The following is a 72,089-nucleotide window of genomic DNA, read 5'->3' as shown; positions in this document are numbered from 1 at the left end:
AAGTTATGGAGGCTGAGAAGTCAAAGGGTGAAGGGCCGCATCTCGTAAGAGCCTTTTTGCTGGTGGTGACTCTCTGTAGAGTCCCAAGGTGGCTCAGAGAATTACAGACAATGGGGCTGAGCCTGTTCACATGCTAGCTCAGATTTCTCTTCTTTTTCTCATAAAGCCACCAATTCCCCTCCTATGACAACCCATTAATCCATTAACCCATTAATCCATGAGTGAATTAATCCATTAATGAGGACAAAGCCCTCATGATCCAATTGCCTCTTCACAGCCCTACCTCTCAATACTGCCACATTGAGGTTGAAGTTTCAACATGAGTTTTGAAGGGGGCATTCAAACTATAGCAAAGACAAAATAGCTGCTTACCAAAGAGCATTGCCCTTTTCTTTCTCCCTGCACTGTAATCCAGCAAGTACTGAACAGGAGACTTAAGGGTGTGGGAGAGAAGCCAAGAAATGGAATGGATCAGTAAAGCAATGCATTTGGCCAAAATGAGCTTCCACAATAACATTTGGGAGACAGTTTTTCTCTTATGCGAATCCAGTCTTAGTCAATCATTTTGCTCCTTTGATCTCATGTCTCTCTGGTTTTCTGTATGATTTCTTTACTTGTTGCCAAAGAACGGATGGCTGATAGCTAGGAATGGTTGGCCCATGTCTCTGCTTGAGATTTCACCAGCATCATGTTAGGGTGAAAAACAGCAGCTGTCAAGATCTGTTCACAGTGGGCTATTGATCTAGACAAGTGCCTGCATTGGACCCAGAGATATTAAATTATAGCTGGGGAAAAATGATTTGGAAACAGAATCCTGTATATTCAACTAGCTTAGGCATTTCTTGACAAAACTATGTACTAAGCAGAGTGCCAATTCAGGCTTTGCTCATCTGTCCTTTGGCCATGCTCTGTTTATTCTTTACACTGTTATGAGATGTTTATTATCTCCAGGGCAGGGCCCTCTTTTCTTGAGAAAATATAATCTATTTTTTTATATTATTTCCTCAATCCTAACTCACCCAGCAGCATCCTGGGTCACATTCTTGCAGAACCTTTTCTCTTAGCTTGTTGACTACATGCTGTTTAGAATAACTTATTCTCAGGTGGCTAATGTATTTTCCCTTCTAAATGGCACTTGCAAGCATAACATGTTTTTTTTTTTTTTTTTTTTTTTTTTTTTAAATGGCTTGTTTGTTTTTAACGTCCTGGAATCATGTCCACGGTGTGAATCCCAGGCATTGTGACAGGCCAGTGGAGGAAGTACCTTTGGTTTAGAGGTTTCCACTGAATCATACAGTGACAGGGTCCATTCTTCTATTTGAATACTTCCAGGCAGTGGATCTCAACCAGCATCCCTAGCAGAAGTGAGCTGTCAAATGATTGATAATAATGTGTGAACTGATTTCTGCTGTAACTGAGGCTTCATGTGGGTAAAGTCACATCTGTTCTAATTTATAGTTAAGTGGGTCATGCAGTGCTGCACAGAGTTGAGTAAGACTTGGCGCAAATAAAAGATACATAGCATACCATTAAGCTGGTGCCAAAAGAGACCGTATGCTTACTGAAACGTAAGGAAAAGCAGGCATTGTATACATATATGAAAGTCAAAGTTAAGGCAGACAATGCTTTTACTCAAACATTTGTTGGAAATCACTATTCTAGAGTGTTTTGTACCTTTTTCTATTTCCAGAAACTAGCTTGATGCCTGACATAAGGAAGGCATTCAAGAACAGTTTTGTAACCTAAGCAGTAAGATTGAGGCTAGCACCTGCTATTTTACCTCATATGCCCCAGTGTAAGGCAATCTTGAATTAGGTGATGCTGCACTTTCTCCAAAAAGAATAAGATTTTTAAAACAAAGTTTTGGTTCAATTGAACATATATACTTCTAAGTCTGTAGACGAAATACTATAGTTGCCGATCTACAAATAGTGTTTATTTAGTTCATTACACATACATACTTCAAGAGGTAATATATTAATTTAGAAATACTGCTTTTTTCCCAGTTTTATATTTTTTGAGACAATTTTATTCAAACTCTTCAGATGCATTTTTGATATCTTCTTTCGTATAGTGCTTTTGACACTGTTCTCCCTTCTCCTGTTCCTATTTCTTCTGAAGATTCATGTTGTTCAAAGGAAATGTAGGCTGTTGCCCAAAGATATTTCATAGTTGACAGTATAACACTAAATTATGCATGCAGAACCCCATTGGCACCAATAGGCCTGATGCTTGTTCTGGCGTCCATTAATTCTTTATTTCAAGAGTCCTTTTGGTGGCTTAGAAAGCACTGCTGTTACTGCTGGAGCCATTGAGTGAGTGCATTTTTTCTCAGTCTTCCCTGTCAGTAATAGAATATAGGAATAAGCTGTCTCCTTGAATTTACTTTTGGGCTTTATTCTGCCTAGAGGGTTAGGAGGAGGAGCCAGGAGCTGATGTAGGAGGATGAGAATAAGAAAGAAAGACACAGTAGTGTGGTCCTGCCTTGGGCTGGATTGTGACAATTTGGAGCATTGAGCTAGAAAGGGCTGTGGAGATGATGGAATTCAACACCTTCATAATTTAGAAAAGAAACACAAAAAGATTAGGGAAGGCATGTTTCCCAGGATGTCTCTTCTGTTGACTCCAAAGGCCATACTTGTAACCACTGTGCTGTCCTCCAGAGAAACCTGTGATTCCTGACCTTGCTCATCCTTCACTATGAATCCTTAGGCAAAAGACAGTCTCCATGAACCTGAGTTTCCCATTACCTTCAAAATGGAGTAATCATCCTCATGGCGATTTTATAAGCAGAGGTGAAAATGATAAAGTGCTCAATCCCTTTGACACTGTAGCTCAATATACGGTAGCCACTGTTACTATTATTAATATTAGAGTTGTGATGATTATTATTTTGCATTGTAGGTCTTTTTCTAGGCATTAAGTACTCCCCTGCTACCCTTTTCTATCCCTTCCCACATAGACTCACCATATTTCAATACTAAATATACAATTAAAAAAAATTGTAAGTATTCAATTACAATGTTAAATGAAGTTGTATTACGCTATTCATAACAGTAAAAATGTATTTTTCCTTTTCTTTGAATTGCTCTTTCTGGAAAAATCAATAGTGCATTTACATGAGGCTGGGTGGCCAGAGGCCACATTCTGAGGTCCATATCTCCCTCCACAAAGCTTAAGGGTAAGTACAAGTGACGGAAGCAATTCAAAGAAGCAAACAGGGAAGGCATGCCAGTGAGTCCCTTTCCCACCACGCCTTCCCCACATCCCATTCTAAGCTAGGAGAGTCCTTTACTTCTTGACTCCTACCAGCCTACAGTTTTGAATATTCCAACTTTCCAGCTGCTAGGTCCATGTCTGCTTTTGATAATCAACTTAGCTAACATTTGTTGAACACCTACTGTGTGTAGAGCACTGTGATAGTTTTTGTGGAGTCTGCCTTAAAATGGAATTATAGTCCGATATGGTGAAATAAATGTACACACAGGGTATGAAAGGGGAAAATGGGGACAAGGAAGTTTCTGACTGTGAACTGAAGTGAAAAGGAACCAGCTGCCAAGTTCCAGATGGAATCAATGAGATAATGGTGCTGGACTTGATTCTGCCCCAGTGCCTGGGCTATTGGTGAGTAGTCTCTGTGATCTAGAGAATAACAGTATGTTATTACCAGCTGGAGAGTGAGATGGGCACCAGCTTGCTGACCTTGAAGTCTGTGCCGTAGCCCTACCACTTTGCTTGTGATCCGACCCTTCCCTAACTCCAGCCTCCTCTTAGGTCAGACTCTCCTTTGCTCCCTCTGCTGTAGGTTCATTTTCCCAGTGTGCTGAGCTCTTTCTGTCTTGAGTTCTCATGCATCTGCCTCGAACTTCCCATCTTCCCAATTTCAGCTTAAATGCCACATCTTCATGGAGGCTTTTCTGAAACACAGTACCTAAAGTACCCCCTTTCCAGTTACTCTGTGTCCCACTACTCTGTTTTATTTTTTCTTAGCCCTTACTCTGTAACTATCTAGCTTATTTATTGATTTATATGTTGTGTTAGTTTGCATTGTGATGAAGGAATGCCTGAGACTGGGTAATTTATAAGGAAAATAGGTTTATTTTGGCTCGTGGTTCTGCGGACTGTACAGGAATCATGGCAGCAGCATCGGCTCTGCTTCTGGTGAGGTCTTAGGAAGCTTTCAGTCATGACGGAAGGCAAAGGAGGAGCTGACATATCCCGTGGCGAGAGAGGGAGCTAGAGAGAGAGAGAGTGAGAGAGAGGTCCCAGATTCTTTTAAACAACCAGATCTCATGTGAACTAACTGAGCAAGTACTCACTCATCACCGAGGGGATGGCACTAAGTCATTCATGAGAGATCTGCCCCAGTCATCTAATACTTTCCACTAGGCCCCACCTCCAAAACTGGGAATCACATTTCAGCATGAGATTTGGAGGGACACACATCCAGATCCTATCACATGTTGCATCTCAATGGAAATGCATGCTCCATTAAGTGCAGAACTGAGTATGAATTTCAGGAGGGGTCTAGGGCTGGGTCTATGCAGGGAATGGACCTTGGTGGGGTACAAGGCTACTCTTTGACCACATTTTCTGCCTTATGGTTTTGCTTTCACTCTTCCTCCTTTAACATTTTTTTCTTCATAGTCCTAACACTTGTCACATTAACATCTTATAATAAAAGGAGATGATTTTAGAGCGTGGCCATTGGCTTATCTTTTTTGCAGAGACGTGTTTTGTTCACTATTGTAGCCTCAGGGCCTAACACATTGCCAGGCACACAAGAGGTACTCAATATGTTAACTGAATTGTCTGTAGCACACTGACTATGTGATTTGGTAAGTTATATGACATCTATGAGCATGTTATTTATATGACTCATAGAATATGGGATGAGATGGGGGAATAATGATACCTCTACTATTGAGATTTTGAGAGGATGCAGAAAGATAATGACTGTGGAATGCTTAACCCATCATAGATACTAGCATAGAGAATTCATGAGCAAAAATTAGTCTTTTTGAGTCTTTGTCTCCCTTTTGGAGAAGTAACCTTGGATGCCTGTCCCTGAGGCAGAGTCAACATTTGAGGAGTACAGAGTTTGTGCCTGATGTATTCGTTAGCACTTAAGGGCTCATTTCACTTTCTTTCTTTTTTTTGAGACGGAGTCTTGCTCCGTTGCCCAGGCTGGAGTGCAGTTGTGCGATCTTGGCTCACTGCAACCTCTGTCTCCCGGGTTCAAGCGATTCTCTTGCCTCAACCTCCCGAGTAGCTAGGACCGCAGGTGCGTGCCACCATGCCCGGCTAATTTTTTGTATTTTAAGTGAAGACAGGCTTTCTCCATGTTAGCCAGGATGGTCTCGAACTCCTGACCTCGTGATCTGCCCACCTCAGCCTCCCAAAGTGCTGGGATTACAGGCATGAGCCACGATCCTCATTTCACTTTCAGCTAATGTATCCTTGTTGAGGCCAGCAGGTAGAGTCATCCAGTAATTTTCACATCTGAGCATGCCTATTTATTTATTTTTTTGAAAACTTTTCTTCTCACGTTGATTTTCTATTTTAACAAAATTCACAATTGGATCCATTTTAAGGGAAAGAATAGTGTAATTATGTACCAGAATCCTTAAACTAACACTAAATCCTTTCATGCATGCTGAGAATTCTATTGAATCAGCTATTATTATTATTATTATTATTATTATCTGTTTGACCCCTTTCCTTCCAGCAAGTCCAGCAATAAAATTTTGAATAGCAAAATAAAAAATGAATACTTTCTTATTTCTACAAATTATAATTAAACTAATATTTATGAAGTAATGAGCATGTTCCAGGCACTGTACTAGATGCTTTTGTCTATGTGTTCTAATTAATCTTCCAAATAAACATGTAAGATAGGCTAAGGAGACTAAGAACAGAGAGTCTGTGTCATTCTATTTATTTATTTATTTTTTATCATACTTTAAGTTCTAGGGTACATGTGCACAATGTGCAGGTTTGTTACTTATGTATACATGTACCATGTTGGTGTGCTGCACCCATTAACTCGTCATTTACATTAGGTATATCTCCTAATGCTATCCCTCCCCCCTCCCCCCACCCCACGACAGGCCCTGGTGTGTGATGTTCCCCTTCCTGTGTCCAGGTGTTCTCATTGTTCAATTTCCACCTATGAATGAGAACATGCGGTGTTTGGTTTTTTGTCCTTGCGATAGTTTGCTGAGAATGATGGTTTCCAGCTTCATCCATGTCCCTACAAAGGACATGAACTTATGATTTTTTATGGCTGCATAGTATTCCATGGTGTATATGTGCCACATTTTCTGAATCCAGTCTATTATTGATGGACATTTGGGTTGATTCCAAGTCTTTGCTACTGTGAATAGTGCCGCAATGAACATACGTGTGCATGGGTCTTTATAGTAACATGATTTATAATCCTTTGGGTATATACCCAGTAATGGGATGGCTGGGTCAAATGATATTTCTAGTTCTAGATCCTTGAGGAATCGCCACACTGTCTTCCACAATGATTGAGCTAGTTTACAGTCTGACCAACAGTGTAAAAGCATTCCTATTTCTCCACATCCTCTCCAGCACCTGTTGTTTCCTGACTTTTTAATGATTGCCATTCTAACTGGTGTGAGATGTTATCTCACTGTGGTTTTGATGTGCATTTCTCTGACGGCCAGTGATGATGAGCATTTTTTCATGTGTCTGTTGGCTGCATAAATGTCTTCTTTTGAGAAGTGTCTGTTCATCTCCTTCGCCCACTTTGTGATGGGGTTGTTTGTTTTTTTCTTGTAAATTTGTTTGAGTTCTTTGTAGATTCTGGATATTAGCCTTTTGTCAGTTGAGTAGATTGCAAAATTTTTCTCCCATTCTGTAGGTTGCCTGTTCACTCTGATGGTAGTTTTCTTTTGCTGTGCAGAAGCTCTTTAATTTAATTAGATCCCGTTTATCAATTTTGTCTTTTGTTGCCATTGCTTTTGGTGTTTTAGACATGAAGTCCTTGGCCATGCCTATGTCCTGAATGGTATTGCCTAGGTTTTCTTCTAGGGTTTTTATGGTTTTAGGTCTAAGATTTAAGTCTTTAATGCATCTTGAATTAATTTTTGTATAAGGTGTAAGGAAGGGATTCAGCATCAGCTTTCTACATATGGCTTGCCAGTTTTCCCAGCACCATTTATTAAATAGGGAATCCTTTCCCCATTTCTTGTTTGTGTCAGGTTTGTCAAAGATCAGATGGTTGTAGATGTGTGGTATTATTTCTGAGGGCTGTATTCTGTTCCATTGGTCTATATCTCTGTTTTGGTACCAGTACCATGCTGTTTTGGTTACTGTAGCCTTGTAGTATAGTTTGAAGTCAGGTAGCATGATGCCTCCAGCTTTGTTCTTTTGGCTTAGAATTGTCTTGGCAATGCGGGCTCTTTTTTGTTCCACATGAACTTTAAAGTAGTTTTTTCCAATTCTGTGAAGAAAGTCATTGGTAGCTTGATGGGGATGGCATTGAATCTATAAATTACCTTGGGCAGTATGGCCATTTTCATGGTATTGATTCTTCCTATCCATGAGCATGGAATGTTCTTCCATTTGTTTGTGTCCTCTTTTATTTCATTGAGCAGTGGTTTGTAGTTCTCCTTGAAGAGGTCCTTCACATCCCTTGTAAGTTGGATTCCTAGGTATTTTGTTCTCTTTGAAGCAATTGTGAATGGGAGTTCACTCATGATTTGGCTCTCTGTTTGTCTGTTATTGGTGTTTAAGAATGCTTGTGATTTTTGCATACTGACTTTGTATCCTGATACTTTGCTGAAGTTGCCTATCAGCTTAAGGAGATTTTGGGCTGAGACGATGGGGTTTTCTACATATACAATCATGTCTTCTGCAAACAGGCACAATTTGACTTCCTCTTTTCCTAATTGAATACCCTTTATTTCCTTCTCCTGCCTGATTGCCCTGGCCAGAATTTCCAACACTATGTTGAATAGGAGTGGTGAGAGAGGGCATCCCTGTCTTGTGCCAGTTTTCAAAGGGAATGCTTCCAGTTTTTGCCCATTCAGTATGATATTGGCTGTGGGTTTTTCATAAATAGCTCTTATTATTTTGAGATACCTCCCATCAATACCTAATTTATGGAGAGATTTTAGCCTGAAGTGGTGTTGAATTTTGTCAAAGGCCTTTTCTGCATCTATTGAGATAATCATGTGGTTTTTGTCTTTGTTTCTGCTTATATGCTGGATTACATTTATTGATTTGCGTATGTTGAACCAGTCTTGCATCCCAGGGCTGAAGCCCGGTTGATCATGGTGGATAAGCTTTTTGATGTGCTGCTGGATTTGGTTTGCCAGTATTTTATTGAGGATTTTTGCATCAATGTTCATCAGGGATATTGGTCTAAAATTCTCTTTTTTTGTTGTGTCTCTTCCAGGTTTTGTTATCAGGATGATGCTGGCCCCATAAAATGAGTTAGGGAGGATTCCCTGTTTTTCTGTTGATTGGAATATTTTCAGAAGGAATGGTACCAGCTCCTCCTTGTACATCTGGTAGAATTCGGCTGTGAATCCATCTATCCTGGACTTTTTTTGGCTGGTAAGCTATCAATTATTGCCTCAATTTCAGAGCCTGTTATTGGTCTATTCAGGGATTCGAGTTCTTCCTGGTTTAGTCTTGGGAGGGTGTATGTGTCCAGGAATTTATCCATTTCTTCTAGATTTTCTAGTTTATTTGCTAGAGGTGTTTGTAGTATTCTCTGATGGTAGTTTGTATTTTTGTGGGATCGGTGGTGATATCCCCTTTATCATTTTTTATTGCATCTATTTGATTCTTCTCTCTTTTTTTCTTTATTAGTCTTGCTAGCGGTCTATCAATTTTGTTGATCCTTTCAAAAAACCAGCTCCTGGATCCAGTGATTTTTTGAAGGGTTTTTTGTGTCTCTATTTCCTTCAGTTCTGCTCTGATTTTAGTTATTTCTTGCCTTCTGCTAGCTTTTGAATGTGTTTGCTCTTGCTTTTCTAGTTCTTTTAATTGTGATGTTAGGGTGTCAATTTTGGATCTTTCCTGCTTTCTCTTGTGGGCATTTAGTGCTATAAATTTCCCTCTACACACTGCTTTGAATGTGTCCCAGAGATTCTGGTATGTTGTGTCTTTGTTCTCGTTGGTTTCAAAGAACATCTTTATTTCTGCCTTCATTTCGTTATGTACCCAATAGTCATTCAGGAGCAGGTTGTTCAATTTCCATGTAGTTGAGCGGTTTTGAGTGAGATTCTTAATCCTGAGTTCTAGTTTGATTACACTGTGGTCTGAGAGATAGTTTGTTATAATTTCTGTTCTTTTACATTTGCTGAGGAGAGCTTTACTTCCAACTATGTGGTCAATTTTGGAATAGGTGTGGTGTGGTGCTGAAAAAAATGTATATTCTGTTGGTTTGGGGTGGAGGGTTCTGTAGATGTCTATTAGGTCCGCTTGGTGCAGAGCTGAGTTCAATTCCTGGGTATCCTTGTTGACTTTCTGTCTCGTTGATCTGTCTAATATTGACAGTGGGGTGTTAAAGTCTCTCATTATTAATGTGTGGGAGTCTAAGTCTCTTTGTAGGTCACTCAGGACTTGCTTTATGAATCTGGGTGCTCCGGTATTGGGTGCATATATATTTAGGATAGTTAGCTCTTCTTGTTGAATTGATCCCTTTACCATTATGTAATGGCCTTCTTTGTCTCTTTTGATCTTTGTTGGTTTAAAGTCTGTTTTATCAGAGACTAGGATTGCAACCCCTGCCTTTTTTTGTTTTCCATTTGCTTGGTAGATCTTCCTCCATGCTTTTATTTTGAGCCTATGTGTGTCTCTGCACGTGAGATGGGTTTCCTGAATACAGCACACTGATGGGTCTTGACTCGTTATCCAGTTTGCCAGTCTGTGTCTTTTAATTGGAGCATTTAGTCCATTTACATTTAAAGTTAATAGTGTTATGTGTGAATTTGATCCTGTCATTATGATGTTAGCTGGTTATTTTGCTCGTTAGTTGATGCAGTTTCTTCCTAGTCTCGATGATCTTTACATTTTGGCCTGATATTGCAGCTGCTGATACCAGTTGTTCCTTTCCATGTTTAGTGCTTCCTTCAGGAGCTCTTTTAGGGCAGGCCTGGTGGTGACAAAATCTCTCAGCATTTGCTTGTCTGTAAAGTATTTTATTTCTCCTTCACTTATGAAGCTTAGTTTGGCTGGATATGAAATTCTGGGTTGAAAATTCTTTTCTTTAAGAATGTTGAATATTGGTCCCCACTCTCTTCTGGCTTGTAGGGTTTCTGCTGAGAGATCCGCTGTTAGTCTGATGGGTTTCCCTTTGAGGGTAACCCGACCTTTCTCTCTGGCTGCCCTTAACATTTTTTCCTTCATTTCAACTTTGGTGAATCTGACAATTATGTGTCTTGGAGTTGCTCTTCTCGAGGAGTATCTTTGTGGCATTCTCTGTATTTCCTGAATCTGAACATTGGCCTGCCTTGCTAGATTGGGGAAATTCTCCTGGATAATATGCTGCAGAGTGTTTTCCAACTTGGTTCCATTCTCCCCATCACTTTCAGGTACACCAATCAGACGTAGATTTGGTCATTTCACATAGTCCCATATTTCTTGGAGGCTTTGCTCGTTTCTTTTTATTCTTTTTTTCTCTAAACTTTCCTTCTCACTTCATTTCATTCATTTCATCTTCCATTGCTGATACCCTTTCTTCCAGTTGATCACATCGGCTCCTGAGGCTTCTGCATTCTTCACGTAGTTCTCGAGCCTTGGTTTTCAGCTCCATCAGCTCCTTTAAGCACTTCTCTGTATTGGTTATTCTAGTTATACATTCTTCTAAATTTTTTTCAAAGTTTTCAACTTCTTTGCCTTTGGTTTGAATGTCCTCCTGTAGCTCAGAGTAATTTGATCGTCTGAAGCCTTCTTCTCTCAGCTCGTCGAAGTCATTCTCCGTCCAGCTTCGTTCCGTTGCTGGTGAGGAGCTGCGTTCCTTTGGAGGAGGAGAGGCGCTCTGATTTTTAGAGTCTCCAGTTTTTCTGTTCTGTTTTTTCTGCATCCTTTTGGTTTTATCTACTTTTAGTCTTTGATGATGGTGATGTACAGATGGGTTTTTGGTGTGGATGTCCTTTCTGTTTGTTAGTTTTCCTTCTAACAGACAGGACCCTCAGCTGCAGGTCTGTTGGAGTACCCTGCAGTGTGAGGTGTCAGTGTGCCCCTGCTGGAGGGTGCCTCCCAGTTAGGCTGCTCGGGGGTCAGGGGTCAGGGACCCACTTGAGGAGGCAGTCTGCCGGTTCTCAGATCTCCAGCTGCATGCTGGGAGAACCACTGCTCTCTTCAAAGCTGTCAGACAGGGACATTTAAGTCTGCAGAGGTTACTGCTGTCTTTTTGTTTGTCTGTGCCCTGCCCCCAGAGGTGGAGCCTACAGAGGCAGGCAGGTCTCCTTGAGCTGTGGTGGGCTCCACCCAGTTCGAGCTTCCCAGCTGCTTTGTTTACCTAAGCAAACCTGGGCAATGGTGGGCGCCCCTCCCCCAGCCTCGCTGCTGCCTTGCAGTTTGATCTCAGACTGCTGTGCTAGCAATCAGCAAGACTCCGTGGGGTAGGACCCTCCGAGCCAGGTGGGGCATATAATCTCGTGGTGTGCCGTTTTTTAAGCCCGTCAGAAAAGCGCAGTATTCGGGTGGGAGTGACCCGACTTTCCCGATTTTCCAGGTGCCGTCTGTCACCCCTTTCTTTGATTAGGAAAGGGAACTCCCTGACCCCTTGCGCTTCCCGAGTGAGGCAATGCCTCGCCCTGCTTCGGCTCGCGTACGGTGCGCGCACCCACTGACCTGCGCCCACTGTCTGGCACTCCCTAGTGAGATGAACCCGGTACCTCAGATGGAAATGCAGAAATCACCCGTCTTCTGCGGAGCTCAGGCTGGGAGCTGTAGACCGGAGCTGTTCCTATTCGGCCATCTTGGCTCCTCCCCCTCCTTCATTTCAACTTTGGTGAATCTGACAGTTATGTGTCTTGGAGTCTCTCTTCTCAAGGAGTATCTTTGTGGTGTTCTCTGTATTTCCTGAATTTGAATGTTGGCCTGCCTTGCTAGGTTGTGGAAGTTCTGGATAATATCCTGCAGAGTGTTTTCCAACTTGGTTCCGTTTTCCCTGTCACTTTCAGGTATGCCAATCAGACATAGATTTGGTCTTTTCACATAGTTCCATATTTCTTGGAGGCTTTGTTCATTTCTTTTTATTCTTTTTTCCTAAACTTCTCTTCTTGCTTCATTTCCTTCATTTGATCTTCAGTCCCTGATACCCTTTCTTCCAGTTGATTGATTCTGCTACTGAAGCTTGTGCATTCATCACGTAGTTCTCGTGCCATGGTTTTCAGCTCCATCAGGTCTTTTAAGGACTTCTCAACACTGGTTATTTTGGTTAGCCATCTGTCTAAACTTTTTCCATGGTTTTTAGCTTCTTTGCGATGGGTTCAAACTTCCTCCTTTAGCTCTTAGAAGTTTGATCTTCTGAAGCCTTCTTCTCTCAACTCGTCAAAGTCATTCTCCATCCAGCTTTGTTCCGTTGCTGGCGAGGAGCTGCGTTCCTTTGGAGGGGGAGAGGCAGTCTGATTTTTAGAATTTTCAGCTTTTCTGCTCTGTTTTTTCCCCATCTTTGTGGTTTTATCTACCTTGGTCTTTGATGTTGGTGACGTGCAGATGGGGTTTTGGTGTGGATGTCCTTTCTGTTTGTTAGTTTTCCTTTTAACAGTCAGGACCCTCAGCTGCAGGTCTGTTGGAGTTTGTGAAGGTCCACTCCAGACCCTGTTTGCCTGGGTATCAGCAGCAGAGGCTGCAGAACAGCGAATATTGCTGAACAACAAATGTTGCTGCCTGATCATTCCTCTGGAAGCTTCATCTCAGAGGGGTACCTGGCCGTGTGAGCTGTCAGTCTGCCCCTACTGGGGGATGCCTCCCAGTTAGGCTACTCGGGGATCAGGGACCCACTTGAAGAGGCAGTCTGACTGTTCTCCAATCTCAGACTCCGTGCTGGGAGAACCACTACTCTATTCAAAGCTGTCAGATGGGGACATTTATGTCTGCAGAGGTTTCTGCTGCCTTTTGTTCGGCTATGCCTTGCCCCCAGAGGTGGAGTCTACAGAGGCAGGCAGGCCTCCTTGACCTGCAGTGGGCTCCACCCGGTTCGAGCTTCCAGGCCGCTTTGTTTACCTACTCAAGCCTCAGCAATGGCAGGCACCTCTCCCCCAGCCTCACTGCCGTCTTGCAGTTCGATCTCAGACTGCTGTGCTAGTAATGAATGAGGCTCCGTGGGCGTGGGACCCTCCGAGCCAGGCGCGGGATATCATCTCCTGGTGTGCCGTTTGCTAATACCATTGGAAAAGCACAGTATTAGAGTGAGAGTGACCCGATTTTCCAGGTGCCATCTGTCACAGCTTCCCTTGGCTAGGAAAGCGAATTCCCTGACCCCTTGTGCTTCCCAGGTGAGGCGATGCCTTGCCCTGCTTTGGCTCACGCTCGGTGGGCCGCACTCACTGTCCTGCACCCACTGTCTGACAAGCCCCAGTGAGATGAACCCAGTACCTCAGTTGGAAATGCAGAAATTACCCGTCTTCTGTGTCGCTCACGCTGGGAGCTGTAGACTGAAGCTGTTCCTATTCAGCCATCTTGGAACCAAGTCTGTGTCATTTTCATGAGGTATCACAGAAAATAAGTTAAAACTAAGACATGATAGATTTCAGGTTCTAGGTTTTTTTTCCCGTGAAGAGCCTCTATAAGAATATAAGTAAAATTACTTTTTTTTCTGTTTGCTTGTTGTTATATTGTGTGAAAATGACTGAATAGATTTTAACCAAATTAAAAAAATATATTTGAGTCTCTATATATATATATGCATGATTCAATATGCTCAAAATTCACCTTAGCAGTATTCTGCTTCTGGTGATGCCAAACCAGATTGTCTCTGACCAAAACTCTGGATGAGAACAACTAAACAGGTGGAATGATACATTTAAAAATTCTGAATGAAGGAAACAGAAAGCCATGAAGAAAGAGAGGATCGGGCAAAGATCTGAGGGAGCAGAGAATCCCGTAGAGGTGATCCTGGCATTCAGTGCTACTCGTCTCCTTGAGATGATTGTTGATTTCAAAAGTAGTAGCTCAGGGACTGAGAAGCTGAATTTAGCATTAAGAATCCTCCTCAGGCAGAATGGTGAAAATAGAATTCAGGGCATGCTAAGGAAGAGGGTCCTTAGTAAAACTTTAAAGTTTCATTTCAGATCTTAGGAGTGAAGGTGAATTAAAAATAGATTAGTTCTTGGAGAAATTCAAGTCCAACTTTGAATGATCTCACTCTGTGATTGGATCAATATAATTTGAAACACTGCAGGAAGATAACATCCTTCAGAGTCTTAGATATTTTCTACATTTCTCATGTGTAATATATAATACTCAATAAAATATTTCCTCCATAGAAGATTTGACCCAAACAACAAGAAACAAACAAGAGATAAAAACAGACAATAAAACAAGCAAGATATAAAAACAGACAATAAAACAAGCAAGAGATAAAAACAGACAGTGAAAACCACCACACAGCAGATCCAGATATTAGTGTTAAAACAATTGCAATTAATACGTTAAAGGAATTAAAAGACAGGATATAGAAGTTTGATGGAAAATTGGAAACTATGAAAAAATCTAAATACAAAATTTGGAGCCTTGAAATGCAATCACTGAAATAAAGAATTAAATGGACAGTTTAAACAGCTTAGATGCAGCTGATAAGTGAATTAGTAAACTGAAGGACAGAAGAGAACAACCAGACTCAAGTGTGGAGAAAGAAAAGGATGGAAAATAGAGAAGAGAGTATGGATGCTCCTTGACTTATGTTGAGGTTATGTCCTGATAACCTCATCATAAGTTAAAAATATCGTAAATTAAAAATGCGTTTAATACACCTCACCTATTGAACATCATAACTTAGACTGGTCTACCTTAAATGTGTTTAGAACACTTAACATTAGCTTACAGCTGGGCAAAATTATCTAACGCAGAGCCTATTTTATAATAAAGTATTAAATAGGTAATGTAATTTATTGAATACTGTCATCTCTCTATATCTGTAGGGGATTGGTTCCAGACCCCGCCCCTCCACTGCAAGGCTACCAAGATTTGTGGATGCTCAAGTCCCTTATATAAAATGCATAGTATTTGCATATAACCTACACACATTTTCCCTCCTGCTTGTCATCTCTAGCTTACTTATAATAGCTAATACTACAGGAATAGTTGCTATACTGTATTGTTTTTATTTGTATTATTTTTTATTTTTGCCTTCTCTTTTATCGCTTCTTTCTGAAATATTTTTGATCTCTGATTGATTGAATGCAAAAATACGGAAACCTATGGATTTGGAGGCCTGACTGTACTGCATGAAAAGTGAAAAACAAAATGGTTTTATAGGTACTCAAAGTATGGTTTCTACTGCATGAAAATTGAAAAACAAAATGGTTTTATAGGTACTCAAAGTATGGTTTCTACTGCGTGGTTATCACTCACAGCATCATAAAGTGGAAAAATCATAAATTGAACCATTTAAGTTGGGGACTATCTGTATAAAAACAAATAAAACACGATGAAAGGTTTAAAATGTATATGTATATTATGTATTTATATGTATATTATGTTATATATATTTATGTATATTATTATTTATTTCTATAAGGGGTGGCTCAGAGAAAGAGTAAAGGATATTGCAGAAGTATTTTAAAATGTAATAATCAAGTATTTTTCTAAATTGTCAAAAAATCTTAATCTATTAATTTACAGAGAGCCTCAAACCCCAGGGAGGATAATAGAAAAAAGACCGCCTAAACTATCTAAATAAAACTGAGGTAAACCAGGAGCTAAGAAGAAATCTTAATAGCAGAGAGAAAAAAATTACTTTCATGAACCAACAATAAAACTGACAACTGACTTTTTAACAAAAAATGAAAACTCAATCCTTATAATCTCCTTCCCTCACCAAAGATAACTATTAACTTGAAGATAAAGTTTTGTTATTTTATTATTTATTATTTTTATTATTTATTATTTAAAAACTTTTTTTGTCTTATATGCATGGACCTGCTAACAAAATGCAGTACTGTTTGCATCCTTTCAAACATTATTTAGTGTTTAACTCTATAAATGACACTGTAGTCCACTTTAAAAACTTCCAGCATTTTATTTAGGGATGTATTCATGTTGATATGCACAGTGTTAGTTCATTCTTGGACATGTCTCCTTAGCGTATATGTGTGAGTTTCAGAAGGAACTCTTTTGTTTAGGGACTTACTGAACTAAAAGGTATACACATCTTCTTTACTACAATAAATTCTTAAAAAATATATACATCTTCAACTTTACTAGTTATACTCATTCCTTACCAAAATGGGCAGTGAAGCAGTGTCTGTCTTCCCTAGTCGTGTATAAAAATCTCCATTTCTCAGACTGCTGGCAAGATGGCCAAATAGGAACAGCTCTGGTCTGCAGCTCCCGGTGAGACTGCCGCACAAGCTGGGTGATTTCTGCATTTCCAACTGAGGTACCCAGTTCATCTCATTGGGACTTGTTGGACAGTGGGTGCAGCCCACGGAGGGCAAGCCAAAGTAGGGTGGGGAATCACATAACCCAGGAAGCACAAGGGGTGGGGGAATTCTCACCCCTACCCAGGGGAAGCCATGAGGGACTGAGCCTGAGAAACTGTGCCCTCTGGCCCAGATACTGCACTTTTCCCACAGTCTTCGCAACCCACAGGGCAGGAGATTCCCTCCGGTGCCTTTGCCACCAGGGCCTTGGGTTTCAAGCACAAAACTGGGCAGCCATTTGGGCAGACACTGAACTAGCTGCAGGAGTTTTTATTTATTTATTTTCCATATGCCAGTGGCACCTGGAATGCCAGTGAGACAGAACCATTCACTCTGCTGGAAAGGGGGCTAAAGCCAGGGACCCAAGTGGTCTGGCTTGGTGGGTCCCACCCCCACAGAGCCCAGCAAACTAAGATCCACTGGCTTGAAATTCTCACTACCAGCACAGCAGCAGTCTGAGATCAACCTGGGATGGTTGAGGTTGGTGGTGGGAGGTGTGTCGACTGTTGCTGAGGCTTGAGTATGTGGTTTTACTCTCATAAGGTAAATAAACAAAGCTGCCAGGAAGTTCAAACTGGGCAGAGCCCACCACAGCTCAGCAAGGCTGCTGTGGCCAGACTGCCTCCCTAGATTTATCCTCTCTGGGCAGGGCATCTCTGAAAAAAAGGCAGCAGCCCCAGTCGGGACTTACAGATAAAACCCCCATCTCCCTGGGAAAGAGCACCTGGAGAAAGGGGTGGCTGTGGATGCAGCTTCAGCAGACTCAAACGTCCCAGCCTGATGGCTCTGAAGAGAGCAGTGGACCTCCAAGCACAGCGTTCGAGCTCTACTAAGGGTCAGATTGCCTCCTCAAGTAGGTCCCTGACTCCTGTGTAACCTGACTGGGAGACACCTCCCAGTGGGGGCTGACAGACACCTCATACAGGAGAGCTCTGGCTGGCATCTGGCAGGTGCCATTCCGGACAAAGCTTCCAGAGGAATGAACAGGCAGCAGTCTATGCTGTACTGCAGCCTCCGCTGGTGATACGCAGGTAAACAGGGTCTGGAGTGGACCTCCAGCAAACTCCAGCAGACCTGCAGCAGAGGGGCCTGACTGTTAGAAGGAAAACTAACAAACAGAAAGGAATAGAACATCCACTCAGAGACCCCATCCGAAGGTCACCAACATCAAAGACCAAAGGTAGATAAATCCACAAAGATGAGGAGAAACTAGTGCAAAAAGGCTGAAAATTCCAAAAACCAGAATGGCTTTTTTCCTCCAAAGGATCAAAACTCCTCAACAGCAAGGGAGCAAAACTGGATGGAGAATGAATTTGACAAATTGACAGAAGTAGGCTTCAGAAGGCGGGTAATAACAAACTCCTCCAAGCTAAAGGAGTATGTTCTAACCAAATGCAAGGAAGCTAAGAACCTTGAAAAAAGGTTAGACGAATTGCTAACCAGAATAACCAGTTTAGGGAAGAACATAAATGACCTGATGGAGCTGAAAAACACAGCACGAGAACTTCGTGAAGCATACACAAGTATCAATAGCCGAACAGATCAAGAGGAAGAAAGGATATCAGAGATTGAAGATCAACTTAATGATATAAAGTGAGAAGAAAAGATTAGAGAAAAAACAATGAAAAGAAACAAACAAAGCCTCCAAGAAGTATGAGACTATGTGAAAAGACCAAATCTACATTTGAATGGTGTACCTAAAAGTGACTGGGAGTATGGAACCAAGTTGGAAAATGCTCTTCAGGATATTATCCAGGAGAACTTCCCCAACCTAGCAAGACAGGCCAACATTCAAATTCAGGAAATACAGAGAAGACCACAAAGATACACTTCAAGAAGAGCAACCCCAAGAAACATAATTGTCAGATTCACCAAGGTTGAAATGAAGGAGAAAATGTTAAGGGCAGCCAGAGAAAAAGGTCGGGTTACCCACAAAGGGAAGCCCGTCAGATTAACAGCGGATCTTTTCTGCAGAAACCCTACAAGCCGGAAGAGAGTGGGGCCAATATTCAACATTCTTAAAGAAAAGGACTTTCAACCCAGAATTTCATATCCAGCCAAACTAAGCTTCATAAGTGAAGGAGAAATAAAATCCTTTACAGACAAACAAATTCTGAGAGATTGTGTCATCACCAGGCCTGACACAAGAGCTCCTGAAGGAAGCACTAAACATGGAAAGGAACAACTGGTATCAGCCACTGCAAAAGCATATCAAATTGTAAAGAACGTTGACACTATGAAGAAACTGCATCAACTAACGGGCAAAATAACCAGCTAGCATCATAATGACAAGATCAAATTCACACATAACAATATTAACCTTAAATGTAAATGGGCTAAATGCTCCAGTTAAAAGACACAGACTGGCAAATTGGATAGAGTCAAGACCCTTTGGTGTCCTGTATTCAGGAGACCATCTCATGTATAAAGACACACATAGGCTCAAAATAAAGGGATGGAGGGATATTTACCAAGCAAATGGAAAGAAAAAAGCAAAAAAAAAAAAAAAAAAAAAAAAAGCAGGAGTTGCAATCCTAATCTCTGATAAAACAGACTTTAAACCAACAAAGATCAAAAGAGACAAAGAAGGCATCACATAATGGTAAAGGGATCAATGCAACAAGAAGAGCTAATTATCCTAAATATATGCACCCAATAGAGGTGCACCCAGATTCATAAAGCAAGTTCTTAGAGACTTACAAAGAGTCTTAGACTCCCACACAGTAATAGTGGGAGGCTTTAACATCCCACTGTCAATATTAGACAGATCAACGAGACAGAAAATTAACAAGGATATTCAGGACTTGAACTCAACTCTGGACCAAGTGGACTTAATAGACATCTACAGAACTCTCCACCCCAAATCAACAGAATATACATTCTTTTTAGCACCTCATCACACTTATTCTAAAATTGACCACATAATTGGAAGTAAAGCTCTCCTCAGCAAATGCAAAAGAACAGAAATCATAACAAACAGTCTCTCAGACCACAGCACAATCAAATTAGAACTCAGGATTAAGAAACTCACTCAAAACCACACAACTATATGGAAACTGAACAACCTGCTCCTGAATGACTACTGGGTAAGTAATGAAATATAGGCAGAAATAAAGATGTTCTTTGAAACCAATAAGAACAAAGATACAACATACCAGAATCTCTGGGACACATTTAAAGCAACGCATAAAGGGAAATTTATAGCACTAAATGCCCACAAGAGAAAGCAGGAAAGAACTAAAATTGATGCCCTAACATCAAAATTAAAGAACCAGAGAAGCAAGAGCAAACAAATTCAAAAGCTAGCAGAAGACAAGAAATAACTAAAATCAGAGCAGAACTGAAGGAGATAGAGACATGAAAAACCCTTCCAAAAAATCACTGAATCCAGGAGCTGTTTTTTTTTGAAAAGTTCAACAAAATAGATAAACTGCTAGCCAGACTAATAAAGAAGAAAAGAGAGAAGAATCAAATAGATGCAATAAAAAATGATAAAGGGAATATCACCACTGATCCCACAGAAACGCAAACTACCATCGGAGAATACCATAAATACCTCTACGCCAATAAACTGGAAAATCTAGAAGAAATGGATAAATTCCTGGACACATACACCCTCCCAAGACTAAATCAGGAAGGAGTCGAATCCTTGAATAGACCAATAACAAGTTCTGAAATTGAGGCAGTAATTAATAGCCTACCAACCAAAAAAAGTTCAGGACCAGATGGATTCACAGCCGAATTCTACCAGAGGTACAAAGAGGAGCTGGTACCATTCCTTCTGAAACTATTCCAAACAAAAGAAAAAGAGAGACTCCTCCCTAACTCATTTTATGAGGCCAGCATCATCCTGATACCAAAACCTGGCAGAGACACAACAAAAAAAGAAAATTTCAGGCCAATATCCCTGATGAATATAGATGCAAAAATCCTCAATAAAATACTGGCAAACAAAATCCAGCAGCACATCAAAAAGCTTATCCACCATGATCAAATCGGCTTCATCCCTGAGATGCAAGGCTGGTCCAACATACACAAGTCAATAAACTTAATCCATCACATAAAGAGAACCAATGACAAAAACCACGTGATTATCTCAATAGATACAGAAAATGTCTTTGACAAAATTCAACACCCTTTCATGCTAAAAACTCTCAAAAAACTAGGTATTGATGGAACATATCTCAAAACAATAAGATCTATTTATGACAAACCCACAGTCAATATCATACTGGATGGGAAAAAACTGGAAGCATTCCCTTTGAAATCCTGCACAAGACAAGAATGCCCTCTCTCACCACTCCTATTGAACATAGTATTGGAAGTTCTGGCCAGGGCAATCAGGCAAGAGAAAGAAATAAAAGGTATTCAAATAGGAAAAGAGGAAGTCAAATTATCTCTGTTTGCAGATGACATGATTTTATATTTAGAAAACCCGATCTTCTCAGCCCAAAATCTCCTTAAGCTGATAAGCAAATTCAGCAAAGTCTCAGAATACAAAATCAATGTGCAGAAATCACAAGCATTCCTACACACCAATAACAGACAAAGAGCCAAATCATGAGTGAACTCCCATTTACAATTGCTACTAAGAGAATAAAGTACCTAGGAATCCAACTTACAAAGGATATGAAGGACCTCTTCAGGGAGAACTACAAACTACTGCTCAAGGAAATAAGAGAGGACACAAACAAATGGAAAAACATTCCATGCTCATGTATAGGAAGAATCAACATTATGAAAATGGCCATACTGCCCAAAGTAATTTATAGGTTCAATGCTATCCCCATCAAGCTACCATTGACTTTCTTCACAGAATTGGAAAAAACTACTTTAAAGTTCATGTGGAACCAAAAAAGAGCTTGCATAGCCAAGACAATCCTAAGCCAAAAGAACAAAGCTGGAGGCATCATGCTACCTTGCTTCAAACTATACTACAAGGCTATAGTAACCAAAACAGCATGGTACTGGTACCAAAACAGGTATATTGACCAATGGAACAGAACAGAGGTGTCAGAAATAACACCACACATCTACAACCATCTGATCTTTGACAAACCTGACACAAACAAGCAATGGGGAAAGGATGCCCTATTTAATAAAAGGTGTTGAAAAAGCTGGCTAGCCATATGCAGAAAACTGAAACTGGACCCCTTCCTTACACCTTATACAAAAATCAACTCAAGATGGATTAAAGACTTAAACGTAAGACCTAAAACCATAAAAATCCTAGAAGAAAACCTAGGCAATACCATTCACGACATAGGCATGGGCAAAGACTTCATGGCTAAATCACCAAAAGCAATGGCAACAAAAGCCAAAATTGACAAATGAGATCTAATTAAATTAAAGAGCTTCTGCACAGCAAAAGAAACTATCACCAGAGTGAACAGGCAACCTACAGAATGGGAGAAAAATTTTGCAATCTATCCATCTGACAAAGGGCTGATATCCAGAATCTACAAAGAACTTAAATAAATTTACAAGTAAAAAACAAACAACCCCTTCAAAAAGTGGGCAAAGGATATGAACAGACACTTCTCTAAAGAAGATATTTATTCAGTCAATAAGCAAATGAAAAAAACCTCATCATCACTGGTCATTAGAGAAATGCAAATCAAAACCACAATGAGATACTATCTCACGCCAGTTATAATGCCAATCATTAAAAAATCAGGAAACAACAGGTGCTGGAGAGGATGTGGAGAAATAGGAACACTTTTACACTGTTGGTGGGGGTGTAAATTAGTTCAACCATTGCGGAAGACAGAGTGGTGATTCCTCAAGGATCTAGAACTAGAAATACCATTTGACCCAGCCATCCCATTTCTGGGTATATACCCAAAGGATTATAAATCATTCTACTATACAGATACATGCACACGTATGTATATTGCGGCACTATTCACAATAGCAAAGACTTGGAACCAACCCAAATGTCCATCAAGGATAGATTGGATAAAGAAAATGTGGCACATACTCACCATGGAATACTATGCAGCCATAAAAAGGATGAGTTCATGTCCTTTGCAGGGACGTAGATGAAGCTGGAAACCGTCATTCTCAGCAAACTAACACAGAAACAGAAAACCAAACACCCCATGTTCTCACTCATAAGTGGGAGTTGAACAATGAGAACACAGGAACACAGGGAGGGGAACATCACACACCAGGGCCTGTCAGGGCCCCCCTGGGGGGCTTGGGGAGGGATAGCATTAGAAGAAATACCTGATGTAGGAGATTGGTTGATGGGTGCAGCAAACCACCATGGCAAGTGTATACCTATGTAACAAAACTGCATGTTCTGCACATATACCCCAGAACTTAAAGTATAATAATAATAAAAGAAAATATCCACTTCTCTGTATCCTAACACTGTTATTGTCAATTTTACATTTTTTTGTCATTAGTGTTTGCGAAATGGCATCTCATGGTTGTTTTAACTTTCGTGTTTCTGATATCTTAACAAAGTTTACCATCTCTTTATGGTATTAATGGCCATTTAGATTTTCTCTCTTTAAGACCTGTCTGCTAATATCTTTTACCTATTTCTCTCTTTTTTTTTCTGATTGATTTATAGTAGTTTTGGATACTAATCCTTTTCCAGTTAGGTATATTACAAATATCTTCTTCCATATTGTAATTTATGTTTTAACTTATTGATGGTGTCTTTTTGTTGAGAGGAACTGTTAGGTTTTAAATAGTCAAATTTACCTCACTTTTTCCTGTGGCTTGCACTTTATATACATTATTTAAACAAATCCTTTTCTACCCCAATATTGTAAGTGTATTGCTCTATGTTCTGTCAAGTTTTTAAATTTTGTTTTTTCTTTAAATTCGGGGTATTAACCCACTAGGGCCTGGTATAAAATATGGTTATATGTTAATTTATTTTACAACATTGAGATCAATTAAATAATTGTTCTACCACTATTTATTGAGCAGGCCTTCTTCCTCCCTTGATTTGTAATGCCACACTCATCATATATCATGTTGTCATATATATGAGTTTGCATCTGTTCTGTTCTGTTGATTGTTTATTGTTCATGTGCCAATATCATGCTGTCTTCATTACTATAGTTTTGTAATATGTTTTGTTATTGGGGGGTTGGTGAATCCTCCAACTTGTACTTCAAAGCTGTCTTGATGACACTTGGCCTTGCCTTTTCCAAGTGAATTTTCTTTTCTTTTTTTTTCTCTATTTTTTTTTGAGACAGAGTCTCGCTCTGTAGCCCAGGCTGGAGTGCAGTGGCGTGATCTCGGATCACTGCAAGCTCCGCCTCCTGGGTTCACACCATTCTCCTGCCTCAGACTCTGGAGCAGCCGGAAGCACAGGCGCCCGCCACCATGGCCGGCCAATTTTTTTGTATTTTTTCAGTACAGATGGGGTTTCACCTTTCCAAGTGAATTTCCTTGAACCATCACAGCTCTCTTCATCTTTTGATTTCACATGTTTGATAGAGACACTGATTCCAAGAACCATTTGTATACTGCATATTAAAAAAAAACCCACCTATGTGAATGTAATGACAAATGCCAATATACAGACCTTAAAGGTAAGAGACAATAGAGGGTGGTGGGGAACTGTGCAAAACTGAAAAACACGTGCCCTTTTCCAAGGGGGCACTTCTCATCAGCTTCAACTGCTTTTGGCCATCTGGGAGTATAGGCTAAGTTAAAGAGAAAAAACAAAATTCAGGAGAATCTGGGAAGTTGTATTTTGTTTTTCAATATGAATTTTTCTATTTATTAAATCTTTTTTTCTTTCTGTACCTCTCAGCTCGCACCTACTTTTGTTAAATCTTATTTCAATTCTTTATAAAATGTGTGGACTTAAGAAAATATCCCTGAGGCCCAACCCAACGCACTTTCCCAACATTGGATTTGAATAGTTTCCAGATCCCATTGAATAGGAAAAAGGCAGATAGAAGCGTAAGTTTGAAGCAAAGAATCTTGGGGCTGTAATGTGACATTGAGGTACTATGTTTGTAAGCTCATCAGTGGATCCAGAGTATAGTCCTATGAGCCCAAAGACTCCAAAGTAATTATTTCAATGCTAGATGTTTTAGCTCTAAATGTTTGAGACAGTTTTCAGGGAATTATAGCATGGGGCATTTTAATAAGAGGATTCTAGATGGCAAAAACAATGCATTCTACTATGCTTAGACCTCTGTGATCCCACCCACCCTCTTGCCCTTCTCCCTCTGGTTTTCAAGCTGTGTTCTTTCTTCTTAGAAGTGAGTTTTATTATAATTATGTCACTTTCCTCCACATCTTTATTATGATCTGTATATGATATTTATGCTCTGAGATTGCTCTTAACAAAATAATAGGGCCCAAAGTTGTCTTCTTAGAATTATATATGTGATAGGTTTTCCTTCTAACTATTAGCTACAGTTTGAAACCTGCTGTGTAGGGACCTTTGTAAGTGGTCTTCTAAAGCTAGAGTTATATGTTTTGGGAAAGGCCAATCTACTTCTGTCATATTTTGCTTTTTATTTGACTACTGATTATCTTGAAGAATAGACTCTTAGGTCCAAAATACCTAATCCAGGTCTAAAACACCATTTAAGATCTAAAACACTATTTTACTCTAGCTGGCCCACAAAATCATATGGGCAACCAAAGCTGGCATAAGCTCCTATACCAAGAAGTAGCAAGTATTGAACAATGTCTACACCAATTTTCATTACAGAACAAGATAGGACAACACGCCATTTTTCTTCTCTCTGCTTCTTGGGTGCTGAAGGAGATGTATGCTACTTAAAAGCTTTATTTTTTACAAATGATGATGCCAGAGATCATATCATGATAATACATAAAATATAGAAATGTTCTATGTTTCTTCCATCTTTCTGTTTTTTTGGTCATAGAATCTATCTTGCTCCAGACAGATCTGCTTAAAAGGAAACATTCATGTACTTGAACTGACCCATGCCAATGGCACTGTCCTTCACTCACTCAACAAACACTGTTAAGGCTCTACGTATATAGTGACACCCAAGAGAGACATGGCTTATGCTCTTCTAGTACTTGCATTGAATAGCAAGGGTAAGATATAGACAGTTAACATCTAAATTAATAAAAAATAATTTTAGATAATAATAAGTACTTCGAAAAAATTAAACAAAGGAATGGAGTTGAGGGTGACTGTGTGTGGGGGGGAAGGGGGTGAGGAGGCCATGTTGTCAGGATAAAAGCAGCTTTGGGTATGCTGTAGTAGTGTATATCATTATCACATAAATAAAGCACAAGTGCCAGAATATATTGTAATGCCCGTTTAGTGGGGAACACAGCATGGAACAGCTTAAGTTAGGCATCTCCTAGGTTTTCTTGTAAAATCACAGTGGTTGTATTAATAGTACTGGTAGTAGTAGTACTAATATCAATAATAGTACTAGCAATGAGGAAACTGACAGTCGTGAAGTATATTAAGAATGGTTGGCTGGGAGCGGTGGCTCAGGCCTGTTATCCCAGCACTTTGGGAGGCCAAGGCAGGGGCATCACCTGAGGTCAGGAGTTTGAGCCCAGCCTGGCCAACATGGTGAAACCCCATCTCTACTGAAAATACAAAAATTAGCTGGATGTGGTGGTGTGCGCCTGTAATCCCAGCTATTTGGGAGGCAGAGGCAGGAGAATCGCTTGAACCCAGGAGCCAGAGGTTGCAGTGAGCTGAGATCGTGCCATTGCACTCCAGCCTGGGAGACAGAGCAAGACTCCATCTCAAAAAAAAAAAAAAAAAAAGAATGGTTTTGTGTTTGTATCACTGTGACATTAACATTAAGATTTTGAAAAAGTGGTCTTCCCGCTTCCCATGTGTGTGTTCAAAGAGGCAGTTAGGAATGATGACCTCTGTGTTTCCTCCCACACTCTTACTAAATGAAAAAAGTGTTTAAATTCTCTTGGTCCTCATGTGCCTTCTTCTTATACTGTTTTTTTCTTCCCACTGGTTATTCATTATTCATTTCACCTTCATCTTCAAGTTTTCTTCTGACAGTTAACAGTATGATTCAGTTCTGAGAAATGCTTTTCTTTTTTTTTTGACAGAGAAGTCCCAATTCTGGGCAAGACCTTAGGACTATTCCAAGGAGAAAACAGAGTTTGAAAATGTATGGACATAGCACAGTGTAGAAATGAGGGGACTAGGTTCTAGTTTCCTGATTCTACCATTCCCAGGTAGGGGGCACTGGACGTATGGCTTCACCTTTCTCATGTTTTCTTTGCTGGCATATGAAATGGAGGCAATGACAGTATCTCCTTCATTGGATTTTTATGAGGTTATAATGAAATAATGCATGTAAAATGTCTGTTATGCAGTGCCCAATAAACGTTGGTTGTTAATACTATCACTATTTCAGTATACCTGAAGACCTTTAGAACTGTTTTTTTTTCATGGTCAGTTTCTGATATGAATTGAATGTGAGATAATTCCAGTTGGAAGAGTCTTTGGGTCTAACCTCCCGTCTGAGGCAAATGACCTTTATTTAGACCCCATAAATGATGGATGTCTATTCTCTGCTTGACTGTGTTCTGCCTTGAGCAGTTCACTTCATCTTTCCATTGGTAGAATAGCTTTGATAAAAAGATAAGTTTTGAAAATAGTGGAAATAGCCTGGAAAGGGAGAAAGGATGATTATCTCACCTCCAGAGGAATTATTTGCTTTAAAAAATGTAATAATTCAGTAATGCTTCTCTAAGGCTACAGTTTGATCACTGGGTTAATCCTTTAAGAGTGCACACCTTCAAAGTTTGGAACCTATGCCCCCAAAAGAAATCCCAGGCAATTTTCTGTTGTTTAAGTGGTGAAACTCTGAAAGAATATTTTCATTCCCTTTAGATATGTATCTACTTCTGGTGGATAGAAACAGCTGTTTAATGGCTGCCTAGCAACATTGCCTAGTGGCTGAGAACTGGCTGTGCCATGGTTTCACACAGTGGAATACCCAAGGGCAATTAGGAAGACAATATAATTACCAAGTTAGAAATAGGTCAGGATTTGGGACAAATACCCAGATGCTTGAGAAAGTAGCTTTGGGATTTGAAGGCCCCTGGAGTGAGAAGTTATTTGGGTTGATGTGCCTGGGGCTCTCTTTGTTTTGTTCTAAGCACTTATGCAGAAAGAGAGCAATTCTGAGCACACTCTTTAGATACAAGCTTGGATAATGCTTGTCAGTATATTATACAGACTGAGATGGATAGATGTCAGAAGCAGTATATCAGAATGGCATTGAGCATGTGCTATGGAGTTAGACAGATTTGTGTTTGATTACTGCTCTTCTACTTAGCTGAGTGACCTAAGCGATATAATTTAACTACTTTGTCAGTTTTGTCATCTCTACATTGGGTATAACAATAGCGCCCATCATAGGAAGTTGTATGGATGAAACACAGTAATGAATGTAAAGTGCTTAGAATAGTGCCAGGCAACTGGAAAATAATTCAGCAGGATGTGGTAATATGCTGTGCCTCACTTCTCAGCTGCTACCATGTTGCCTTCAATGGTCTTCCCTCCCACTCCTTGACTTTCCCTGCAAAGAGTCCACACTCATGGTTCAGCTGCCACAAATGCAGAAGTATTTATTTTATCACAGGTATATGAATTTGTAAATGTGTAAGCCAGATCCAGGATTGAAGAGCAGGTAGAGACGAGTGTTGTCCAGCTTATGTGTATCACCTATGGATATGCCCTAGGGAGTAAAGCTCTCAGTAAAAGATCATTAACAGCCTGTGGCCAGCAAGACAGAGTAGGCGAAAGGTTTGTGAAACTTTGTAGGTCTGATTCATTTCAAACATCGAAGGACCTTGTGGAAAGCCAGGCTGCACTTTAGAGGCTTATGCTGTTGAAATGATGCAAACATTTAGAGTCATGCTGCACACTCAAAGTGGCCAAAGACAGAATGTTAGAGGCAAGAGCTCAGGCACTGGTGCCAGACAGGCTTGAGTGCCATTTATTCACTGTGTGATCTCTGTCAGCTTACATAAATTAAATTTCAGTTTCTTCTTCAAGTGGGGATGCTAATATCCACCATGTAATATTGAATAGATCACAAGTAATGAATATAAAGTATTCAACCAGAGCTCGGTGTATGAAGTTAATACCTAGTATATATTATATTAAATATTATTATTGCTATTATTTAGTCCTAAAACCACATTAAGGCACAGAATCATCTTGTATAAAGTGAACTCTATATTATATAATACTATAAATATTTATTAAGAACCATTTTAGATTCTGTGATGACTAAACCCATTTTAGATTCTGTGATGAAGGCATATAAAAACTGTTGTCCTTAAGGAATTTATGTTTCGGTTGAAGAGACAGACACAATCCTAGACAAAAACCCCAAAGTGCTAAACAGAAGGTAGAAGCACCATACTTTAAGGACAAGAGGGATGCAGAGATCAAATCTGCATCAGGGAAACCAACTAAGTCTTTAAAGAGGAAGTGTTTTGATAGTAGCATTCTGGTGTGTGCACATTCTTGTTGAGTGAGCAGTGTGAACAAAGCCTCAGAGGTAGGACTGTGTGGAGCATGGGTTGGAAATAGGGGATGGTTAACTGTGACTGGCTGCTACAGAGTGTTGATAGATGTTGTATAAGACGTTGGAAGACTGGGCTAAGCTTTGATCCTAGAGGGCCTTGAATACGCAAATAAAATTTTAGCAAAAATATATTTTAAAAGAATGACTTCATTCGCTGATTCCTTTCTTCCTTTATTCAACATTTATTTAGTGCCTGAATTCTGCCAGGTACTGTTATGGAGATAAAGCAGTGAACTAGATAAAGCTGATGAGTTTCTAGTGAGGAAGAAAGACTATTACATAAGTGATTCTATTAGAGTATGTTGAATGCCTCAACAGCCAGGGAGGGAGGGAAGCATCTTGTTAGATGTCCTAGCCCACCACTGGGGTAGGGGCATCAGAGAGGGCTTTTAGGGGAAATGACTCTAAGCTGAAATCTAAGGAACTGACTTGGAGTTAATCAGGTGAAAAGAATAGAGGGAGAATATTCTGAGTGAGTGGAAGAAATAGCACCTTATAACTTAGAGGTGAGAATGATTTTGGTGGGTCTCAAGAATTGCAAGTTAGTTCAATACTTGTTGAGCATTGAATGCGAGGTGTTTGGAGGGATAAGGGGATCATAGAACATGGTGTCTCATGCTGAAGAGTCTGGATTTTTATCCTGAAGGCCTGAGAGAATTTGCAGCAGTGTTTGCTTTGGGAGTGGAGAGGCAGAGTGTTTGCATGACCCAGTGAGGTTTGTATTTTGGAAAGATAACTCTCAGCAGATTGAAATACAGGGATTGCAAGAAGCAAGACCAGAAGGAAGAAGACTAACTTTGAGACTATTGCAGTTGTTTCAGCAAATGTGTCTGTGTTTACATTGCCACAAAATGTACCACCCTGGAAGAAAGAAAGAGCAACTATTTTCTGGGATTATCTCCTCACCCTGCTGATGTGCTGAATGTACTTGGTTGCCTGTGGGAGCTGGGGCACATGGGGCTTATATCATGTTGAGCAATGTTTCTAGCAATTATCTAACGTGAGGCATCTGTGCTCTCCCAGTGGGAGGAGGAAAGGATCCTGTCTCCTGCCATGGGAATGCAGGGAACATGGCTTTTGCATCCTTGTGGCAGAGTTTGCTGGACATCAGGAAGTATTTCACAAAATTACCTGGAAATGGTTGCATTGCTTTCTAAGAGATCCACATTTGCCTATAGAGGTGAGAATCAGGGAAAATCATGCCCATTTACTCTAATGAGACGTAAAGCCAGCAGCAGCAGCTCCAGAGAAACACAAGTAGGGCGGCTGATTTGACAGCAATTGAGTGCACTTGTGAAATTTTTCTTTCTCCCCTAGGAAATCAAAATAGCAAACAGCATGATATTGGAGTATGCTGATGCAAAGCTTCCCAACTCAGAGCTTGTCTGATTCCCTTGTCAAATGGAGCAGTCCTGTAGGATCATTGGAGATAATTGGAGCTGCTTTTCTTGGTCCTGCAGACATGTAGCTTATTCTCTCTGTTGCTGGCCATTTGCCTCTGCTGTGGTTGACGAGAGAGAGCCAGGAAAATGTGAACTAAAGTTTACTATTCATGCAAAGGCCGAGCCAGACCTTAGACCTGGGGAACTGGAGGTACATGAAACACATTGGACTTGAAAATCAGTCTCTAGCTGGTGAGTAACTTGATTCTAGAACATGTCTCTTTACTATATTAGGTTTTTAAAAAATTTGCTGCATAACAAATTATTATGGATTTAATGGCTTACAACAACAAGAATTTATTGTCTCCAAGTGTCTGTGGGTCAGGAGACCAGGCATGGATTCACTGGTCCTTTGTTCAGCATTTTACAGGGCTCAAATCAAGGTGTTAGTCAGCTGTGTCCTCATTTGGAGGCTTGACTGGGGAAAAATCCACTTCCACACTCCCTTGAGTTGTTGCCAGAATTTATTTTCTTTCAGCTGTAGGACTGAGGTCTCTGCTTTCTTGATGGCTTTCAAATGGGGCTAATCTTTGCTTCTAGATACTGCTTGTCACACGGCGCCACATGGCCCTCTCCATACCAATGGGAACTTTCTCCTTCATGACTGGGAGCAGATTTCTGTCTCACTTTAATTCTGACTGGATTTGAGAGCTTGCCTAATTAGGTCAGGCCCACTTAGGATAGGCTTCTTTTTTATTAACTCAAAGTTAACTGATTATGGACCTTAATTTTATCTGAAAAATCCCTTCTGCCATATAATGTAACATAATCATGGAGGGTTATCTTACATACATAAGTCTAACTCACACTCAAGGGAGATGATTACAGAGGATGCGTACACCAGGGTGTGGGATTCTTGAGGGCTGCCTTAGAATTTTTCCAGTCACAACTACCTACCAGGTTCTTTCTACAGGCAGACTTTCTAAACTTATGGAGAATATTTCAAAATTTGCAAAATGGGTACATTCTCAGTCCTACCTTTCCCTGAGCAGGTAGAGTCACAAGTGATATGATATTTGTGGTTTATAAATTATTAAATTCTCTATATACAAGAAGAACTGTGTCCACTGAAACCACCAAGCAGCTTTCTGAATGTGATTTTTTCTAATATTCACCATTTAAAAATAATTAGTTTTAAAAATTATCAACTTCTTATTGTTAGATCGTTAAGTGATTTATAATTTTTGTTATTACAATTAACCAGGTGAAAGGGTATGAACAATGTTAAAGTTCGGTGATTTTTTTGATAAATATTGTTAAATTCTGCTCTAGGAAGGGTGTCAATGGTAGCCATTTTGAAGTATTTACAATTACCCTAAGAAAGAGAGAAATATAGACCTCCGAGGCTTGTTTACCTAAGGATGAGAGAGAGGTTTCACAGAATGGTTTGAGGCAGAACAATGGATTTGGGAGCTACAATTATAACCAGTCTCCAAAGACCTAGCGTCTCAGTTCCTGCTTAGGTAGGCCTTAAGGGGTTATTATTTATTTTACCTTGGCATTCCCATTAATAGTGGATCAGATGTTATTTTAAACAGTGCAATTAGTTAATTATTTCAGAAAATATCTAGAGCCAGATTTTCAAAGACTGATTTCCCTGTTTGCAGGTGCAATGGTCACTGTGGAGCCTGAGGTACAGTTTTTTATGTTCTCTTTCTCTTATGTATTTTAGAGGAGAATCTCTTCTCTAGTATGTAATGTACATTGTAGAGTTAAACTACAAATAAATGAATATGTACACAAAATGGGTGCTTTAAGTTTTGGACTTTAAATTTTAAATGAACATTTGGAAGAATAATATTGGTGACAATATAGAGTTACTGCCTTTATTAGTTATTCGTTCATTGACAAATGTTTATTGAATGCCCATTATGTGCCAGGTATTATTCTGGATGCTGAGGATCCAGATGCTGAGGATGTGTCAGTGAATAAAACATTCCAAAACCCTTGAACTCATGGTGTTTACATTTCAATAGGGGCAGACAATATATATGATGAGAATAACTTTTTGTGATGACCTATTGTCTTATTGATTCATACCCTACGAGCCTGTAGGATAAGGAAGAAAGATATTACGATTCCCACTTTGTAAATGTAAATTTGAGGATCAGGTAGGTTGGAGGACTCTCCTAGGGTCACATGGCTTATAACTGGGAGTGAGACAAGACCTTTAGTTATGGTATTTCTGAGAATGAGGCAGGCACACAGCCACACAGATTCTTGGCTGACTGATATTCTGAAGCAGTGACTTGCCAACTGGTGCACTTAATAAGGTCTTCCAGGTGCTTAGTTTCCTAGAAGAGACTTTGTTGTGTGATAACATTCCACAGAAAGCTGGTGTGGTTGGGGGATCACTGGACTCAACATTTTCTCGAGAAGTTCAATAAATGGGGGCTGGGTGCATACTGGGAAAGGAATAGTTGTGCTCTTATATTTGTGTGTGGAGCTTCATTTACAAAGTACATTCACAATCACTTCTTTTGATTATCTCCATGATCCTTTGAAAGCAGAATTAGTGGTTTATCCCCATTTCACATATGAGGAAAGTTGAGTCCTAGAGAAATTAATTGATTTGGCCCAAACTGCATGGTACTCAGTGGCAGAACATCTAATGAAGATAGGTAAGCACCAAGAGTTCATATTTTCTGTTTATATATTCTCTTCAAAAATGTGTTAGACTGCAGAATTCTAGTAGTCACAGGAATAATGAGAATGCCAGGAGTTTTATGTATATGTTCACCTAAAAGATGAGCAGTAGTTTCTTTTTCAGTCGTAGGTGCACATACTTTCTAAATCAGGCAGCCAATGGTATGTCACCAAGGCCTTCCCCATAGTCTCATGGTAGTTCTTTGGGTGAATAGTACCTCTTTTCATTCATCCAAATCTTTTAGAAGGTCTTGCATCCTAAAAGTTATTTGGACTCTGGCTTTTCTTATCTTGGCTAACAACCAGACACAAGGAAGAACATGTTTTAAGGAAAGAAAAGACAGCTTTTACAGTTAATGGGATGTTGCTGATACAGTTTACTCAGACTCACTCAAGGCAGGCTTGTGCAATGGAGAATGTTTGTCTTACAGTTCTTCCTTGTCCTTTTATGTACCAAATTAAAGCAAATTAATTTTTGGAATAGGTAAGGCATACCCAAGGGCACAAAAAGGTATACATTAAAAAAGGAAGCTTTTTTTCTACCACTTTTTCCAGTCACCCAGTTCCCCTCCCATAGTCACCCAGTGCTGTTTCTTCCCAATTATGGAATCACCTCATTGCTCCATTGCCCTCCACTTACCTGCTGACTGCTCATGAAACCCAGTGGTCTTTAGAGAGAATAACTCATTCATCCATCCACCTATCCACAGATCCACCTATCCACCCACTCATCCATCCATCCATCCATCCATCCATCCATGCATCCAAACATTTTTTTGAGTACACACTTTTCACTCAGTAGCATAATAGAGTCTGAATATGCTAAAACAGAAGTCTACCCCTTGACCTCAAGGAGCAGACATTTTCCAGAAGTGTCTTGAATCTTTCATCCCCATTAAAGCTTAAATGCCTTGTTTTCCTTCACAGTTAGGGCCCTGCTCCTTGCAAGCTAATGTGATAAATTAATTTGTGTTAAGATTTTAATGGCTGATTATGTGCTGTGTTTTCCAGATAATACCTATAGTTCATAGGGGTTTTCATTTCAAAGGGTATATTTATTGCAAGAATTTTAAAAAGCATTATGAAGGAGGCATTTTAAAAGGATGGTGCAAGATGGGTTTTTATCCTTCTGAAGGAGACAGTAGAGTGTAGATGTTTTAAAGCCCTCTATGCCTCAGTTTCCTCATTTATAAAAAGGGGCAGGTAACACAGCAATATTTTTTCCCATAGAGTTTTTATGAGGATCAAGTTTAGATAATTCCTCTAAAGAATTTAGCAAAGTGCCTGGCACATATTAAGCCTCCATACTTGTTATAATTGTTATTATCATCATTGTGGTTTTCACATAGTTGGTTTCTAAATCTACCTGTCATAGACCTGCCTGTTTAATGGGCCACTTTACTTCCAAATTCCCACAGGCAGGCATGCTCCTCTCATCAGTGATAGGTACACAAAGGGAGGTCAGGACCCAGCACTCCTTATCTGTCATTAAGTAGAAACCACGAGTACTGACAAAATGTCAAGATGCTCCTTGAAAAGAAAAAGGACTTGAACGAAACTGCCTTTGGGCTGGGAGACAAATGTAGATGTGCACACCAGGCTACTCATACTCTCTCCTCATAGAGTGCGACCTTTCTGCTCTAGAATCTCTTCTTGACACTTGTTTCAAGGACCTGTAGGGCCCAGTCACAACCCTGTTCTCCCAGAGCTCCAGGGCCTAGGAGGCAGGTGTTAGGAGCAGTTCCTAAGCTCCACTTGTCTGTTGAACAGCCACGTGCAGCTAAGGCTATCAAAGCTGGGCTGACTTAGTGGTTCTGGTAGATTAGACTTGAAAATACTAATTTTTACTCTTCTGGGACCAGGAATAAATTCAGCCAGCTCAGGCGAAGCAAATTTTCAAACCACCTTCCTTGCCCATTTTCTGAATTTCTTTTGACTTTCTGTATGTGCTACAAGCTGTGCTGGTCTAAAAGCATTTTTTATCTTGCTTTCTGGAAAGGAAGTCCCCTCATTCTGCAACCGTTTTCCACGTGGGCTGTGGTGGAAAATTATACTGCTTTTTAATATCATTTTAATTGAGAGGCCAGATCAGGATTTATATCATGGTTCTCTTGTCTTTAATTTCCATTTTCTGCCCATAAAATGCTCAGTTAATAACCACAGATCATAGTTCTTCCTGAAAGAACAGGAGGAGCTGGCTGTGATAAAGGGGTTATTCCTTCCAGTTCAAGTTATTATTCAAAATCTCATTAAGAATACATTTCTCAGCCGGGTGCGGTGGCTCATGCCTATAATCCCAGCACTTTGAGAGGCTGAGGTGGGTGGATCACCTGAGATCAGGAGTTCAAAACCAGGCTGGCCAACGTGGCAAAACCGCATCTCTACTAAAAATACAAAAATTAGCCAGGCATGGTGGCATTAACCTGTAGTCCCAGCTACTCAGGAGGCTGAGGCAGGAGAATTGCTTGAACCCGGGAGGCGGAGGTTGCAGTGAACTGAGATGGCGCCACTGCATTCCAGCCTGGATGACACAGTGAGAATCCGTCTAAAAAATAAAAATGAAAAAGAATGCATTTTTCAAGAATCCTTCAGATTTCTCCAGAAAGCATTCAATAATGAAAACACATTTCTTCTTGTGAGGGGTGGGCAGATGGGTTTGGGAGTTGGGGAGGTGAGGAGAGAGGAGATGATATATATGTATGCTTAATAGAACCTATATAGATTGCCTAATTGCCTTATAGAGAGAGTATATTTTGGGCAATTAGACAGTTCTGTGTAAAATACAATGTGTAAATAGTTCCCAAGTCATGTGTGTAAAATATTCCCAAAATTCTTCAAAAGGAAGACACCACTTCCTCCATATCAGGCCTAATAAAGATGTTTTTTATTGGGTCACAGGTGTGTAGAATTGGATAAATAATAAACATTGAAGCATGGCACACTTTCACCATTTGTACATCCAGGACATATTTATATTTAGCTAGCTATTTAACAGTAATTTCCAAGGCCCTGCTTAGCACATATAAGGAAATGGAAAGGGGTCAGCATGATGAGTTGAGTGAATATTATAAGATCAAGTCGGTGAAGTAGCCTGGGGCCATGATCATACAGAACTTGGATTTTATTCTATGTGAGATGAGAAGCCACTGGTAGTGGTTGTGGATGGGTTGATTAGAGTTGTTATGTAGTAGAAATTAAGTTTTCAAACAGTAATTGCTACTTTGAGAAGAGCTTTGTTATGTGACAGAGGTAGTCCAGGGTTGATGTAGGGAGATCAGGTAATGAGCTTTTCCCATGGTTTTGCTGAGAAATGGTGGTGGTGTGGTATGGACTAGGAAAGTAGTGTTGGCAGTTGTGAGAGATGGTTAGTTCTGGATATTTATTTTATTTTAAATTTTTATGGATTTAAGGGTGTAAGTGCAGTTGTGTTATGTGAATATATTCCATAGTGGGGCAGTCTGGACTTTTAATGTACCCATCATCTGAATAGGGTACATTGTACCCACCCCCTTCTACTGTTCTACCTTTTGAAGTTTCCCATGTCCATTATTCCACTCTGTATAGGTATGTATACCCATTGTTTACCGCCCATTTGTAAGTGAGAACATGTGGTTTTTGACTTTATGTTTCTGAATCATTTCATTAAGGATAATGGCCTCCAGTTCCATTCATGTTGTTGTAAAATATATGATTTCATTCTTTTTTATGGCTGAGTTGTATTCCACGGTATATATACACGATTTTTTTTTTTCTGGAGAGTCTTACTCTGTCACCCAGGCTGGAGTGCTGTGGCACAATCTCAGCTTATTGCAAACCTCTGCCTCCCAGGTTTGAGCAATTCTCCTGCCTCAGCCTCTAGAATAGCTGGGACTACAGGCATCTGCCACCACACCTAGCTGATTTTTGTATTTTTAGTAGAGACAGGGTTTCACCATGTTAGCCAGGCTGGTCTCAAACTCCTGACCTCAGGTGATCCACCCGCCTTGGCCTCCCAAAGTGTTGGGATTTACAGGCATGAGCCACTGCATCCGGCCTATACATGACATTTTAAATCCATTCATCTGTTGATGGATACTTAGGTTGATTCCATGACTTTGCTATTGTGAATAGTGCTGCAATAAACATACAAGTGCAGGTATCTTTTTTTGATAAAATGATTTATTTTCCTTTGGGTAGATACCCAGTAGTGGGATTGCTGGATTGTAGGGTAATTCCATTTTTAGTTATTTGAGAAATCTCCATACTGTTTTCCATAGAAGTTGTATTAACTGACATTCCCACCAAGAGTGTATAAGCATTCCCATTTCTCTGCATCCTTGCCAATATCTACATTTTTTTACTTTTTAATAATAGCCATACTGACTGATGTAAGATGGTATCTCATTGTGGTTTTAATTTACATTTCTCTGGTGATTAGCGATGTTGTGTATTTTTTCACGTTTGTTGGCTGCTGGTATGCTTTCTTTTGAAAAATAGCTCTTCTTTGCCCACTTTTAAATAGGATTATTATGTTTTTCTTATTGAGTCGTTTGAGTTCCTTGTAGATTCTGGATACTAGCCCTTTGTTACAAGCATTATTTGCAAATATTTTCTCCAATTCTGTAGGTTATCTGCTTACTCTGTTGGTTATTTCTTTTGTTATGCAGAAGCTTTTAAGTTTAATTAAGTCCCATTTGTCTATTTTTGGTTTTGTTGTGTTTCTTTTGAAGACCTAGTCATAAATTATTTGCCTAGGCCAAAGTTCACAGGAGTTTTTTTCTAGGTTTTCTTCTAGGAGTTTTATACTTTCAGGTCTTATTTTTAAGTCTTTAATCCATCTGAAGTTAATTTTGGTATATGATGGGAGATAGAGGTCCAGTTTCAATCTTCTGCATACGGCCTTCCATTTTCCAAGTACCATTTATTGAATAGGGTATTCTTTCCCCAGTGTATATTTTTGCCAACTTTGTCAAAGATCAGTTGGTTATTTTGAAAGTAGAGCCAACAATAGTTGTTGGTAAGATGGAGGGAAGTCAAGAATTATAGTACATTTATAGTCCTTTTTAACTTTGTAATCCACATATGGTTTTAGTGGTCACTCTATTTAAAGTATACATTTTCAGTAACCACAGTTTTCCATTTTCTGACAGTGCCAGAGGCTTACAGTGCTATTTGGTTCTTCCTTCAGTACAGTAATTGGCTCACTCTAAAGATTTGCTTAACCAAGCAAGAGAATTACAGTTACATACATTATGTTTTCTCCACACAGTCAATTCCAATAATTCTGATTAGAGAAACAAAAGATGTTGGATTTTTATTGGAATTAAAAAAAATGACTATTTGCTTTCTGCATTTGAAGAGAATAAATAAGTTTTATAAAAATGTTAGCATATACTGCCTGTGGTCTACTGTGACCTGTTTTTTAATTCATTATTTTGTTTCTAAGGTTTATTCATGATGATATGCACAGCTACAGTTCATTCATTTTCATTGCTATATAACAATTCATTATATAAATATGTAGTAAATAATTTATTTATTTTCCTCTCAATAGTCAGTGAGTTGTTTGTAGATTTTTGCTGTAAGAAGCAAATGTTATGAATGGCTTTGTACATGTGTTCTGGACAAGAGATTCTGTATGTATGATTGGTGGTATAATTGCTAGTTCATAGACTATAAAAATATGAGAAAGTTCATCTTTGAAGGGTAATGACAAATTATTTTCCAGAAATAGTTGTACCAATTTATACTACTGCAAGCAGAGTTTAAGAGATCCTTACGTATTAGCCAACACTTGGTATCATCAATATCATATTATCAAACTTTGTGTTTCTGATAAGTATAAAATGGTATCTTTGTATGCATTTCCTGACTACTAATGAGGTTGATTGTTGTCTTATCATTATGGGACATTTGCTCCTCTCTTCTATAAAATTACTATTGATATATTTTGACAATTTTTCCATTGTATTGTTTAATTTTTTATCATTGGTTTATAGGAACTCTGGATATAATGGCTATTAATTTTTTGTTGATTACACATGTTGCAAATTCTTAGTTTGTGGCTTGATGCTTCACATTCTTTCTGGGGTCTTTTGATGAACAGAAGCTGTTAATGTTTAATGTAGCCAAATTTATAAATCTCTTTTATAATTAGTGCTTTTAGTGTGTTGTTTTGAAATAATTTTTTATTGTGATTTTATACATATATTATCTATTTTCTTATAAAAGCTTTACAGTTTTGTTTCTTACTTCAAGCCTTTAATCCAATTGGATTTTATTTTTGTGTATGGGATAAGAAAAGGTACATAGTTTCAGTTTTTCCCTTATGGCATAAGAAATATATATTTGGTCTTTGACCTTAGTTCTTGGAACATATTTCCAAATCCTTTTGGAATCTCCAGGACAGTAAGAGTGTCTTTTGTATGCAAACAAGATGACTGGTGACTGGGGGTCCATAGATAGTTTCAGGATAGGGGCTGGTTGCCAGAAAGACCAAGACATGATTAGAAGACTGGAACTTTCAGTCCCATCCCTCTCCCTCACCTTCAGGGAAGTGAGGGGGACTGGAGATTAAGTTAATCAACCATAGCCAATAGCTTAATCAATCATACTTATATAATCAAACTGCCATAAAAACTCCTGAATGATGGGGTTTGGAGACTTTCTGAGTTGGTGAACATATCAAGGTTCTGGGAAGGTGGTATGCTCTGAGAAGCCATGGAGGATCAGCACACTTCCCCACTATTGCCTTATGTGTGTGCCCTCCATTTGGATGTCCCCAGGTTATATCCTTTATAATAAAGTGGTAATAATAAGTAAAGCACATTCGTGAGTTATTTGGGCTGTTCTAGTGAGTTATTAAATCTGGGTGGAGGCATGAGAATCCCTGAACTTACAGCTGGTCATCTGACGTACTGGCGACAACTTGGTACTTGCAACTGGCATCTGAAATGAAGGCAGTCTTGTGGGACTGAGGCCTTAACTTGTGGGATCTGATGCTAACTCCCGGCAGACACTGTCAGAATTGAATTGAATTGTAGACCACCCAGCTGGTGTTGGAGAGTTGGAGATCGCTGTTGGAAAAGCTGTATGCATTTGGTGTCAGAAGTATGAGAAAAAACAGTTCAGATCCTTATATGGGGAAATGCTTATTTTAACACTATTTATTGAATAACCTTTGCTTTCCACAATGATCCACAAGGTGTGGATATCTACCTACATACCTACCTATCTACCTACCTACCTATCTACCTACCTATCTATTTATCTATCTGTCTGTCTATCTCAAGTTTCCACAGATACATGTATCAGTTTTTTGGCTTTATATACTACTTCACTTCAGTTTGTCTAAGTCTGTGTCAATGCCACTACATTGTTTTTATTACTGTGGCTTTAGTTTTTTTTTTTTTTTTTTTTTTTGAGAAGGAGTTTCACTCTATCACCCGGGCTGGAGTGCAGTGGCATGATCTTGGCTCACTGCAACCTCTGCCTCCTGGGTTCAAGTGATTCTCCTGTCTCAGCCTCCTGAGTAGCTGGGATTACAGGTGCGTGCCACCACACCTGGCTAATTTTTGTATTTTTAGTAGAGACGGGGTTTCGCCATGTTGGCCAGGCTGGTCTCGATCTCATGACCTCATGATCTGCCCACCGTGGCCTCCCAAAGTGCTGGGATTACAGGCATGAGCCACCGCTCCCGGCCTGTGGCTTTAGTTTAAATGAGGTCTTATACCTAGTAGCAGAAGCGATTCTTCTTCCTGACCACCAAACTATCTTATTATTTTCTTAAGGAAAGTCTTTACCATTCTAAAATACCTTTATATTACATTAAAATTCTGCCAAATATACAGATAAATTTGTGGAAAAGGGATATTTTAATAATATATAATTTTTAAAAAAAATTGTGATTTAACCTTTTATTACTGCTATGTTAGAATAAAATAAATTTTTATATGTCTTATATCTAGCCACTTTGTTAAACATTTATAGTAAATAATGTGTTCATAGATTCTTTTGGATTTTAAATACAGATAATTTGTCTAGCTTTTTATATGCTGCTTTTCCTACTGTCTTTTTTTGTTTTTCTTAAATTACTTATTCCATTTTTCTCTATTTATACTTTCAGAACTTAGGCCAAATTATTTATAATTTTTAGTAGTTACTTTTGAAACTTTCTATTTAACTAAAGAAAGTTCAAATATCTTAATAACCTTCTTGAACAATACAAGGAAATCATAGTACTTTAACTCCAATGATCCCTCCCAAGTTTATGCTATTTTTGCCCAGTAGGTTAATTTATTAACGAATACACAATAAATATTATTATTATCTCACATGCATATAATTGTTTTGGTTCATCTATATTTCCAACAGTTTCTTTGCTCACTAATCATTGTATCTCAGATTTGTTCCTGGAGAATATAATTTAGGATTTCCTTTAGCATAAGTAGTTACTGCTAAAGTCTGTTAGTTTTCATCTTAAAATGACTTTATTTCACTACTATTCTTTTTGAACAACAGCTTTATAGGGATATAAGTCACATATCATACAATTTACCTATTTAAAGTATGCAATTAAACAGTCTTTAATATGTTCACATAGTTGTGCAACTATTACCACCTTAAAGTTTAGATCATTTTATTTACCACTTGAAAAAAAATTTTGTTCTTATTAGCAGTTATTCCCCAGATTTCCTCAACTCCCAGCCCTAGACAATGGCAAATCTGTTTTCTGTCTCTAAAGCTTTGTTTATTCTGGACAGTTAACATAAATGGAATCATATAATAGGTGGTTTTATTGGACTGGCTTCTTTCACTTAGCGTAATGTTTTCCAGGTTTATCCGTGTTGTAGCATGTATCAGTAGTTTTTTTCTCTTTCTTTTACTTTTAGTTGACATGTAATAACTGTACATATTTATGAAATACAAAGTGATATTTTAATACATTCATGCAATGTGTGATGACCAAATAGAGTTATGAGTGTATTCATCTCATTCATCATTTCTTTGTGTTATGAACATCTGAAATTCTCTCTTCTAACTTCTTGAAAATATGCAGTAAATTCCTGCTAACCATATTTATCCAACAGTGCCATAGAATACTAGAAATTATTCCTCCAATCTAGCTATAATTCTCTATCCATTAACTAACCTCTTTATCCTCCATTCCCCCTACCCTTTGCAGCCCATAATAGCTACAATCCTACTGTCTTCTTCCAGTATCTCATTTAATTAATTTATTCATTTTTGCCTCCCACATATCAGTGAGAACATGTGTATCAGCTGTTCATTCCTTTTTACTGTAGAATAATATTTCATTGTATGAGTATGCCACATTTGATTTATCTATTCAGCAGTTGATGGGATTTGGGGCTGTGTCTACTTTTTTGGCTATTATGACTAATGTTGCTACAAACACTGGTGTGTACAAGTTTTTGTGTAGATATAGAATGTCAAATCTCTTTGTATACAGCTAGAATTGCTAGGGCACATGGTAACTTTTTTTTGCCAAGTTGTGGCTGCACATTTTACATTCCTACCAGTATGAGTGCTCTAATTTCTCAATATCTTTGCTAGGATTTGCTGTTGTTGTTATTATTATTATAATTTTATGATAGCCATCCTAGTCAGTGTGATGGGTTTGATTTACCTTGCTTAATGACTTAATGATGTTAAACATTTTTTCATGTGCTTCTTAGCCATTTGTATATCTACTTTGGAGAAACGTCTATTCAGATACTTTGCCAAATTTTTAAATTGTCTTAACAGTCTTTTTCTGAGTAGTAAGAGTTATTTACATATTCTGGATACAAGTTCCTATCAAATATATTATTTTTATTTTTGGCAGTTAGTTTTTCTGGTATGCAACTCCTCTTTAGGCTGACAATTATTTTCTCACTACTTTGATGATGTTATTCAGATGTCTTCTGGCTTTCATTGTGGCATTTGAGAAGTCAGATGTCAGCCTAATGTTATTCTTTTGTAAGTTATTTATTTTTCCCCTGGCTATCTTTAATTTTTTTTGTGTGTGTGTGTAACAGGGTCTTACTCTGACACCCAATGCTGTGCCATGGCTCACTGTAGCCTCGACTTCCTGGGATCAGGTGATTCTCCCACCTTAGCCACCCACGTAGCTAGGACTACAGGTGTGCACTAACACTGCATTTTGCCATGTTACCCAGGCTGTTCTCAAACTCCTGGGCTCAAGTAATCTGCCTGCATTGGCCTCCCAAATTGTTGGCATTACAGGCATGAGCCACTACACCTGGACTTTTAAAAAAAATTTTATTTTTTAGAGAAGTTTTATATTTAAAGTAAAATTGAGAGGAGGGTACAAAGATTTCCCCTATACCGAGTGCTCCCTCACATGCGTAGCTTCCCCCATTTTCAATATCCCCCACAAAAGTGCTACCTTTCTAACAGTTGGTGAATCTACATGGATCATCATTATCAGCCAAAGTCCAAAGTTTACATTAGAGTTAACTCTTAGTGTTGCACATTCTGTAGGCTCGGGCAAATGTATACTGATATGTATTTACCATTCTCTGGCTGCTTGTAGATCTCTTTGCTTTTGGTGTTTTACTGGAGTTATGCTTTGGTGTTTCACTATGATATTTTTAAATGTAGATTTTTCTTTAATTTATGTTGTTCAGCATTCAACATGTTTCCTCTCTTTTTGGACTGTGGTAATTTAGGGCGACTACAAATAATGCTGCTATGAATAATATGAATGTGTTCAGGTGTACATATGCACATGGCTAGGAGCAGAATCACTGCCACAAAATATGTGTACTTTCAGTTTTACCAGAGAATAATAAACTATTTTCTGAAGAGCTTAAAATAATTTACAATAGTCTTTGATGATTTCCATTGCTTCGCATTCCATCAATACTTGAAATTTTCAGACTGTTTAAATTTAGCCCATCTGGTGGGTATGTTGTAATCTCATTGTGGTTTCAGTTGGAATTTCTCTATTATTATTTGATTTTCATATATTTACTGATTGTCTTGATTGATAATGGGTTTTCATATGCTTTATGACCATTTTCCTATCCTATTTTCAAGTTGCCTGTACAGGTATTTTACCTATTTTTTAAAATTGAATTGTCGGATGTTGAGGAGGCATCATGGTGGAAGCGAGGCAGGGCTAGATTGCAGCTCCAACTCAGATGGACAGAGCAGCAGGGGGAGGCTCACATCATGAATTTTAGCTCCAGAATGACTGCAGGAATAACTCAGGAAACCGAGAGGACCCACAGACTCTCTGAAGGAAGCAGACTGCTCCTACAGGACCTGGGAGACACCCCAAATACTGTGAGTGCCCAAACTGTGGAAGTGGGAAAGGGAGATCCTCTGCCCCCAGGCACACACTCCTGCTGGGGAAACTGAAGGTCTAGTTTGCAGGAGAAGATTCCGACCTTACCTGGAGCTGAGTCAATTTAGACAGCCAAGTGAAATACAGGGGTAGAGGAAGCAGTGGAAAAGGCCCTGGGAGCTTCCTGGGTCCCCACACAGGCCATTCCTGCCTAACATCACAGGTCCTTTGGGAGCGTGGCCACAGGCAGGGGGAATATGCCACAGGGAGAAGGAAGCCTCCAGCTGAATCTTGTAGCTTTTGAACTTTGAACTTTTGAATTTTGAACCAGTGGAGAAACTTCCTGGCCAGAAGTTGGGAGAGGGCACGAATCTGGTGTGCAGACTCCACACGTCGGGGAAGAACTAAGGTCTTTTTCTTTCACAGCTGGGAGGCGGGTAGCCTGGGACAAGTTCTCAGCCCTGCTTGCCCACTGCCTGGAAACAGGCTCAGTGCTGTTAGCGGGGGTATGGTGGGAGTGAGATTGGCTCTACAGATTGCATGGAAGCTGGGTGAGGCCTGTGACTGCCAGCTTTTCCCCACTTACCCTGACAACCTGCATGACTCAGCAGAGGTGGCCATAATCCTCCTAGGTACATAACTCCATTGACCTGGGAACCTCATGCCTATCCCCCAGAGCAGCCACAGCAAGACCCACCCAAGGAGGGTCTGAGCTGAGACATGCCTAGCCCTGTCCCCACCTGATTGTCCTTCCCTACCCACCCTGGTATCTGAACACAAAGAGCATATATACTTGAGAGTTCTAGGGCCCTGCCCACTGTTGGTTCCTCTCCATGCTACCACAGCTGATGCTCCCTGGAAAGTATCACCTGCTGGCAGGAGGCCAACCAGCACAAAAATAGAGCATTAAATCACCAAAGCTAAGTACCCTTACACAGCCCATTTCACCCTCCTGTCACCTCCACTGGAACAGGTGCTGGTATCCATGGCTGAGAAACCCATAGATGGTTCATATCACAGGACTCTGTGCAGATAAGCCCCAGTACCAGCCTAGAGCCTGGTAGACTTGCTGGGTGGCTAGACCCAGAGGAGAGATAACAATCAATACAGCTTGGCTCTCAGGAAGCCACATCCATAGGAAAAGAGGAAGAATACTACATCAAGGGAACAAATTGTGGGACAAAAGAATCTGAACAACAGCCTTCAGCCCTAGACCTTCCCTCTAACAGAGCCTATCCAAATGAGAAGGAACCAGAAAATCAACTCAGGTAACATGACAAAACAAAGCTCTTTAACGCTCCCCAAAAATCACACTAGTTCACCAGCAATGGATCCAAACAAGAAGAAATCCCTGATTTACCTGAAGAAGAATTCAGGAGGTTGGTTATTAGGCTAATCAGGGAGGCACCAGAGAAAGGTGAAGCCTAATGCAAGGATATCCAAAAAACAATACAAGAAGTGAAGGGAGAAATATTCAATGAAATAGATAACATAAAGAAAAAACAATCGGCTGGGCATGGTGGCTCACATCTGTAATCCCAGCACTTTGGGAGGCCAAGGTGGGTGGATCACCTGAGGTCAGGAGTTCAAGACTAGCCTGACCAACATAGTGAAACCCCATCTCTACTAAAAATACAAAATTAGCTGGGCGTGGTGGTGCATGCCTGTAATCCCAGCTGCTTGAGAGGCTGAGGCAGGAGAATCGCTTGAACCTGGGAGGTGGAGGTTGTAGTGAGCAAAGATAGTGCCATTTCACTCCAGCCTGGGCAATAAGAGCAAAACTCTGTCTCAATAAAAAAAAAAAACAAAAAAAAAAAACAAAGGAAAAACAACCAAAACTTCAGGAAACATTGGACACACTTATAGAAATGCAAAATGCTCTGGAAAATCTCATCGATAGAATTAAATAAGTAGAAGAAAGAAATTCAGCGCTTGAAGACAAGGTCTTCGAATTAACTCAATCCAACAAAGACAAAGAAAAAGGAATAAGAAAATATGAACAAAGCCTCCAAGATGTCTGGTATTATGATAAATGACCCAACCTGTTGAGGGAAGTCAGGAACCCCGAATGGAGGGAGCAGCTGAAGCCACGGCAGAAGAATATAAATTGTGAAGATTTCATGGACATTTAGTAGTTCCCCAAATTAATACTGTTATAATTTCTTACGCCTGTCTTTACTGCAATCTCTGAACATAAATTGTGAATATTTCATGGACACTTACCACTTCCCCAATCAATACTCTTGTGATTTCCTATGCCTGTCTTTACTTTAATATCTTAATCCTGTCATCTTCGTAAGCTGAGGAGGATGTATGTCACCTCAGGACCCGGTGATGATTGCGTTAACTGCACAAATTGTTTGTAGAGCATGTGTGTTTGAACAATATGAAATCTGGGCACCTTGAAAAAAGAACAGGATAACAGCAATTGTTCAGGGAACAAGAGAGATAACCTTAAACTCTGACCGCCAGTAAGCCGGGCGGAACAGAGCCATATTTCTCTTCTTTCAAAAGCAAACGGGAGAAATACCACTGAATTCTTTTTCTCAGCAAGGAACATCCCTGAGAAACCAAATGCATCCCTGAGGGTAGGCCTCTAAAATGGCCGCTTTGGGGGGCGGCCATCTTTTATGGTCAAAGCTGTAGGGATGAAATAAGGCCCAGTCTCCCATAGTGCTCCCAGGCTTACTAGGATGAGGAAATTCCCACCTAATAAATTTTGGTCAGACTGGTTGTCTGCTCTCAAACCCTGTCTCCTGGTAAGATGTTATCAATGACAATGCCTGCCTGAAACTTCATTGTAATTTTAATTTCGCCCTGGTCCTGTGGTCCTGTGATCTCGCCCTGCCTCCATTTGCCTTGTGATATTCTATTACCTTGTGAAGCACGTGATCTCTGTGACCCACACCCTATTTGTACACTCCCTCCCCTTTTGAAAATCACTAATAAAAACTTGCTGGTTTTACGGCTTGGGGGGCATCACAGAACCTGCCAACATGTGATGTCTCCCCCGGACACCCAGCTTTAAAATTTCTCTCTTTTGTACCTTGTCCCTTTATTTCTCAGACCGGCCGACACTTACGGAGTATAGAAAAGAACCTACGTGAAATATTGGGGGTGGATTTCGCCCAATATCTGGCTGAATTTCCCCTGATACCAACCTAAGAATAATCGGCATTCCTGAGGCAGAAGAGCAATCTAAAAGTTTGGAAAACATATTTAGGGGAATAATTGAGGAAGACTTCCCTGGCCTTGCTGGAGACCTAGACATCCAAATACAAGAAGCACAAAGGACACCTGGGGAATCCATCACAAAAAGATCATCACCTAGGTGCATTGTCATCAGGTTATGTAAAGTTAAGATGAAGGAAAGAATCTTAAGAGCTGTGAGACAAAACCACCAGGTAACCTATGAAGGAAAACCTATCAGATTAACAGCAGATTTATCAACAGAAACCCTACAAGCTAGAAAGGATTGGGGCCCTATCTTCAGCCTCCTCAAACAAAACAATTATCAGTCAAGAATTTTGTATCCAGTGAAACTAAGCATTATATATGAAGGAAAGATACAGTCTTTTTCAGACAAACAAAATGCTGAGGTAATTTGCCATTACCAAGCCACCACTACAAGAACTGCTAAATGGAGCTCTAAATCTTGAAACATATCCTGGAAGCAGATAAAATCAGAACCTCTTTAAAGGATAAATCTCACAGGACTTGTAGAATGAAAATAAAATTTAAAAAGCAAAAGGATAAAAACAATGTACACAGACAGCAAATAGCCTAATGAATGGAAGGGTATCTCACATCTCAATACTAACATTGAATGTAAATGGCCTAAATGCTCCACTTAAAAGATACAGAACTGCAGAATGGATGAGAATTCACCAACCAACTATCTGCCACCTATAAGAGACTCACATAACACATAAGGACTCACATAAACTTAAAGTAAAGGGGTGGAAGAAGGCATTTTATACAAATGGAGGCCAAAAGTGAGCAGGGGTAGTTATTCTTACATCAGACAAAACAAACTTTAAAGCAACAGCGGTTAAAAGAGACAAAGAGGACATTTTATAATGGTAAAAGGCCTTGTTCAACAGAAAAATATCACAGTCCTAAACATATATGCATTTAACACTGGAGCTCCCAAATTCATAAAACAATTACTAGTAGACCTAAGAAATGAAACAGACAGCAACACAATAATAGTGGGGGACTCCAGTACTCCACTGACAGCACTAGACAGGTCATCAAGACAGAAAATCAACAAAGAAACAATGAATTTAAACTATACATTGGAAAGCTTTCCCTCTGAGAACTGGAACAAGACAAGGCTGCCCATTCTCACCACTCCTCTTCAACATAGTATTGGAAGTCCTAGCCAGAGCAACCAGACAAGAGAAAGAAATAAAGGGTATCCAAATTGGTAAGGACAAAGTCAAATTGTCACTGTTTGCTGATGATATGATTGTTTATCTTGAAAACCCTAACAACTCCTCCAGAGAGCTTCTAGAATGTATAAAATAATTCAGTAAAGTTTCTGGATACAAGATTAATGTACACAAATCAGTAGCTCTTCTATACACCAACAGCTACCAAGCAGAGAATCAAATCAAGAACTCAACACCTTTTACAATAGCTGCAAAAAAAAGTAATAAAAATAAAATACTTAGGAATACCCCTAACCAAGGAGCTGAAAGACCTCTACAAGGAAAACTATAAAGCACTGCTGAAAGAAATCATAGACAACACGAGCAAATGGAAATGCATCCCATGCTCATGGATGGGTAGAATCAATACTGTGACAATGACCATACTGCCAAAGGCAATCTACAAATTCAGTGCAATCCCCCTCAAAATACCACCATCGTTCTTCATAGAATTAGAAAACACAATTCTAAAATCCATATGGAACCAAAAAGGAGTCCGCATAGCCAAAGCAAGACTAAGCAACAGGAACAAATTTGGAGGCATCACACTACCTGATTTCAAACTACACAATAAGGCCATAGTCGCCAAAACAGCATGGTACTGGTACAAAAACAGGCACATAGACCAGTGGAACAGAATAGAGAACCCAGAAATAAACCCAAATACTTACAGCCAACTGATTTTTGACAAAGCAAACAAAAACATAAAGTGGGGAAAGGACATCCTTTTCAACAAATGGTGCTGGGATAATTGGCTAGCCATATGTAGGAGAATGAAACTGGATCCTCATCTCTCACCTTACACAAAAATCAACTCAAGATGTATTAAGGACTTAAATCTAATACCTGAAACTATAAAAATTCTAGAAGATAACATTGGAAAAACCCTTCTAGACATTGGCTTAGGCAAGGATTTCATGACCAAGAACCCAAAAGCAAATGTAATAAAAACAAAGATAAATAGCTAAACCTAATTAAACTGAAGAGCTTTTGCACAGCAAAAGAAACAGCAGAGTAAATGGACAACCCACAGAATGGGAGAAAATCTTCATAATATATACATCTGACAAGACTAATATCCAAAATCTACAATGAACTCAAACAAATCAGCAAGAAAAGTACAAACAATCCTGTCAAGCAGTGGGTTAAGAATAGACAATTCTCAAAAGAAGATATACAAATGTTCTCATTGTTCAATTCCCACCTGTGAGTGAGAACATGCGGTGTTTCGTTTTTTGTCCTTACAATAGTTTGCTGAGAATGATGGTTTCCAGCTTCATCAAGGAACAATGAGAACACTTGGACACAGGAAGGGGAACATCACATAGCGGGGCCTGTTGTGGGGTGGGGGGAGGGGGGAGGGATAGCATTAGGAGATATACCTAATGTAAATGATGAGTTAATGGGTGCAGCACACCAACATGGCACATGTATACGTATGTAACAAATCTGCATGTTGTGCACATGTATACTTATGTAACAAATCTGCATGTTGTGCACATGTACCCTAGAACTTAAAGTATAATAAAAAAATAAATAAAAATAAAAAAAGAAGATATAGAAATAGCCAGCAAACATATGAAAAAATACTCAACACAAATAATGATCAGGGAAATGCAAATCAAAACCACAATGCGATAGTACCTCACTCCTGCAAGCATGACTATAATAAAAAATCAAAAACCAGTAGATGCTGGCATGTATGCAGTGATCAGGGGACACTTGTACCTTTCAGTGATCAGGGAATGCAACTAGTACAGCTGTTAGGGAAAACAGTGTGGAGATTCCTTAAAGAACTAAAAATAGAACTACCAATTCTATTTTTATACCAATTGCTGGATTGATCCAGCAATCCCACTACTGGGTATCTGCCCAGGGGAAAATAAGTCATTACTCGAAAAAGATACTTGCACATGCATGTTTATAGCAGCACAATTGTAAAATCATGGAACCAACCCAAATGTCCATCAATCAACAAGTGGATAAAGAAACTGTGGTATGTATTTATGATTGAATACTACTCAGCCATAAAAAGAAATGAATCAACCGCATTAGCAGTGACCTGGATGAGTTGGAGACTATTATTCTAAGTGAAGTAACTCAGGAATGGAAAACAAAACATCCTATGTTCTCACTGATATGTGGGAGCTAAGCTTTGAGGATACAAAGGCATAAGAATGATGCAGTGGACTTTGGGGGCTTGGGGGGAAGGGTGGAAGGAGGGCGAGGGATAAAAGGCTACTAATAGAGTTCAGTGTATACTGCTTGGGTGATGGGTGCACCAAAATCTCAAAAATTGCCACTAAAGAACTTGCTCATGTAACCAAACACCACCTGTACCCCAATAACCTATGGAAAAATAAAATTAAAAAAATAAAGTTGAATTGTGTTTTACTTATTTGTAGGATTTTATAATATGCTATGAATATGATTCCTCTGTAATCATACTTGTTGCCAATGTTTTCTCCTATTCTGTGGTTTGTTGTTTGTGTTTTGGATGGAAAAGTGTTTAATTGAAATGATTTCAAATTTGCCAATCTTTTCCTTTAAGATTATATAAGTCTTTCCCTTACCTAAGTACATGAATATATTTACTTACATTGTGTATTGTTTTATCTTTGTTTATTTTTTGGAAGAAATTAATTTTCTTCCTCTTATATTTAGGTTTATAATTCACCTGGAATCAATTTTTATATATTTTATGAAGTAAGGATGAAGTTACAAATTTTTTTACATATGGATGTCCAATTGTCCTAATATCAGTTGGTAAAACACCTGGTTTTCACACTGCTCTGCATTATCATCTTAGATACAAAGTGTTATTTGTTCATGGGTCTGTTTTTTTCTGAGTTGTTCCATTGGTCTATTTGTCAATGTTTGTATCAATATGACATTTTCATAATAACTGTAGCTTTTAAGTAAGTCTTGATTTCTCATAGAGCTAGATCTACTATATTTTACCATTCTTCAAGTATGTTTTGGCTATTTTTGGCCTATTGCAATTTCATACACGTGTTAGGATTAGTATTTCATTTACCACAACAAACAATCAAACAAGCAAAAAATATCTGTTGGGATTTTGATAGGGATTGTTTTGAAATTATAGATCAACTTGTGGAAAATTAATTTTAAAAAAGTTGTGTCTTTGTGTATCTGATAATGGTATATTCTTTCATTTAATTAAGTATTGTTTAATCCAATAATACAATGTTTCTGTTTTGAGTAGAGTTATACCCATTTTGCTAGGTTTGTCCTATATATTGGTAATTTTGTAGCTATTATGAAAGGTCTTAGAAGAATTTTTAATTTTCTATTAGTTGCTGGGTTATGGTATTGCAAGTAATTTTTAAAATTTGAGGCTGGTTGTGGTGGCTCATGCCTGTAATCCCAGGACTTTGGGAGGCCAAGGCAGTTGGATCACTCAAGGTCAGGAGTTGGAGACCAGCCTGGCCAACATGGTGAAACCCTGTCTTCCCTAAAAATACAAAAATTAGCCAGTCGTGTTGGTGCATGCCTGTAATCTCAGCTACTTGGGAGGGTGAGGCAGAAGAATCACTTGAACCTGGGAGGAGGAGGTTGAAGTGAGCCAAGATTGTGCCACTGCACTCCAGCCTGGGCAACAGAACAAGACCCCATATAAAAAAAAAATTGACCTTGCTAAATTCATTTCTCAGTTCTAATAATTTATCTGTACAGTCTTTGGATCTTCACTGTACAGAAACATTATCTGCCAGAATTTCAATGATGATTTTACTTCTTCATTTACAATTATTCTCTCTCTATATATTTCATATTACAATTTTAATATTTATTTATTATATATTATATATTATAAATATATAAAGAAATATATTTCTTTATTTTGTTTACTGTAGTTTAGGGTCTTTTGTTCACTGCTAAATACATTATATGAGAGTGGTTTCTTATCTCTTCCTGATTTCAAAAAGAAGAATTTTGACCTGTTGTGATTAACTTTGATATTTTCTCTGTATTTTTGTAGTTAACCCTTATCAACTTAAACAAGATCCTTCTATTCTGATTTGGCCACTTTTGAAGAGAAAGTAGGAGAAAATACTTGTCTTAGAGGCTGAATAGATGTTACAGTTGTTTTTCTACACCTGCCACTCAGTCTCAAAGCCAGTATTACATCATGGCAGCACTTTACATCTAGGTACTAATTTCTGTCTCAGCCAGATTTTGGTGCATAACAAGAAGACAAAATATCAATGGCACTCAACAATTAGTCAGAATCTCTCATAAGCTTGTGGATTGGCTAGGTGGCTCTGCTTCAGGCTGGGTCCTGTGTCCTTGTGTTCTACATACTTATTTTGAATTATCTTTTTTTTTTTTAAATTGAGAATGATGATCTTTTCTCTTAACCTGAAGATAGTTCCAGGGGATGGGTCAAGATGGTGGACTAGAAGCAGCTCATGAGCACTGCTCTCACAGAGAGGAAACAAAGGGGCCAGTGAACACTAACCCTGCAGGCGGATTATCCAAGAAACCATGTTGGGATCCATCAAGGAAGCAGGGGGACACAGAGAGCAGGGAGGAGCAAAGCTGGCCACTAGCCTGTCTGGGCTCAGTGTGGAGTCAGTAGAACCTCTTCAACGTGGGAAAGGGTGTGAGTGAGAGCCCCCCAGGGTATTCACACCCTCCACAGAGACCCATGCAAGACTGTGAATGAGAGAATTTCCTTGGGCCCCCTGCACCCTATCACTGCACTTCTATACTGAGGCAGAGAGCTACCTGGGCATTTTATAGGGTCATCTCTCCAGTCCAGCAGGACCTCTATAAGCCTTGGGATCTGGAGCAGACCAGCACCAGCACCATAGCCCTAATAGAGGCTGCAGTCGTGGTTCCTGGGAGCAGTTAGATTGCTCTACCCTCCTTTGCCAGACAAGGCCCCGTGCCAGCTTCCAGACCAGTGATCTCACTTTGTCTGAACTCATCAGGTGGCTGCAGCCTTCTGTTGTCCTGGGAAGCACCTGGACTGCAGGGTGGGTGACCCCATTCATCCCTGCCACTGGTAGCCAGGCAGGAAATGCCCGCTAGAGTTCCTAGCCCAGTGGTTCCACTTCTGTGTGAACTCAGCTGGTGGGCACAGCCTCCTGTTCTTCTGGGAAGCACTTGGATGGCAAGGTGGGTGACCCCACTGAGCCCCTCCTCTAGTAGCCAGACATACCACAGCTGCTAGAGCTTTCAACCCAGCAGTCCCACTTATGCCTAAACTTTGCAGGCAGGTGCAACCCCATCTTCTCCCAGGAAGCACTCAGACAGCGGATTAGGGCTGACCCAGCAAGAATATGGCCTCTCTGCCAACTGCTGCCCCTGCTTAAGGGAGACCTGTGGATCAGAACATCTAACAAAGGAAATGAAGGTACAGAGACAGTAATCAGCAGGGGTTCCTCCAAGACCCAGGAGCGACTAGAGGAGAAAGAACCAGCACGGGAACTTAGGCAACTCAAAAAGCAGAGAATATTTTCTTACCTCCAAAAAACCACACTAGTCCCCCAGCAATGGTTCTTAACCAGTCTGAAATGGCTGAATTGTCAGAAATGTAATTCAGAATATGGATAAGAACGAAGATCATCAACATTTGGGAGAAAGTCGAAACCCAAAAGCAAGGACTCTAAGGAAGACTACAAAAGGACACGGGAGATAAAAGATGAAATGATCATTTTAGGAAAGAACCAAAATGAACTGATAGAGCTGAAAAACTCATTTCAAGAATTTCATAATATAATTGCAAGTATTAACAGCAGAATTGACCAAGCTGAGGAGAGAATCTCAGAGCTTGAAGATCAGTTCTCCAAAATAACTCTGTCAGACAAAGATAAAGAGAAAAAATTAAAGAAGAATGAACAAATAAAGAAGAATGAACAAAACCTTGGAGAAATATGAGATTATGTAAATAGACCAAATCTGTGACTCATTGATGTCCCTGAAAGGGAAGAAGAGAAATCAAGCAATTTGAAAAACGTATTTCAGGATATCATCCTTGAAAACTTCCCTAACCTCACCAGAGAGGCCAACATTCAAATTCAGGAAATGCAGATAACCCCTATGAGATACTATACAAGATGACCATCCCCAAGACACATAGTCGTCAGATTCTCCAAGGTTGAAATGAAAGAAAAAATATTAAAGGGAGCTAGGGAGAAGGGGCAGATCATCTACAAAGGGAATCTCATCAGGCTAACAGCAGACATTTCAGCTGAAACCCTAAAATCGGAAGATTGGGGCCTATATTCAGCATTCTTAAGGAAAAGAAATTCCAACCAAGAATTTCATATCTAGCCAAACTAAACTTCGTAAGTGATGGAGAAATAAGATCCTTTTCAGACAAGCAAATGCTAAGAGAATTCATTACCACCAGACCAGCCTTACAAGAGATCCTTAAGGGAGTGCTAAATATGGAGAAGAAAGACTGTTACCAGCCATCACAAAGACACACTTGAGTATGGAGACCACTGACATTATAAAGCAACCACACAATCAAGTCTGCATAATAACCAGCTAACAACATGATGACAGGATCAAATCTGCACAAATCAATATTAACCTTGAATGTTAATGAGCAATTAAAAGGCACAGAGTGGCAAATTGGATAAAGAAGCAAGACTCACTTGTATGCTGTCTTTAAGCGACTCACTTCACATGCAATGATGATCATAGGCTCAAAGTAAAGAGATGGAGAAAAATCTACCAAGCAATTGGGAAACAGAACAAAGCAGGGGTTACTATTTTAATTTCAGGAAAAAAAAACGGGCTTTAAATCAACAACGATGGAAAAAGACAAAGCAGGGCATTACATAATGGTAAAGTGTTCAGTTCAACAAGAAGACCTAACTATTCTGAATACATATGCACCCAACACAGGGAACACCTAGATTCATAAGGCAAGTTCTTAGACACTTATGAAGAGACTTAAATAGGCATACAATAATAATGGGGACTTCAATACCCCACTGACAGTATTAGACAAATCGTCGAAGCAGAAAACTAACAAACACATTCGGGACCTGAACTTGACATTTGACTAAATAGGCCTAACAGACATATACATAATTCTCTACCTTAAATCATCAGAATATACATTCTTCCCATCTGCATGTGGCATACACTCTAAAAATGATCACACAATCAGCCATAAAACAACCCTCAGCAAAATAAAAAAACCCGAAAATGTACCAAACACACTCTTGGACAACAGTGCAATAAAAATAGAAATCGATACTAAAAAATTCCCAAAACCATATAATTACGTGAAATTAAGCAATCTGTTCCTGAATGACTTTTAGATAAACAATAAAATTAAAGCAGAAATCAATAAATTAGTTGAAGCTAATGAGAACAACGATACAACATGCCAGAATCTCTGGGACACAGCTAAAGCAGTGGTAAGAGCAAATTTATGGCACTAAAAGCCCACATCGAAAAGTTAGAAAGATCTCAAATTAGCAATCTAACATCACACCTAGGGGAACTAGAGAAACAAGTGCAAATCAACCTCAAAGTTAGCAGAAGACAAGAAATAACAAAAATCAGAGCTGGACTGAAGGAAATTGAGACACACACAAAAATCATACAAAAGATCAATCAATCCAGGATTTTGTTCTTTGAAAGAATAAATAAGATTGATAGGCTGCTATCTGGTCTAATAAAGTAAAAAAGAGGGGAGATCCAAATAAACACTATCAGAAATGACAAAGGTTACATTATCACTGACCCCACAGAAATATAAAAATCTCTCAGTGACTACTACAAACACCTCTATTGCACACAAACTAGAAAACCTAGAAGAAATGGTATATTCCTGGAAGCATATGACCTCCCAAGATTGATCCAGGAAGAAACTGAATCCCTGAAAACCCACTAATGAGTTCCAAAATTGAATCAGTAATAAAAAATCTACCAACCAGAAAAAGCGCAGCCAAATTCTACCAGATGTAAAAGGAGTGCTGGTAAAATTCCTACTAAAGCTATTCCAAAAGAGTTGAGAAGGAGCAACTTCTCACTAATTCCATAAGGCCAGCATCATCCTGATAGCAAAACCTGGCCGATACACAATAAATAAAGAAAAATTCAGGCCAATATCCTTGATGAACATCGATGCAAAAATTCTTACCAAAATACTAGCAAGTTGAATCCAGCAGCACATCAAAAACTTAATCCACCATGATCAAGTAGGTTTTATCCATGGCATGCAAGGTTAGTTCAAAATATGTAAATCAAGAAATATGATTAATCACATAAACAGAACTAAAATCAAAAACCACATTATCTCAATAGAGGCAGAAAAGCCTTTGTTTAAAATTCAACATCCCTTCATGTGAAAAACCTTCAACAGACTAGGCACTGAAGGAATATACCTCAAAATAATAAGAGCCATCCATGACAAACCCACAGCCAATATCATACTGAATGGGTAAAAGCTGGAAGCATTACTCCTGAAAACTGGAACAAGACAAGGATTCACATTCTCACCACTTGTATTCAACATGGGACTGGAAATCCTAGCCAGAGCAATCAGGCAAGAGAAAGAGATAAAAGTCATCCAAATAGGAAGAGAGGATGTAAAACTATCTCTGTTTGTAGATGATGTGATTCTATACCTAGACAACCCCATAGTCTTGGCCCTAAAGCTACTAAATCTGACAAATAACTTCAGCAAAATTTCAGGATGCAAAAACAATGTTCAAAAATCAGTAGCATTTGTGTATATCAACAATGTCCAAGCTGAGGGCCACAGCAAAAATGCAATCCCATTAATAATAACCACAAAAAGAATAAAATACCTAGGAATACAGCTAACCAAGGAGGTGAAATATCCCTGAAATGAGAATTAAAAAAATCTGCTGAAAGAAATCAGAGATGACACAAACAAATGGAAATACATTCCATACTCATGGATGGGAAGAATTAATATTTTAAAAATGGCCATCCTGCTCAAAGCAAAATACAGATTCAATGCTATTGCTATTAAACTATCAATGACATTCTTCAATTGTATTCATCATTCTTCATTCTTCAAATTTACATATATAAATTATATGTATAAAAATTTATTTCCATTATTTTTCAAGGTTCTAGTATGGCAACTAATTAGAAAAAAGTATTTTAAAATTCATATGGAGCCATAAAAGAGCTTGAATAGCCAAGGCAATCCTAAGCAAAAAGAACAAAGCTAGAGCCATCATGTTACCCAACTTCAAACTAAACTACAAGCCTACAGAAACCACAGCAGCATGCTACTGCTACAAAAACAGACACATAGACCAACAGAACAGAATACGGAGTCCAGAGATAAAGCTGCATGCCTACAACCATCTGATCTTTGACAAAGTTGACAAAAACAAACAATGAGGAAACAACTCCTTATTTAATAAATGGTGCTGGGATAAGTGCCTAGCCATATGCAGAAGATTTTTGCCTGACCCCTTCCTTACACCGTATACAAAAATTAAATCAAGATGGGTTGAAGATATAGATGTAAAACCTAAAGCTATAAAAACCCTGGAAGATACCCTAGGAAATACCATTCTGACAAAAGGACCTGGAAAATATTTTATGAGGAAGACATCAAAAGCAAGAGCAACAAATACAAAAACTGACAAATGAGACCTAATTAAATGAAAGGGCTTCTGCACAGCAAAAGAAACTCTCAACAGAGTAAACTGACAACCCATAAAATGGGAGCAAATATTTGTAAACTATGCACCTAACAAAGGTCAAATATCCAGAATCCCTTTAAAGCTTAAATAAATTAACAAGCAAAAACCAAACAACCCCATTAAAAAGTGGGCAAAGTACCATGAACAGACACTTTTCAAAAGAATATATATATATTCAAAAGAAAAAATATATATACAGAAGAATATATATATAATTCAATAAAATATATATATATAATTCAATAGAATATATATATATATATATATATATATATATATATGGCCAACAAGCATATTAAAATACAGTCAACATCGCTAATTATTAGAGAAATGCAAATCAAAACCACAATGAGATACCATCTCACACCAGTTAGAATAGCTTTTACTAAAAAGTAAAAAAAAAAAAAACCCAAACAAACCAAAAAAACAGATGCTGGTGAGGTTGTGGAGATAAGAGAATGCTTATACACTGCTGGTAGGAATGTAAATTAGTTTAGCCATTGTGAAAAGTAGTGTGGTGATTTCTCAAAGAACTTAGAACTACCACTTGACCCAGCAATTTCATTACTGTGAATATACCTAAAGGAATATAAATTATTCTACCATAAAGACGTATACACGTCTATGTTCATTGCAGCACTGTTCACAATGGCAAAGACATGGAATCAACCCAAATGTCTATCAGTGATAGACTGGATAAAGAAAATGTGGTATATATACTCCATGAAATACTACACAGCCATAAGAAAGAACAAGATCATATCCTTTGCAACTGGAGGCCATTATCCTAAGCGAACTAGTGCAGAGACAGAAAACCAGGCACTGCATATTCTCACTTATGAATGGAAGCTAAACCTTGAGTACCTATGGACACAAAGAAAGGAACAACAGACACTAGGGCCTACTTGAGGGTGGAGGGTGGAAGGAGGGAGTAGGTAAAAAAAATCTATCTATTGGGTATGCTTATTACCTGGGTGATAAAATAATCTGTACATCAGACCCTCGTGACACACAATTTATCTATATTACAAACCTGCACATGTACCCCTGAACCTAAAAGTTAATAATAAAGAGAAAAATATAAATATAATTTAAAAATCTGACCTAATTACTAAAAAAAAGATATTTATATATAGTGTCATTACTGATATCTGAAACCTGTCTTATTAGTATTTTTAATTTCCTTTCACCTGCTGTATATCATCTTTTCTCTAATTTATTTTTCTAGATTGACTATTCTATTTAATCATTCTGTTTATATTCCTTGAGTACACTGAAAGTTACTTAGTCTTTGTCTAATTTTTTAAAGTTTATCCTAGAAATTATAACTTGTATTCTTCACTTATGAAAATATTTTAATAATTGACACTTTTATTCTCTTCCTAAAATCAGTCCACTTCAGAATACATATTTACCCCCTCCCAAATTAAATGCTAACGTGTGTGTATAGGTATGTTTGTGTAAAACCTAAAGTCAGTATTATTATTATTTTTAAAAGTCAATACTTATTTAAGCATTCCTGTATATTTATCCTTTTTCCCTCTACCTTTTTCTGCATCTCTAATTTTTCATTTGTAATGAGTATTCTTCTGCCCGAGATCACCCTTGGTAATTGTCTTATTTTGTAAGTCTTCTGGCAGTGAACTATCAGTTCTTTGTTTGAAAAATGTCTTTGTTTTGCTTCCATGTTTAAAGCATACATTCACTTGGTAGAACATTTTAGGTTGTCAATCATTTTACTTCACTACATTGAAGAAATCATTCAAGCAGTGTGCTGCTGAGAAGTTAGCCCCTGGTTTACGTTTTACTTCTTTGTCGATAGTAATCATTTTTTTGGTCTCATTCAAAGATTTTTCTTTTTTTTTTCTAGCTGCTCTGATTTAATTATGTTCTTTTCTTTTTATTTATTCTATTTAGCTTTTATTTATCTTGAATATGTTATGATGTATTTCATCAGTTCTGTAAAATTCGCAGAACTTACTTCTTTTAATAGTAGTATCTGTTTGTTCTCTCCTTTTCTTTCAGGACTCCAATTACATGTATGTGAGGTCTTCTCATCATGTTCTCCATGTCTCTAACTGAAAAAAAAATATCGAGTTATTTTTCACGTTTTTTGAGATGGAGTTTTGCTCTTGTCACCCAGGCTGGAGTGCAATGGCGCGGTCTTGGCTTACTGCAACCTCCGCCTCCCGGGTTCAAGCAATTCTCATGCCTCAGCCTCCCAAATAGCTGGGATTACAGATGCCTGCTACCACGCCTGGCAAATTTTTGTATTTTTAGTAGAGACGGGGTTTCACCTTGTTGGCCAGGCTCATCTCGAACTCCTGACCTCAGGTGATTCACCCGCATTTTGTTGCTTCCTGCTTGATTCTGATTTTTTTCTTTTACGTATTTTTCAGTTCATTGATTCTGTTTTCACCTGTGTTTAATCTGGTCTTAAACCTATCCATTGAGTTCTGAATTACAGATTTATATGTTTATTCATATAAATTTATATGTATAAAAATTTATTTCCATTTATTTTTCAAGTTTCTAGTATGGCAACTTTTATGGTTTCTGGTTTCCTGTTAAAATAGTAATTCTTGGCTTTTATTTCCTTTACTGTGATAAACATAGCTGGTCTGCATCTGCTACTTCCATTACCTGAAGTCTTGTGTGTCTATTTCTGTTGTCTGTTGTCTTCCCAGTTCTTCCTCATGATGTCTATCTCCTGTTCACACATTGCTTTATTGTTTCCTAAAAGTCATATTTTAAAATTTATGTGTAGAAGTAACTTTAGTTCTAAAATGGAATTCCTTTTGTCCAATGCAGATTTTTATTTTTATTTTCCTCACTGTTACTTTTAGCATTAATTCCTTCCAGATGCTAGCACAAAGTAAAAGATATTTTACTAAGGTCCCTATGTGCTATCTGTCTTGGGCTTGGACTTTTCTCTCTACCTTTGTGAGGTCACCTAAAGCAGGTGCTTGAGTTATTTTACCCATAACTCCTTGGGCTTTACTATTATATTTTATATACCAGCCTTCTGACTACCAGAATCTGCATATCTTTGCCTCAGGGCTTTCTGCAGTACCCAGAGCCCACTCTCTTCAATACATGACAGGTCAGCAGTGCCAGAAAATAAAAACTTTCCTTGGAGTAACACTAAAGCAATGACTGGTGAAAGTTGGTGGATAAATATTCCAACTCCCTTTCTCCTAGGGTGAAATGGATTTTAGTCACGTACTCTGCACTACTTCCCAAAGTTTCATAGTAGGAATGAGCTTTAGTTACTTGCAGTGGGAACTTGCTAATAATATCATTATTTGTTGATACTGTTTTCCAAACTAACTTCCTCACTATCCTAATTGTGTTTTCTAGGATTATCTCTCAATAAGTTACTTATATTCACATCCTTGCCTTAGGAAACTCAAATTTACTGTGTCAAAGGTACACATCAGTCTGCCAGCTACCTTGCCTGGATCAGCAAACTCTCTCAGTGCCAAAGTGGACCTGCTTATTAGACCCACTTGTCTAGATTCATGTCTTATTTTGGATCACAGTTCAGTAATTTCTCACTCTCTTATTAACTCTTCAATATGATTTAAAAGTTCTTCTAAGAATATATATTTTTAAATGTTTCAGTTGTTTTCAGTGGAAGAGTTAGTCCAAATTATCTAGCTCCCCATTAACAGATGTAGAAACTTCAAATCTTATTGCTTGAAATATTTTTTTCTGTTCATTCTTTCATTCTCTTCTTTTGGATTCTAATTAGACATATTTTTAACATTTCTAAAACCATCAACGGGGCTGGTGATTTTAGACCTTATTATTCTTCCTTTAACCTCTTCTCTGCAATTTCCATTTTTTTCTCTCTGTATTTCAGGCTAAGCAATTTATTTATTTCAGTTTTTTCATCAACTGTTTCTAATCTGCTGTGAAAATCCTCTAAATTTTTATTTCACAATTATATTTTCATTATTTTTCCAAAATATTTCTGGTGCTTATTTTTATTTACTTATTTATTTACTTACTTTTTTGAGACAGTCTTCCTCTGTCATCACAGCCGGAGTACAGTGACACAATCATAGTTCACTGTAACCTCAAACTCCCAGGCTAAAGTGATCCTCCCACCTCAGTATCCCCAGTAGTTAGGACTACAGGCATGCTTCACTATGCCAGATTTATTTTTTTAAATTTTATTGTTGTACAGTGCTTTGCTCTTGCCCAAGCTGGTCTTGAACTCCTGGGCTCAAGTGATTCTCCTGCCTTGGCTGCCCAAAGCACTGGGATTAAAGGAATAAGCCATCACACCAGCCTGGGCTTATTTTTTGATATTTTATTTTTGTTTCTTTAAACATTTCATACATACATGTTTATAATATTTCATATGCTGATTTCAGTATCTGAAGTCCTTATTGGTCTATTTTTTATTGTTTCTGATGATTCTCACTGATTTTGGTTTATTTTCTTGTGTAATTCCTGATCTTTGATTGTTAACACAAATTTGATTGCCATTAATCTGTAGGAAACTTGAAGTCTAAATCGAGAGTTTTTCCTCCAATGAGAAATTATTTTTGCTGAAAATTTTCCTAAAAGCCAAAGAGTGCTACTGAGCAGTGATCACTCTATTCCAAATCTTGGGTCCTTGGCTTAATATGTGAGTTTCATATTCAGTTTTTCTACCTTGCTACTGGGTCAAGGCATGGTGTCCCCCATCACACCTGTGAGATATATATATATATTTTTCCCCCCTGAGAGAAGCTCATGCCTTTTGGATGCACTTACTGCTCATCACTCTGGTGTCAGCAGAGATTTTCCTTCTTATTAAAGATTGCTATCCCAGCAATGCAATAAAAAGATTTTACTCGGGATCTCGCTGTTTTATCATGCAGAAGGCATTTGGAATACCTAATGTGCCATACTCAAAGAAGCAGAAACTTCATTTAAAATGTTTAATTCTACTTCATTGATGGTCCATGATAAAAATAAGAATTATTGAATAAAAATGTTAACTTTGTTAGCTTTTTAGAAAGCTAAACTTCAATTGAGATTCTTTTTCTTCTGGCTATTTAGATCTTGTGTTTGTAACAACTTTTAAAAATGTCACAGATAACATAGAACATATTTCTTTGTAAGCCTTTAAAGCTTTTCATAATAGGCCCACATTCTGTTGGTGCTCTCTTTGGTTTTTGTTATTGAAATTATTGGATTAGAAATACCTTGGAAGATGTTTTAAAATAAAAGTTTCTTAAACCTAACCCAGATTTGCTCAGATTCTTGGGTGTTGAGGGGCTAGGAAAATGGAGCCCAGGGATTTGCATTTTGAGTAAGCTATCAAGTGATTCTGATGTACAACTAGGTTTAAGAATCACAGATCTAGAAAATATCTGATTTGCTTTTGCCTATGAAAGACATTTTCAGGGATCTTATCTGAAATTTATTTTAATACTTCATTCATTGCTCATTCTTCCCCCACCCAGAAATATTTATTAAGTACATGTCAAATGCTACGGAGGTCATTAAGGAGCAGTCTAACACACATTCATGGAGTTTATCATCTATATGGTAAGTTTAGTCATGCATTCAAGTATCTTGAGCGTAAGACAGAAAGAGTCCAGTGCTGAAAAGGGGGTAGCCATGAGAATTCCTCCAGTAGTCATCACGGCTATTGGCCGAGATAGGAAGTTGAGACCTTCATGGATACTAAAAGCCTTAAGAAAGAAGAATGAGAAGAAACAGAAAAACAGAGTCTTCTAAGGCTTTCCAAGCCTCCTAAGGGTTTGTGGTCAGTTGAGCCTGGATTTAGTGAACACAACAAGATTATTCTTTCTGCTGATTTAACCAAATGTTTGAATTCTTTGGAAGTGTAAGAGTGTAACAAGTTACTCTGTCTTTCTAGACTTTGCTAAATAGCTGCCAAAAATAGACTTTCAGCCTTGAATGGCTGTGTGGTAATAGAACTGTCATGGGCAGAAATATGACTTTCTGTCAATAAATATTTACTACTAAGGTGTAGATTTATGGCAGCAATTACTGTCTCCATGTTGCCTCTCTGCTAGCAAGTTAATGACCACCTTCGCAGCTCTTTCGGTCCCACAACTATCGGGGTCCATCATTAGTTGAAAGGGTAACAACCTATAGGCTGAATCAAGTTTTGACATAGAGGGGGATAAAAAAGGAAGGAAAAACCATGTTGCCTTTGAAATATATGGTTGGTATGTTTGCACCAGTGGAACCAGAACTCTAATAATTCTTTGAGTATTTAGCTTAACAGTCATCTCTTTAGCAAACTCTTTCTTACCATTCTTATGAAGAAGATCTGTTATTTTCTATTATTGCACCTGGTTTGTTTTCTTTATAACACTTATTACAAATTGTGATATATATTCTTCTTTTTTCTTGTTTACTGTTTCTCTCACTGGAATGTGGCTCTTTGAGACCATAGATTGTGTGTGCTTACTTCATCCTCTATCCCCAGAGCCAGAGAAATGTCTGGAACAGAGTACTCATTACATTTCTGTTGAATAAATGAAATGCTACTGTGCCACAACAGTGAGGAGTGCTGAATGAGTGTTTGGTGAATTGAATCCAAATTCATACCAAAATTACGTATTCTTTTATTTCACTTCATAATAGTCTTTTATATGTTTAGGGTGCAATTTAGTAAGCACATTTTAGATTTATCTATTTTTTTGTTATGGCAACATCATCTGTTAGCTGGCTTCTGGTTGTCTCTACCTGCAATTCATCCTAAACATAGATGCTAGACCGGTTTTTCGAGAACAATCCATCTTGTCATGCTTCTGCTCAAAGCGTTCAGCAGCACCCTATTACTTAGAGAATACTATTATATTGCTTAGACTGCTTTCTCCACTCTAAATTTTGACTTTGTTCTCCAACTTTGTCTCTCATCCTCCCTTGGTAAAACTTCGACTTCACTGGTACTGGTCTATTTAATAGACTTCTCTTTTCTTACCACCCCTTGCTTCATTCACACATATCATGAACATTCCCTCCGGATCACAAGGTTCTTTCTATTTGATATGCCATCTTTTTTTCACTTTGTCTATTGAAAGCCTACCTATCTAAATATTGAACTTTTAATGAAGCCTTCCAGGCCAATCTAACCCATGGGATTGTTCCTTTCTTCTTGTGCTGAAGCCCAAGTATTGCTTTATTTTCTCCAATAGCATCTTACGTTTACTATCTGATTTTGATGCATAGTTTTTATGTGTATATTCTGCACAGAAAATAGCTTATAAATCTCCATGTATAGACACTTCTGTATTCACCCAGCTCCTTACTCAATGCAATTCATTGAGCAAATATTTAAAAAGTAATTACTGGATGAATAGTGAATAAATTAATAAATAAATCTTGCAGGTGCAGTATGTTAGCAAAGAAATCTAGATCTGGGATTTTCAACAAGATTCACCTGCCCTTCTGATAGCGATTATTATTTGATTGATATTGGATAGCTTGAACATAGAGTTAAGAATTCTTGACTTAACATGTAGAATGCCATATCAGTATGTTTGTCTGGGTGAGAAAGAGAAAGTGGCAGGATGCATGCCATAAGTTCATTTGAAGTATCTGAAATTGCCTTCATAGGTTAAAAATGGTCAAATATTGGCAGTATTGTATTGTTCAACCCAATACTCATTTATCTCGAATTTTAAATTATTCTGAACTAATTTTTTCTACTCTGTGAAATGCTTTGATACCCCTGTCAGAATTCATGCCAATGGATTAGTTCAGTGTGCATCTATCATCAGATAGTTGGCAAAATTTCCAGATCTGTTATGTCATGTACCTTTGGCTAGATATGGCTTGAAGTCTACAGATAGATAAGACTGGGTACTACCTTTTCTAGGGAGAGCAAATGAAAATAAAATATTCGGGCACTAAATAGTACAGTTACTACATTTAGTTGCTAATACATAGGATAATTTATTTCCATGCTCTTTGTAGAAGCCTTATAATTAAGGAAATAGTGTCATAAATTTTCTCAGATCTAGAAATCTTTGCTAAAAATTCAGTTAATTTTCATATCAATATTTGAGCTTGTAATAGTAACAGTTTCTAATTACTTATGTTCAGCAAGGTTAACTCTACTGATGTGCTTATGTTTTCTGCTATGTAGTATTTTTTGACCATATGGAGCCCCTAATTTGCATTTCGTGTTTGCCATTCATCTTCTCAATGGACTATGGAACAGTGACAAATGACTAATCACTGAGGGAAGAAATGTTGGGGGTCAAATCAGGACAAGCCATTAGTGAGCAGTTTCTTTAGCATAAAATATTTTAATTCTGCTTCTCAAGTTATATTTAAGATATGCAAACAAATTCATCCATTGTCCAGGGTCTTATACTATATATTTTCTTTGAATCTCTATTTTGAAGACTGACTTCTCTTAAAGTCAAGACACAAAGTGAGTTTATCTCATGTACGAAATCTGATGTTTAGGTTCTGATTGTGCAGGGGTCCCCACTGAGAATAAATCACAGGGTTTGTTGTGGGGAAGTACTCTGCATTTTTTGATCCTTCTAAATAGTCAGTGACTTATTGTAGGCAAGAAGGCTTAGTCTTAGAGTTTGATGAGCAGGAACAACAACAAGAACCTGGTTTTCAAATGAGAAGAATTTGATATTCTTCTCATTTGAAACAAGAACAAGAATCACCCAATGTTTTGGCTGATTTTTCGTCTAGTAGAACCACTCCCCTAAGCTGTGGTACTGAGACCTCATTTCCAGAATAAATGCCAGGTCTAATTAGTATGTCTTTATGCTTCTTGTCTGTAAAATAGAGATAAAATTGTATTACCTTTTTCTTTGTACACTAATAACCTCTCTTCTGATAAACTTAATTGGAGAGGAGAGTCAGAGCTAGCTGAATAAATAAAGTCATTAAGTAATTTAAATCTTTTGAGTGTATTAACATAAGTTCTCCCTCCTTCCATTTCTTCTTTCTTTCATTTTTTGCTCTTTCTCTTTGTTTTGTTTTGCTCCGAGCCTAAATAGACTTTTTTTTTTTTTTTTTTTTTTTTTGAGACAGGCTCTCACTCTGTCACCCAGGCTGGAGTGCAATGTGCAGTGGTGCCATCTCGGCTCACTGCAGCCTTTACTTCCTGAGCTCACCTCCTGGGCTCCCATCTCAGCCTTCCAAGTTCCTGGAACTATCGGTGTGTGCTACCATACCTGGCTAAGGCTTTTGAATAGATATGAGTGAAGAAATATTTGGAAAGGGTAACTAACTGTTGGTTTCATTTTATCTGAATTAATTTTTTAGACATACTGAATAACCCAGAGTGATATGATGGAAATGAATTTTAAAAGTAGACATGTAACCATTAAAAAATGAAGGGGAGGTACTCAAACAACTTATTCAAAAGAGGAATACAACTTTTGATGATGCTACTTTTAGGGAGGGCACAGACTTTGAGAGTCTGATTTACAGTCTACTCTGGAAGGGCTAGGTTAACTTGAAAAACCTGAGAGTCCAAGCAGGTTTCAGTAGTCTGAAGTTTTGTTTTTCTAATAGACATGGAATTCATTAAGGGCCAGAGTATGGCATACACCACAATACTGACATCTTCGTCCAGTGCCTGGCACACTGAGGTGTTAAACGAGAATTTGTTGAATTAATCAGTGGATGCATGAATGTATAGAACTTGCAAAGGTGGAGCTTTGCCAGTTTCTGCAATTTTATTTATATTGTCTGTGATAATTTTGAGCTCTTTGATTTGGTGCTTCCAAACTACAACCCACCTTTACCTCTTCTTTTTGAACACAAAGGCTTAAAAGACTTTGCTTTCTCTCTTGGTATTACTATAGATTAACCTGTCATAGAAAGGCCGTGCCAAAAAAATAAATAGTGCAGGGTAATCGATAGTAAATAACATGGCTGACATGTGGTGTGCCATTTACTGACTCTGGCTTTGAACTAGTGTGTGTGTGTGTGTGTGTGTGTATGTGTGTGTGTGTGTCTATTATGACTCTTCTTCTTCTTTTTTTTTCTTTTTGAGATGGCTCTGTCGCCCAGGCTGGAGTGCAGTGGTACGATCTTGGCTCACTGCAACCTCTGCCTCCTGGGTTCAAGCAATTCTCCTGCCTCAGCCACCTGAGTAGCTGGGAATATAGGCACCCGCCACCACACCCAGCTAATTTTTGTATTTTTAGTAGAGATGGGGTTTCACCATGTTGGCCAGGCTGGTCTTGAACTTCTGACCTCAAGCGATCTGCCCACCTCGGCCTCCCAAAGTGCTGGGATTTATAGGCGTGAGCCACCGCGCCTGGTCTATTATGACTCTTCTTAAACTTTAGTCTTTGTTAAACTAACATGAGTTCATTGCTTAAAAAATAGAAAATACGATAAGCAAAACCTCAAATTACTGACAATCTGACCACCTAGGGACAATCACTCTTAATATTTTATGGACTTATATGTTTTTTATAAGTTTTAACTTGATGAGTTATAAATATTCTTGTCAATAAATATACATCTATATAATTACTTTTGTGGCTACATAAGTTGGACATTTAGGTCATTTCCAATTTTTGGTTTTATGTGTAATACTGTGATGAGGATCTTCATGCATACATCAATGAACATGTTACAGAATATTTCCTTTTAATACGTTTTTTGAAGTGAGCGTAATTCTTCAAAGCAAATTGAGATGAAAGTCAGGAAGATCAGAAAAACAATAAGATGTAAGCCACATTTCTATAATTAGTAAAAAAAGTTAATGTTATTTATTATTAATGTGTCATGGACTAGATATACACTGACTCAAAACAAAAAAACACCAAACAAACTGATACTTTTTATCAGTTGGCACAAATGATAAAAGATAAACTCATTGCCAGTATGGGTGTGGGGAAATAGGCATACCCACGTTCTATTACACAAACGTTTTGGAAATTATTTTTAATTTATAAATGCAACTTTTATTATGAAAAAATTCAAACATATACAAAAGTAGAGAATATCATAGTAAGCCTCTATGGATGCTTATCAAGTGTTAAAAATCAGAATCTCACAGCCCATCTTTCCTATATACCCCATTCACTAAACAATACCCCAATTAATTTGAAACAAATACTATGCATACAATTTCATTCATATTTAAGTATTATATCCAAAAGACAAAAGATATTCCTTAAAAATACTATCACAATACCACTATCAAATCTAAAAATTTTAACAGTAATTTCTTAATATCATTAGTATTCAAGGTTCCCAGATTGTCTCATTTTGTTTTCTACAGTTTGTGTGAGTCTGGATCCAAATAAGGTCATAGTTCATGATTAAATGATATATCACTTGAGTCTCTCTTAATCAATGAGTTCATCTACCACATCTTTTTTCTTCTGATTTTTTGGTTGAAGAACTCAGGTGTTTTTCCTACAAGGTTTTCATATTTTGAATTCTGCTGATTCCAACCCAAGTTGTTGAACTGTTTGATGACTCTGTGGTACAGTTCATGTGGTAAAGGCAGGATTTATACTTTCTCTTTGCCTTTCCTCTTCCTCTGCCTTTTCTTCCCTTTCTTTTTCATTAGTTTTCTGTCTAATGAGTTGATTCCTTAGCATTCAAAAGTTGCCTATAATGTTTTTGTTAGTCATACTATAAATTCATATTTTAAAACTGCTGGATGTTTTAACTGATTGCAATGGACTCCAGTTGCCCCAATTTTTGCCAATAGCTGGCTGTTCGGATTAACTCTTGGGTCTTCTTGAAATGACCCTAGAAACCTTTCATAGATTCCTTGATCACAAGATGTTCAGGTTCATTTTACAGATTTCCTACCACAGACTTGTATTTGGCCACTTCTCTAAGGAGCCCTGGTTCCTTTAAATGGGAAATGGTATTTAGGGGCCACAATTTTGGTATTAGAAGTGTCCTTTGCTACTGAGTCCTTCCTTGTTTCTATGCCTTTTCAATAGACAAGACTAGGACGTATGATTTTTTTTAAAAAACAAAATATATCATGAATTTTACTGATACTTCCAATCCATATTCAGGACTACAGGCTTTTTATTTTACTTTACTGATCTTACATCCATTTTCTTTCTCCCATCCTGGATACCTCAGCTCTCAAGAACACTAACATAATTACTTTTCTGCTTAGTCACATTCACAGTAGTCTCAGAATAAAAATATCGACATTATTGCCAACAACATGATTACTAAAAATAGTTTTTATTTTCAATTCTTTCTTTTCTTGAGGTATATATTCCGATAGGAAGGTGTAGTCAAATTATTGGTGCCTATTGGTGACTTGAAATAGTTACTTTCTCCGTCATTACATAGTTAGCTTAATATGTTTCATTTTATCTTCAATGTCTGTCGGTTGCATTTTTACATTAAATGTTATTTTATAATTATTAAAACATCATGTTTTAATGTTAATTACCTGTTATGCAACAAAGTAATTAAGTCTAGCTTGAATTCTTAACTCTCAGCTCTATTTACTTTGTCTTCTTGAAAGAATCAATTCAAAAAATTTTATGATTGGATTTTCACTTTTTAAAAAATATAAGCAATGATGTAAATACATTTGTTTCCTCTTTTTTAGATGTAGAGTAGCAGATTTTGCACACTTGTCTACAACTTGCACTTTCTATTCTACTGTGGTCATCACTCCATAGCAATGTGTGTGTGTGTATGTATGTGTGTGTATATTTATATAGAAATATACATATATACAATTTTTTTTTGAGACAGAGTCTCGCTCTGTTGCCCAGGCTGGAGTGCAGTGGCGTGATCTTGGCTCACTGCAGCCTCCGCCTCCCAGCATGCCTTCCTCAGCATCATTCTCCTTCCTCAGCATCCCGAGTAGAGAATACAGGCACCACCACCACGCCCAGCTAATTTTTGTATTTTTAGTAGAAACGGGGTTTCGCCATATTGGCCAGGCTGGTCTCAAACTCCTGACCTTGTGATCCACCCTCCTCAGCCTCCCAAAGTGGTGGGATTACAGGCGTGAGCCACCATGCCTGGCTGATTTAACAAGTTTTCTAATGATGCGCAAGATGGTTGTTTCAGCTCATTTGCTGTTACAACTCATGCTGCATTTAAGTTATGAGCTACTCTTGAGCCAGCTTAAATGTATAGAGAAATTTTCCTCTCTCTCAGCACATTCATGGATAGTGTATGGAATGTAGGATGAGGTAGAGGTGAAGAATGTACATGAAGCAGTGAGACTGTTATAGTAGGTTTAGACGATAGCACAGCAGCACTCATCACCAAGTGGCCATTAACATCAAGCTGAGGAAGTTTCATTTTTATTTCAGAATCAAATCAGATCCAGGGAAAGGTTTTAAGTATGCAAGTCAAATGCTGATATGAGCATTAGCAAAGTTAGTCAGTGGCTCCAGCCCAATTCCTCTGGTAAAGAATGGGTTTCCTGGGAGGGTCCCTCACATAGCAGGG

The sequence above is a fragment of the Pan troglodytes genome, chromosome 4 (assembly GCF_028858775.2).
Source record: "Pan troglodytes isolate AG18354 chromosome 4, NHGRI_mPanTro3-v2.0_pri, whole genome shotgun sequence".
Classification (NCBI taxonomy): domain Eukaryota; kingdom Metazoa; phylum Chordata; class Mammalia; order Primates; family Hominidae; genus Pan; species Pan troglodytes.
The sequence above is the reverse complement of the archived record's forward strand: the minus strand, read 5'-3'. Positions refer to the sequence as shown.